The sequence below is a fragment of the Dreissena polymorpha genome, chromosome 14, assembly GCF_020536995.1.
Source record: "Dreissena polymorpha isolate Duluth1 chromosome 14, UMN_Dpol_1.0, whole genome shotgun sequence".
In the NCBI taxonomy this organism is placed as follows: domain Eukaryota; kingdom Metazoa; phylum Mollusca; class Bivalvia; order Myida; family Dreissenidae; genus Dreissena; species Dreissena polymorpha.
In genome coordinates, this window is record NC_068368.1 from 67658258 (window position 1) to 67721420 (window position 63163).

Sequence of the window (63163 nt, forward strand, 5' to 3'; positions counted from 1 at the left end):
CCAGGACGTTTTATAAACCGTCCGGGACAGTTTGTAAACCGTCCCGGACGGTTTCCTAAACTGTATCGAACAGTTACATACTTTTGAACTTCTCGTGCGTCTGTAAACCGTACCGGGCGATTTATTTTGTGGATAACAAACTGTCCGATACAGTTTAGGAAACCGTCCAGGACGGTTTCCTGGCGTAAATTATAGTACAGCTTAGGTTTTGAAGAGGAGTCAATCAACAAATCAGAATCTGACATAATTAAGGATTACAACAATTTGTTGAAATACCATTGAAAAGAACAAATAATTTCAAACCAATTAAAAGTGCAAATAACAATTACAGAAGAAAAATCATTAAATGCTTTCTTGTCATTGCTAGAATTTAAAAACAAATAAACAAAAAAGAATAATTAAATTTAATTTCTGTTAGGTCAGGTATATTTTTATCACAAAGTTAAAAATCTATTATTAAAAAACAGTATTTCTTTAACTAATTTAGAACATTTTCAATCTCAGGTGTGACGTGAAACTCGTCAGACCATGAAAAGGGTCAGATAAACGGAAAACACAGAGCACTGCGTGTGCGCAATAGAACATAAGTAAACAAAATCATATGCGTGAGAACCGTCAGATACAAAGTTGGCAACTGTATATTTAAAAAAATCCAAATAAAATGTAAAATTCTAGGAAATAAGGATAAGTTATAGATTAGATATTTTATAAATTGTTTGTTAAAAGAAAGTGGCTAGCCGTACGGCCCTGTACGACTAGCCAATATACTTTATATAGGCTAGCCATACGGGGCCGTTCGACTAGCCTGTATTGGCTTGTCGTATGGCTCTGTACGTTTAGCCTTTCATATAGGGAATGTTTAGCCATACGGCTGTTATAACAAATAAATATATTGATTAGTTATTGATCTACGTGCAGATTTCTTTGCCATGCATCATGAGAACACGTGCTAATAATGTACTTAAAATTGTGTGCTACCACGCAGGCTGATTAGATGCTAATTGTTTTTTGCAACATGAACATCACGCAAGATAATTAGTGCATATGTTTTAGCTACTTATATAGATAGTGAAATTCCGATTTTTGTGCATAGTATATAAAGGGTGTAAAAAGGGAGATATGAAAATGTAATTTATTTCGCCAAACAACAAATACAGCAATTAATATAAATCACAGTTTTAAAGTATTTAAATACGCATTATACATTAATTCCTTAAACCCGGGTTCAAGACTATAGTTAAGAAACGACCAATGAAACCGTGACATTTGCCTTCTAATTGTGGTTTAACCTCCGCTGATTGCTTGTCTCTGAATCATGTAGATAAGAGATTTGTATCTTTTTAGACGCACTTTGAACCACGGTTCAAACTCTTGAACTCGGGTTTAAGGAATAAATAGTTAACTGTTAAATAATGCATGATGAAGGTGGTAGTGGCAGTTACTTGCCTTTCTCATAATGATTATGATGAAGGTGGTAGTGCGCACTTGCCTTTCTTATGAATACATTGATAATTACTGCCCGTGAGATTTGTCAGACCAACTCTTTTTATATAATAATGAAGAAAAGGGGGCATATAGTGATTGGACTGTGTGTCTGTCTGGCTGTCCGTCTTTCCGCCACACTTTGCGTTTAGGTTTCGAAAAATGCTCTAAACTTCTATCTTCTTGAGATATAACCTTCATATTTGGTATGCATGTGTATATAGACAAGGCCTTTCCATACGCACACAAATTTTTACCCCTGTGACCTTGACCTTGAACTTACGGTCCGCGTTTAGGTTTCGAAATCTGCGTTTAGGTTTCGAAATCTGCGTTTAGGTTTCGAAATCTGCGTTTAGGTTTCGAAAAAAGTTCATGACTTATATCAAACATTTATAGGGGGCATAAGTCATTTAATGGTGACAGCTCTTGTTCTGTTTTATTTACAGGTGAACGGACGACATTATATGTTTTGCTTATTTTGTTTTTCAGGTAAATCAAGAGTTGTGCTGACGTGGGACATAAAACACAAAGTAACAGCTGCATGCCACCCCCAAACAAACGGCCTTGATGAATGGACCAATCAAACAATCAAAAGGTAAATATCAAACTGTTTATCACTGAGATGTGACTTTGTTTTTGCTTATTATTCACTATAAATTTTAACCAAGCATTTTCCAATCTGTCTTTATGTGTAAACTGGGCCTTGCTCACCCTTAAATTTACACACCAGATTTTCCAAAATTAATCATAAAGCGAGATAGGTTCCTCCTCAATTGCTGGTACTTTTAACGAAGCCTTGAAGATTTGGATTTCTACCCTGAAGACTTTAGCTGGTTCAATATCGATTCTGTACAATATGTGTAGGGAGCGTAATTATTGTCTTTAAGATTTTCATTGAATTCATTAAGTTGCATAATTTATACCAGAATAGTGTTCAATATCACTTTATGAGCTTCTGATTTGTTAAAACCTCACTAATTGTCTGATTTTTGTTAAAGGGCCTTAAGCAAATTGGTCAACGACATACAGAACGATTGGGATGAAAGGCTTGATGAGGTTCTTTTCTCAATTCGGACCAAAAAACAGTCGTCAACAAAATTCAGCCCATTCTTCCTTCTGTACGGACCTGAAGCGATGTACCCGAGTCAGTTGCAGACTGTGGCTCTTGATGTATGTAAATAAAGCATCTTTTATTACATACTAAATATGTTGCTGACAGGAGTTTAGATGAAGATTTAATGTTTTCCATATCCTGTGTCAATTTAATTGTGTTAGTCCCACATTCTTTAACATAACATTGTTATGGAAAGGCCTAGAGTGAAAAAGAAGGGGGCAGCATAGCACTCTCTTATTGGTTCATCCCTCCTGCCCCTCATGGTTGGTCAAAACCAAAAATACGAAACAAATGCTTAAATTTTATACATTTTAGCTCACCTCAGCACTACGAGCACATTTTGAGCTATTGATGCCCCCGGTAGAGTGGCATATAGCAGTTGAACTGTCCGTCAGTGTGTCAGTCAGTATGTCAGTCTGTCCCTCCGTCCAAAAAAAAGATTAACGTTTTCCATAATTTTTGCAAAATTGAAGATAGCAACTTGATAGTTGACATGCATGTGTATCTCATGATGCTGCACATTTTGAGTGGTGAAAGGTCAAGGTCATCCTTCAAGGTCAAATGTCAAAAAACTAAATCCAAGGGAAATAACAAGCTTTTTAGGGAGATGATTTCTATTTTATATCTTTTGGCATGTACAGATCAATTTCACAAGGGAAGTAATATTTTTTTAAAGGATATAATAAAACCAAATTTTAAGGTCACGGTCTTCCTTAAAAGTAAAAAATACAATCCAAGGGAAGTAATAAGCTATACAAGGGAGATAATTTCTAAACCTGCCTAATGATATTTTTAAATTTTATTTCAAAGCGGCGCAATAGGAGGCATTGTGTTTCTGACGAATACATCTCTTGTTCAATCAACTTTTGTTTGTCGTTGGTAATGCGTCATCATAATTACCTCGTGAACCTTCCCTTTCAGGCCACATTTATTGTCCAATCTTCCTGAAACTTGGTAAAAAAATGTGTCCCTATTATATTTTTACCAAGTTTGAAACTAAGTTGCCAGAGGTCAAGAATTAAGTCACTAGGTAAAATTAAAGAAAAGGTTTGTGAACTTCCTAGTTTCATGGCTAAAGCTTTACGAAACTTGGTTAGAATCTTGACAATATCTAGGCCGAGTTCAAATCTGGGTCAGTGAGTCCAAAAACCGGGTCAACTGTTTAAATTTTACCAAAATCTTGTGACTACTATAGTGGCCACATTTATGACCCAATCTTGACGAAATATTATTTTTGAAAATACCTAGTCCAAGTCATGTGTATCCAAAAACTAGGTCACTAGGTCCAGTTTTGATTTGGTTACCTCAAACTCAGGTGAGCAATTCAGGTTCATACTTGTTAAACAACGAGTATATTTCTTGATCACCACCTAAATTATAAGTGTTCAGAATAAGGAATTCCCTAGAAATATTTAATAATTACGTCAACTTTTATGTTGTCTGTTCAATTTATGTGCTTTTTCTTTTACAACGATATATTTCTTGTTCTGTCTACATAATAAGTTATATCTTTTCTCAAAAATTCATCAACTACACTTATGAATAAACACTCACTTTGGAAACAAACATGGAAACAAAAATTATGTTATATGTTTTGTCAAACTGAAAGAAAAACAATTCTGAATATTGACATATAATGGACTATTTTATCCTTCTTAAATCAAGTACTGGTATGTTTCATTCGAAATAAAGAAGTATATTTGTTTAGAAATGTTCTTAAGAAGAGTAAAAAGACTTTTGTTTGTTACACAAATGTAATATTAATCAGCAAAAGCAAAAAAATCATGTACAATACTTGTTCCTTTTTTTGGTGGATTATTTTATGATGTGCATTCTTTTTTCATCGGGACATAATAGGTGTATTGTCCGACCCAGACATGATTGAAAAACAATCCAGTGTGCGAACGCAACAAACAGAAACTGCAGGAAAAGTTGTACTGGACAATATGTCTAAAGCCAAAAAGACTTAATTTAAGCCAACAACAAAAAAAGAAAATTTAATCAAATACATGTTGGGGCTAGGGTGTTAAAGTTCAATGCTTCGAGGGAGGCGAGAAAAGCCGAAGAAAATCTTGAAAGTAATAACACTGGACCATATATTGTAGACAATATTAAAGGGAATATTGCAACACTAAAACCAATGAGTGGACAGGTTTTGAAGTCTGGAGTGTCCCTCAACAACTAAAAAATATTTGTGGAATCAGCAGTGGAATCAGCAGAAAAATGCTTAAAGCTTCAAACAGGAGTCGGCAGAGTAAATACAATACAATGTATTTGCAGTTTTACAGAAAAGCTAAGTGTTTGTCCAGTCAGCTCCTTCATTAATGAGGCTTTAAAACTAAATCAAGGTCAAATACACTTAATACTTAAAAGTAAAGATGGGCACTAAAATTTTGTGTGTACATGGTTTACCTGCATAAATAATTTGGAATTGCATATTTATTTAAATTATAGAACAACAAAGTAAATGTTGAAAATGGTTCATGATAGTTCTATGTATATTGTTAAATCACTCATTTTAGGGCAATTATAATTTTTTGTTTAAAAAGGCAATCTTACTGAACATTTGCGGATTTTAGGTGATATTGATACTGATTTTAAGGTGATGCCATGTTTTATAGTTAACTTGAATGTACAGATATTTTTCAATTCATTGCTTTGTAACTGAATTTATGTATTTTGTACCACCTTCCTGTAATTTTTAATTTAGTGTTTTGTTGGAAATTGAGATTTTCATGTTAAAAAGTATGCATTATTCAACATATATTAAATCAAAGACAAATGTTGATAAGTGCACATTGATAATATTTCATTCACTATGTGTGTAGTTTCCTATCCTTCACACGAATCAGTAATCATGTAAGTAACAAAAATTTGTTTGCAGCTGGTTGTAACGGCATGTGTAATTTCTATTCAAAATAATGGTTTTAATAACATGTGATTCAATTAGAAATGCATTTCTCATTTTGACCAGTTAATAATGGATAATCAGAGGATATAAAAAAATCATCAATTTGCATAATGAAGTATTAATAACACCATTTTATTCGGGTACAGACAACTGTAACATTTATTAATTTATATGAATCATAATTACTATATGTGCTCATGCATACATGTTGATTATTGTTAATGTCTTAATAAACCAATAGTATATTATCAATATGTGTTGTTGCTCCAAAATATGTTTTTGTAGCAGGAAGTGCTTTGGGCTCGATTAATGTGAGAACTCCACAAAATATTAATAAAATCCTTATGTGTCTTTTATTTCTGAAAACTGAAGTAGCCAGTTGGTATTACACATCTCCTAAACAAGTACAGCACAATGAAACTTAAAGGTTCTATAAATAAATCCTATTTTTGTATAACATCTTATCCACACACGAAATATTGATGATTGTGGTGCTCAAATCGCAAAACCAACTGTTTGGCAAAAATAACGCAGATGGTTAGATTATGATAAGTGCCAGAAAAAAAACTCTGGAGATAATAATTGATATGATAATCATTGCTAGACAGAATCACAATTGACCTAAATATTTTTTTATGTGGTGATGTATTTTTCAATGAGTGCCTTAAGATTCCAAGAACATATTGACTTAAAATTAATAATACCGATGGCGGAAGTGACTTATTATTTCATGTTCATGAACCGGTTTTAAAATACTTTGTAAACTTATCTACTAGGCGGTGAGGACTTTTAGACCACCTCAAAAGGTGATAAACTTCAACTATATTTTGACCTAGGTCAGTAACCGACTTAAGAATATTATGCAAACATAATACTGATGACTGATGAGTCTGTTGTGTCTTATATTATCAATGCTATTTAAAATGTTAAGTCTATTTCAACCTTTAGACTAATAATAACAAGAAAATTCATTAAATTGATATCCCCCGCAAAATAAATTTTGATTATTGATGGGTGCAGAACTTACAGAAAAGTTTATTTGAAGGGTTGTACCCTTTCTCACTTATTTAAAAGTTACAACATAAAAAACAATGGGCAATAACTCTTATTTAATAAAGTGAAGGGTTATGGTTCTATTTATGGGATATAGCCCTGAAAAGTTACATCATACAAAAACAATAACAAGAAAGGGCAATAACCGTTATGTAAGAAAGTATACGGTTATGGCTCTTGTGCATTGATAATTATACATCCCTGAAGTTTCATGTTAAAATCTTATATAGTATCTGAGATATAGCCCAAGTAACATCATACCAAAACAACAAAGAGCAATAACTCTTATTTCAGAAAGCGACGGGTTATGGTTCTTGTGCATGACATCTCTCCTCAGCAATATTTATACACACATAAAGTTTCATGCTGAAAACTTATATTGAGTTTCTGATAAGAAGCCCTGAAAAGTTTGTGAGAGACTGCACTGACAGACAGGCAGACGGTACATTTTAGTATATTTAGTGTACCCGGGGTACAGTTAAGTATCCTTACGGGGTACTTTTAAGCAGTACCCGAGCAAAAACGACAATGTCCAATGGAGCTTATTGACAGACTAAATAAATGATGATAGTGTTAACTTTGATTGTGTAAAATATATTATAATACAATAATTTTCTTGAATTGGGTGTACATATGAATTAGCTAAAATACTGATAAAAACATCGTTAAGAATTATACATTTCTGAAATTGAATTTTTTTATAATCAGTTTTTAACATTTTTTATCTGAATATATATATATTTATATATATATATATATATTCTGAAAATATTTTCTTAAATCAATGTTAAATATTTCTATTAAAACACTGCAACACCATTAAGTACACATTAACCTATTTATTTACAACATAAAGCATGTACATCATCGATATATATAACATTTGAAACGAACATCGTTTAAAAAATCAATGTTTGCATGGTGTTAGAACTACTGTTTTTGATATTTTTGTTGTGAACAACGTCTTTACGTTCAACGTCCGAAAAAAAGATGTCCGAAAATAACTGCAAGGTGTTAAAACGCGAAATGAAGTTGAATATAAACAACCATTCGTAAAATATTATTTTTCATCAATCTGACATTTTTCATTGCGACTGATCTGAGCAATCTCACGGGGGTACTGTGAGAATCGTCAGATTTCCGGTTTATCTGACAGAACTCACGAGCTGACCATATTCACGCTACACCGGCTTTGCTTGCGGTATTTTTGTTAATTGTTACTAGAAAAAAAGAATATCCTTTTGAAAAAAATACTACTCTCCAGCAATAATACCGTATCGGACAGTTTAAACCGTCCCGGACGGTTTATGCACACGAACGGTCGGAAACTTTCCTTAACCGTCCGGGACGATTTACAAACTGTCCGGGGCGGTTTATAAACCGTCCGGGACGGTTTAGAATAGTTTTGGAACAGTTCGTACACCATATAGGCCAGTTCATTGTTATTGTTTTGATTCCCGATTTTCGCGCATGCGCAATGCACTGGTAGTCAAAAAGCATTGCTTACAGGTAACGCAAAGCATATGGATAACGAGATTTGTTTAGTCAATACATCGAAAAGAAACTAAAAAAACAACACCTAAATAATATTTAAAAAATATAATGTTCAGTGCCAAAAGAATGCATTAACACATTTATTTGCATTTTAAAAGAACGCGTCATTAGCATAAAAGTAATTAAGATTGTCTGAAGACTGAACGACAGAAAATTCGACGCAACAAAGAGCTCTATGCATTAGCCGTATAATTATTTGCAGAAAAGCTTCAATAAAAATAATGATACATCTAATTATAAAATTATAATTATCAATTGCATGCGTAAACTAGAATAATAAAAAAATAGTGATAGCTAGAATGTGTCAGTGTTTCATTGAAAATAAACGTACTACAAAGCCCTTTTAAAAGCGAAGTTCATGACGGTATTAACATGTAATTTTAATTTGGTCGGGTGTTGTTCAGAGAATAACTTGAGGAATATTAACATTTAACTGAAAAACACAACCTCACATGATGCAAATTGAACTGTGTATTCATGTATTTTGTAAACTCGTTACTAGTGATCGAGTATGAGTGACAACTATCTTACATTTAACACACACGCACAAACACACACACACACACACACACACACAACATAATATATATACATATATAATATATACACATTGTTTCATTATTATTTCCCCCCATTGATGTCAAACGTAATTTCTTGTTTTTATGATGTATTTCGTGCATTGCCGTAACATTACATCTTCATACTGAATGACGTATTTGTAATTAACCGATGCCCGCTAAATACGTTAAATATTTTTTATTTACATTTTATAATTCATAAATACTTTATTTTTTTATAATAAAACGGGCCTTTTTCTTTATCGTGTTTAATTTCTGATAATCTATAGACTTCAAATTTGTACAATAATTATGTAACATATCTAATTTAAGCAACTGTTAAGTATGTCGGTGGTAAATTTATTCAACCAAATGCCTAGTTACTTAAATACTACCAGAATGAAGACATGGTGGCATCATCAATTGCGTTTAATGACCAGACTGTCATCTGCCACCTAGTGTGATTTATGACACCATGTTGTTAGTTAGGTCTGGACAATATCTGATCAAAACGAGATAATCGGATTAGGAAGAACCAAGGGGCAATAAAACACCGGTATACAAAGGCTTAAACGATTTTAAGATTGATGCAAACAATCAAATGAAAACTATTGCATTTAATTTAATTAAATGTTTATTTAATGTGTCAACATGTTAGTTTTCCCGGACCAGGGTAAAGGTCCCTGCCCAGACATTATGGTTAATTTGTAAATGTTTTTTATTTGGATTTGATCTATTTATTCATTGTGTTCAATCTTATTTGTTTCAGTAACGTAGAACAACTTGTTGGCATGTTGAAAAATAAAATCTAAATATAATCGTTTAAATTTAACCGATCACGCTGTATTTCTCCCCATTGATTGTATCTTTCTTTTGACTACCAATATAGCCCGGATGTAAACACGCAGGTGCGCGTAACGTCACGCGTGAACTGGTCTATTCGGAAGCGGTAATGCGGTCCTACCGGGTGACCTATGCGCGTCAAAATGTAAGCGAAATATGTAAACAAAGCGGTAGCCTGTCAGGAATGTTTGAATTAACGAAGACAATCGTGTATTTTTTTAAGAAATGTGCAGAAAATATATTAAATCAGCAATGGCGATATTTTTGCCAGCCACACAATTGTTAATAGTTTGATATTATATAAATATTACATGGCTGACAGGGTGACAGTAAATTTGTCAACTTGAGGAAATACTGTCAACCGAGGCGAAGCACAGTTTCAGCTGCAATCGATATTTTAATTATCCAAATACAACGGACACGCAAAACTGCGTACTGCGCATGCGCGAATGGGACAGTATAATTTTCGACCATTCCGCACGTTATTGCTAAGGCAGCGGGATACAGTATTTTTTTGTCAGAAATTTTTTTTCCCGCTGGTGGCACGTGATTGCTATGGCAGCGGGATACAGTATATTTTGGACAGTAAATTTATTACCGCTGGGTCTGACAGTATTTCTTTGTCACGATGGCCTATGGGAGTTTAGCATTGTAAATAAAAGTGAGGTATAATAAAACAAAATGAATGTGAAAGTAGAACTGTCAAAAATAACAACTTGTCAACAGTTGTTTTTGCTGGCATAAGAGGGCGATTAAACTCAATGTGTTCACATTTTTACCATAGTCTGTGTCAATGACCTTTATAGTATGGGTGGCTTTGTTTTTATTTATTGTTATCATGTAACTGCATGATTGTGTATATGTTTACAATACACAAAGCATAAATAAAGATATGAATATACTGACTTATAATAATCTGAGAACTATAGCCAGGTCAATTAAGGACTTAAAATACAATGTTTTGTCCTGATTTCATGAAGACTTGACCATTCTTGTCCTAGATTTCAAAACCAAGGCCCTGGTCCAACACGTTGGTAACATAAACGTTAAACTGTTACCAGGCTTCTGAAATTGGTTTTATTGAACTATGTAAGGAAATCTAAACCAGGCACTGATTTTCATTGTTTTAAAACAGCCATAGATCCGTTGTTGCCTCTCGGTTATGACCCATTTTTGTTTACTTGTCACACCCTTAAAGCTTTCCACACTTCTATAATAGCAAATCAGAATTTAGGTAATCTTCAATGGTATATTTAAACTTAAGCTCTGTTACAAGAGTGCTGGTAAAGTCAAGTCACATATTGAAATCTAGACCATGTCAAAATCAAAGTGTCAAAGGCAAATGAAAGATGCTTTCATTAATTATTGTCCCATTGTTTACTTCTGCTGTGAGTTTTTATATAATACAACTGATGACCATCATGTGAGAGAAAATTCACATTATCTTAGTATAACAGGATTAGCAGCCTTTCAGATAACAAAGTTGGCGAGTTTTCAATGTCCCTTCTTGGGATCAAACCCACAGCGCAACCGCCTGCAATCAAAGTCGACATTCTACCACAAGGCTTTTAGGAAGATTCTGAAATTTTTCGATCCCTCGAGAGCAACCAAACGAAAATTAAGTCAAATATTGCAGACTCGGTTTAATTGAGTCGGTTCATGAGAGATGAAGGATGACCTTGACCTTTCACCACTCAAAATGTGCAGCTCCATGAGATACATATGCATGCCAAATATCAAGTTGCTATCTTCAATATTGCAAAAGTTATTGCAAATGTTAAAGTTGGCGCAAACCAACCAACCAACAGACCAACAAACAGGGCAAAAACAATATGTCCCCCACTATAGTGGGTGGGGGACATAATAAAAAAATAGCCGACATCGACCAATTAAGCGTTAAATTTCCGGGGTGCGTTTAAGTATATTTACCGTACCCGGGGTACATGTAAGTATACTTAAGAGTACCCCGGGTACATGTAAGTAGAACCCGAGCCGACATTGAACAATCGAGCGATAATGGAAGGTGCAACATCTCTCTTGCCCCCCTTTCATTGCCTTAAGCAGTATTCAATTATCAACACGAAAGTGCTGGAGTCATTGATCCCAAGGGACCAGAAAAAAACACTAAATTAATGTTCGAAATAAAATCATTTGATTAATGACAATTCTATTATTTGAGCCACATCACAGGAAAATCGCAGTCTAATCAGTTTCCAATCAAACTATATACATGTAGCCATAAAAGGAAAAATGCCCCACCCCATGGCAGCCATGTTTTTCAAGCAAACGTAATCAATGTCGAACTCATCCAAGATATCAATAAGACAAATATTGACCATATTTCATGAAGATCGGAAAATAAATGTGGCCTCTTAACAAGGTTTTACTATAGCCATATAAGAAAAATGCCCGCCCCTTGGCAGCCATGTTTTTCAACCAACCAGCATCATTTTCGAACTCGCCCAAGATATTATTGGGATGAATCTTCTGACCAAGTTTTTGAAGATTGGACAATAAATGTGGCCTCTAGAGTGTTAACAAGATTTTACTATAGCCATATAAGGAAAAATGCCCTGCCCCATGGCAGCCATGTTTTTTTAGCAAAGGTTACCATTTTTGTCCTCATCCAAGATATCATTGGGACAAATCTTCTGAGCAAGTTTCGTGAAGATCGGAAAATAAATGTGGCCTCTAGAGTGTTAACAATGTTTTACTATAGCCATATAAGGAAAAATGCCCCCCCCCCCCCCCTGGCGGCCATGTTTTTCAACCAACCGGCATCATTTTCGAACTAATCCAAGATATTATGAATCTTCTGACCAAGTTTCATGAAGATCAGACATAATAATGTGGCCTCTAGAGTGTTAACAAGATTTTACTATAGCCACATAAGGAAAAGTGCCCCGCCCCTTGGAAGCCATGTTTTTCGAGCAAACGTAACCATTTTCAAACTTATCCAAGATATCATTGAGACCAATCTTCTTACCAAATTTCATGTATATTAAACAATAAATGTGGCCTCTTGAGAGTTAACAAAGCAAATGTTGAGGCCGCACAACGGACAAAAGGTGATTACAAAAGCTCACCATGAGCACGTTGCGCTCAGGTGAGCTTAAAACTGGTTAATTTATACTGTAATAGCAAGACTTAGTGTAACATCAACAATAACATTTATTAATAATAACATTTATTACTGGCAAGAGGTTTTTTAAACAAATAACAGTTACAAAAGTTAAAATAACTTTGGAAATTCAGTGGCTGAGGTCAAATTTTTATGAATGACAGATACATAGAGTATAGATTTAGGCATGTACACTATCAATTAACCTACTGTAGTATAGCAAACTTTTCACTGAAGAAAGCTTTTTGTATTATTTTGATCCCGCTATACGCATGCATCAGAAGTAAATACTACTTGGCTATGCGGGTATATATTTTGTAACAATAATCATTTTCATCAATATCATCACTAAAATATTGAAAGTGGATATATATCTGATTGCAAAGAGTGAATATGCATTCTTTGAATAAATTTATGTAATGATTCACGATCCATACAATTTTTTTTTCAGGACAAAACAGGGAATAGAAAAAAAATGTTACAACACCTATATATTGTGCTACACCTATACATTGTTCATGAAATAAATAAATGCTTTATCTGATTATTCATTACATTTAAGTTATAACTCGTTTTTATACCCTGTGTGTATTGGAAAGCTTCACCATCCAAACAAAATGACTATAACTTTTATACAACAAAATGGGACTAGAAAATATAGTAACAATACAATAATATATCATAAAAAACAATTAGTATGTGATATAAGCTTTTAAACAACAATATAACATTTACAAACAAAAACAGAGAATATAATTGGAATGTTACCTCCTTAGAAAATAGTATGTTTATTAAAACAAACTTAGCTCACTTTTTAAATAAATACAGTTTTACCACGGTAACCCATTTACACATGTCCTTCAAATTTGTGTCGTGTTCTGGGAAAACTGGGCTTAATTCATGTGCGTAAAGTGTCGTCCCATATTAGCCTGTGCAGTCCCCACTTTCCGCTTTAATGGTATTTTTAGTTTCAAGGAAGTCCCTCCTTACCGAAAATCAAGTTTAGGCAGAAAGTGCCGTCCCTGATTAGCCTGTGCGGACTGCACAGGCTAATCTAGGACAACACTTTACCCACATGCATTATGACCAGCTTTCACAGAACAAGACACATTTGATTTAGACATGAACAAGAGCTCAAGACCTGTCCCAAGACGGCCCACTCAACTATTCTTCTTTGATGACGGTCAAAGTAATAAGTCTTGGTCATTGACTTTATACAGACTCGGAACACGTATGAAGACATAATACGGACAAACATGTTGCACTCCAGCATTAAAATGAATATTCTAAGTATGCAAGAGGCATTAATCTGAGTTATGGGCCTTGGTGAGTGACATCGCATGATGATACCAAAACAAGAGCACCGCATAACGGGTGCAACCCTCGGCTGTGAAAGCTTGTCAATTTTTTTGTTGTTGAGGTCACAGTGACCTTGAACTTTGACCTAGTGACCCAAAAATGGGTGTGGCGTGTAGAAGTCATCAATGTGCATGTACATATGAAGTTTCAAAGTTGTAGGCAGAAGCACTATGATGTTAGAGGCAAAGTTAAAGTTTTATATTAAAGGTCACAGTGACCTTGACCTTTGACCTAGTCATCCAAAAATGGGTGTGGCATGTAGAACTCATCTAGGTGCATGTACATATGAAGTTTCAAAGTTGTAGGTGAAAGCACTATGATGTCAGAGGCAAAGTTTAAGTTTTATATTAGAGGTCACAGTGACCTTGACCCTTGACCTAGTGACCCAAAAATGGGTGTGGCTTGAAGACTCATCAATGTGCATGTACATATGAAGTTTCAAAGTTGTAGGTGGAAGCACTTTAATTAAGTGCCAATGTAAAGGTTTTAGCACGACGTCCAGACGGTGTGGAGGCTATGACAATACCTCAGGTTTTCTCTGAAAACAGCCTAGCTAAAAATGACTTGTGAGAAGTTTAATATAATCTTAGTTGCGTTTTAGTTAAAAAAGATATTTCTTGTTAAATGCCATCTCCAACCTGAATTTCAACTTACATGCAAACCTTGACCGGGCAAAAGGGGTCATAATCCTGCTAAAAACTTGCCAATTATAGTTCTTGTTCAATAAATGAGCCATGCTCTGTGAAAAGGGGGTTTAATATATGTGCACAAAGAGTCGTCCAAGATTAGCCTGTGCAATTTGCACAGGCTAATCAGGGACAACACTTTCCGCTTTTATGATATATTTTGTTTATAGAGTATCTTCTTAGCAAAAATCAAGTTAGGTAAAAAGTGTCATCCCTGATTAGACTTAAGGCTGTACAGGCTTATATGGAGCAATACTTTACATACATGCATTAAACCCCCTTTTCACAAAGCATGGCTGAAACGTTCATTTAGATCTTTGGCACACATGTAACGTTTTCTGTCAATATCTGTAGTAAATATAGAGATATGGAGTATTTGCACTCAAACACAAACGTAATTGTTCAACGTACAAACGAGAGGCATAAGTCTGCTAACTTGAAGGTCAGACTTATGAATCTTGTTCAGGGACCTTTTGAACTGATGAGCAGCAAACATCATAAAACCTGAACAGACTGTGAGTGACTCGCAGATGGTTCTGGTTTTATGCTGTTTTCAGAGAGTCATGTCCAGTTTGAGTGGGAAACTAGTGTTATGCTGTTTGCTTAGAGCTGTTTTCACTATGTTTTCAAGCGGGATACTGTTAAGTCTTGGAAATCTCGTCAAGTATCAGTCGAGAGGCGAAGGCCACAGCAAACGCCAGCAGCACTGTGAGAATTGCACGGTAAGAGATGGACATGTTGAACACCTGAAATATCCAGAAATATATTTGTGATGCACTCCAGGATAATATGGCTTAATGCTAGTGCTTAAAGTGTTGTATCTGATTAGTCAGTCTGCATAGGCTAATAAGGAATGATACTTTCCCCTTTTATTGTATTTTTTGTTTGAAGGAAATCCCCTCTTATATAGCAAAACAATCAAGGCACAAAGTGTTGACTCTGAAAGCCTGTACATACTGCACAGCAGTCTAATCTGGGACAACACTCGCACATATGCGTCTAGCCCTGTTTTCTCAGAGTGAGGTTAAATGATTGAGTCGCGTTTTGAGAGAACTGGGCATAATGCATGTGCGTAAAGTGTCGTCCCAGAAAAGCCTGTGCGGACTGCATATGCTAATCTGGGACGACACTTTACGCATATGCATAAGGCTCTGTATTCTCAGAACAAGACTCATTTGTTTACAAAAAACCTCTTCCATTTAGAAAGTATGTATTCTTTATATAATGAACATTTATTTAATAACAAGAGGGACTTGAGGACCTAGGCTGCTCACCTAAGACAAGTTGGACTCACGATGTTCATGAAAATCGTCTGTACTTTGTGTGATAACAGTTGTTTTTATCAAGGTTTCTTACTCTGTATGATGGACATTTGATATGGCCTCAGACAGAACTAGAACAAAGTTTTACCTGTCAACACAAATAAAAACATCATAAGTAACCTATAGAGGGGCAATTTTGACCCCAAGGGCACAATTTAAACCAACTAAGTGGTGGACCACCAGATGGATAGTGTACTTTTATTGATTGAGGTTTAGAGAACAATATTTTTAAGTTAATTGTTTTGTATGCTTATATAAATACATAAATGAATTAACACCTGGAATGAGAATGTATCTATTACCTGAAACATGGCTTTATCAAATTTTCCACAAGAGAGATCTATCAGCCTGTACAGGAACATACTCCAGAAAGTCTGCTAAGCCTAACAAGTAAACCTTTTTACACTCAGATTTACAAACTAAGATATACAGATTTTTTTTTGAAAAAGGGAAATTACTTAATCAATTCTGCTAAAAAGTGATTTATGATACTTGAACCATCAGCACTTCAATACACAGACAGACCAAAATGGCCAGCTAGACATTTGTTTTTTTATTTAAAATTATCTCTGTTTAATCAGAAATTTAGGCATATAATTTCCGTCAATTAACTTTCTAAAACTTTTCCTGGCTGAGCTTTTTAATAAGCACTAAGGGCAAAGCTACGTGCCAGTAAGTGACAATTACTTCAGTTAAATGAGAGGTAGATAAATAATGACTGTAGAAATAACTTCATAACCATTCCAAAAAAAGTTATTTGTCCCGGCAAGAATTGAAACCGGGGATCCTCAGATTTGTAGTGCTGTAGTGTGTCAAATAAGCTACCTGAAGTTTTCACAAGAATTGCTTGATTTGTGGGCATGATTTTTTTTAGGCTTTTTGGTTTGACTAAGATGTATCAACTCAAATCCTCCAAGGTCAGTCCTAGGCCCCTCAGAGAAAAAAAGGTTTGGGCTTAGGGTTAGCTACCCTAGCCTGTGAAAATACCGCTGGCTGCAGAGATGTCAAACAACAGAGAGACAAGACACCTATTCCTTGGTATATGTCACAAATGGAACCATAGGCGAAGATCAGATGATGCATGTTGAAATTGCGGCTCTCTTGTTACCCCCAGGCCAAGGTCTAGACTCACCTGCATCTGAAGGGGCTGAGTATGCAGGAACCCCATCAAGTTGTAGCGGTCCTTGGTGGGGCAGATACACTGAAATACATCACATAGTGAGTGACATCAATCATACATCACAAAGTGAGTGACATCAATCATACATACAATAGTGAGTGATATCAATCATACAAATACACTGAAATACATCACATAGTAAGTGACATCAATCATACAAATACACTGAAATACATCACATAGTGAGTGCCATCAATCATACAAATACACTGAAATACATCACATAGTAAGTGACATCAATCATACATACAATAGTGAGTGATATCAATCATACAAATACACTGAAATACATTACATAGTGAGTTACATCCATCATACAAATACACTGAAATACATCAAATAGAAAGTGACATCAATCATACACATACATCACATAGTGAGTAACATCAATCATACAAATACACTGAAATACATCACATAGTGAGTGACATCAATCATACAAATACTGAAATACATCAAATAGTGAGTGACATCAATCATACAAATACATCACATAGCGAGTGACATCAATCATACAAATACACTGAAATACATCACATAGTGAGTGACATCAATCATACAAATACTGAAATACATCAAATAGTGAGTGACATCAATCATACAAATACTGAAATACATCAAATAGTGAGTGACATCAATCATACAAATACATCACATAGTGAGTGACATCAATCATACAAATACACAAACAACGGGTTAAAATTAAACCTACTGATTAAGCACGATCTAATGCTCCCCAGGCCAAACCAGGCACAAGAAACAATAGCATGGGCACCAAAAACATTTCAGAATTCAAGCTTCAAAGCCCTATATAGCCATACTTTGATCATTACAGGCCTTTGTTTCTTTGGCCTCAGGGTTAATATTATCCTTCTTTTTATATACGATCTACGTAGAAAACTGAGGAATTAATTTGTGTTGATTATGTGGGTTGACCAATCCACGAATTTACCAACGCAAATCAGATCGGAAAATGACCGATACATATTGTTTTTTTCCAAAATAAAAAATCCACTTATTGTGCCCTCAAAAAGTAATTTTTATGTTCATGCACATAATTATTAACGATATATCAGCTTAAGAAACTGTAAGGTTTAACAAACAGTGGCCCTTTGTTCCGATACTGCTTTGTCCCAAAAAAATTAAGATGAACATCTAACAATTTGACAGACAAACCAACCAACAGAATGACTCCAAAATGCACTACTCATACCAAGTTTTCATGTGGATAAAAATGTAATAAAGCCCTATTCTGATAATTCTCTGTCCGTAAGACATGAAGTTGACTAACCAAAAAACTGAATGACAAACTGATCAGGTGTATCCTCTTTTAAACTTCTTTTATCTGGCCCCATTAGACAGTTCTGTACCTTCATCATGCCCTGTCCCTCCCCATAGCCCCAGTTAGCAACACCCTGTATAAGGCACTTTCAAAACTGAGAAAAAATAACAAATTTTACGATTGCTCTGAAAAATTCCCTAAAGGAAAGTAAGTTACGTCCAAATGAACATTATCTGCACGTGAGAAAACAACGTAAGCACTCAAACTGAACTATACAGCATAGCAGCATGTGAAAGGATATTGAGATTGGTTTGTGTAATTAATTAAGAACCAAGCAATTAAGAAGACCAAAAATTCCCAATTTAAAGATTTCACAACGCAAACTTTCACTATTTTAGGGTTTTTAACCCTAATTTTTCCCAACTAACCCAGTACTGCATGGTCCTTATCACCATTTGGCAACAAAAAAATCAAGCTTACGCTTATCATGCTCTGCCCCTCCCCGTTGGCCTCTGCGTAGGCTGATCCAAGCACGAGAAGCAGAAGCATGGGCGCAAGGAACTCAATAATCTCGAGGATGCTGGGAGAGTGGCTGAGCCAATAGATGACGTAGTCTGCAGCCCAGATCAACACAAAGGCCATCCAGCTGGCTAGCCAACGCTGCAGGGACTGGGACACATAGCGCATACGACTCTGTAAGTGAAAGGAGCCTTGCTCTGGCAAAACAGGGCTTAATGCATACACATATGTAATTGAAGTGAAAACAAGAGTTCCGCGGTCGGAGATGACCGCATTGAAGCCGGATTTTTTATTTAAATGACAGGAAAGTACCTTTCGTGTTTTTGTCAATGCAATACTTAAATTACTGAAATATTGTTCAAAGGTCAAAATGAAATGTAAGTACTTTTCAAGGCATGAGCAAACCTTGTGTTATGTTTTGAATGCATGCATATACATGAACAACAATAACATTTAAGGTCACAAATATGAACTTGAATTGAAAATTAGGAAAGTTTGATCTTTGAAGCATACCAAAGTTATAACATGGAATAAGAACTTTAACATTTTTACCTACCAAAGTTATAAGAACTTTAACATTTTTACATTCAAGGTCACAGTGACCTTGACCTTAGAATGAATGACCTTGAAATGACCAGTGGTCATCTAAGTGTGCTTGCAAACCTTCATGTCAAGTTTGAAGACTCTATGTCCAAGCATACCAAAGTTATAACAATTTTAACATTTAAGGTCACAGTGACCTTGACCTTCAAATGAATGACATTGAAATGACCAGTGGTCATCTTCTAGTACTGGCCAATCTTTATTTCAAGTTTGAAGACTCTAGGTACAAGCATACCAAAGTTATAACATGAAATAAGAACTTTAACATTTTTACATTCAAGGTCACAGTGACCTTGACCTTCAAATGAATGACCTTGAAATGTCCAGTGGTTACTTACTAGTTCTGGCCAACCTTCATGTCAAGTTTCAAGACTCTAGGTCCAAGCATACCAAAGTTATAACAACTTTAACATTTTTACATTCAAGGTCACAGTGACCTTGACCTTCAAATGAATGACCTTGAAATGTCCAGTGGTTACTTACTAGTTCTGGCCAACCTTCATGTCAAGTTTCAAGACTCTAGGTCCAAGCATACCAAAGTTATAACAACTTTAACATTTTTATATTGAAGGTCACAGTGACCTTCACCTTCAAATGAATGACCTTGAAATGACCAGTGGTCATCTGTTAATCCTGGCCAACCTTCATGTCAAGTTTGAAGACTCTAGGTCCAAGCATACCAAAGTTATACCATGAAATAAGAACTTTAACATTTTTACATTCAAGGTCACAGTGACCTTGACCTTCAAATGAATGACCTTGAAATGACCAGTGGTTACTAACTAGTTATGGCCAACCTTCATGTCAAGTTTCAAGACTAGGTCCAAGCATACCAAAGTTATAAGAACTTTAACATTTTTTATATTGAAGGTCACAGTGACCTTGACCTTCAAATGAATGACCTTGAAATGACCAGTGGTCATCTGTTAATCCTGGCCAACCTTCATGTCAAGTTTGAAGACTCTAGGTCCAAGCATACCAAAGTTATACCATGAAATAAGAACTTTAACATTTTCGAGCACGCCGCCACCCCGCCCGCCCGCCCGCCCCCCCCGCCCGCCCGACAACATCAATCTATAAGCCGAGATTTTTTCGAAAAAAATCCGGCTAAAAAGGTAAGAAATAATGCATGTACAATTGCCTTGAGATATGAAACTGATTTTTCCCCATACAATTCTGTAAGTAAAGTAAACCTTGGTCTGAGATAACCAGTCTTAATGCATAAGTATGACTTATATAGCAAAACTATTTAAACATATTTTGTATTTGAGTAAAAACCAGTCGCGAAGATATCAGCCTCACTCTGGCTAACTAGCACTAACCTTGAGCCTCAATCTGGCTAACTAACACTAACCTTGAGCCTCAATCTGGCTAACTAACACTAACCTTGAGCCTCAATCTGGCTTACTAACACTTAACTTGAGCCTCAATCTGGCTAACAAACACTTAACTTGAGCCTCAATATGGCAAACTAACACTTAACTTGAGCCTCAATATGGCTAACTAACACTTAACTTGAGCCTTACTCTGGCTAACTAAAACTAAACTTGAGCCTTAATCTGGCTAACTAACACTAAACTTGAGCCTCAATCTGGCTAACTAACACTTAACTTGAGTCTCACTCTGGCTAACTAACACTTAACTTGAGTCTCACTCTGGCTAACTCACACTTAACTTGAGCCTCAATCTGGCTAACTAACACTTAACTTGAGTCTCACTCTGGCTAACTAACCCTTAACTTGAGCCTCAATCTGGCTAACTAACACTAAACTTGAGCCTCACTCTGGCTAACTAACACTTAACTTGAGCCTCAATCTGGCTAACTAACACTAAACTTGAGCCTCAATCTGGCTAAATAACACTAAACTTGAGCCTCAATCTGGCTAACAAAACTTGAACATCACTATGGCTAACTAACACTTAACTTGAGCCTCAATCTGGCTAACTAACACTAAACTTGAGCCTCACTCTGGCTAACTAACACTTAACTTGAGCCTCAATCTGGCTAACTAACACTTAACTTGAGTCTCACTCTGGCTAACTAACACTTAACTTGAGTCTCACTCAGGCTAACTAACACTAAACTTGAGCCTCACTCTGGCTAACTAACACTTAACTTGAACCTCAATCTGGTTAACTAACACTTAACTTGAGCCTTACTATGGCTAACTAACACTAAACTTGAGCCTCAATCTGGTTAACAACACTTAACTTGAGTCTCACTCTGGCTAACTAACACTTAACTTGAGCCTCAATCTGGCTAACTAACACTTAACTTGAGTCTCACTCTGGCTAACTAACACTTAACTTGAGTCTCACTCAGGCTAACTAACACTAAACTTGAGCCTCCCTCTGGCTAACTAACACTTAACTTGAACCTCAATCTGGTTAACTAACACTTAACTTGAGCCTCAATCTGGCTAACTAACACTAAACTTGAACCTCAATCTGGCTAACTAACACTAAACTTGAGCCTCAATCTGGCTAACTAACACTAAACTTGAGCCTCAATCTGGTTAACTAACACTTAACTTGAGTCTCACTCTGGCTAACTAACAATTAACTTGAGTCTCACTCTGGCTAACTAACACTAAACTTGAGCCTCACTCTGGCTAACAAACACTAAACTTGAACCTCAATCTGGTTAACTAACACTAAACTTGAGCCTCACTCTGGCTAACTAACACTAAACTTGAACCTCAATCTGGTTAACTAACACTTAACTTGAGCCTCACTCTGGCTAACTAACACTAAACTTGAACTTCAATCTGGTTAACTATCACTAAACTTGAGCCTCAATTAGGCTAACTAAACTTGAGCCTCAATCTGGCTAACTAACACTTAACTTGAGTCTCACTCTGGCTAACTAACCCTTAACTTGAGCCTCAATCTGGCTAACTAACACTAAACTTGAGCCTCACTCTGGCTAACTAACACTAAACTTGAGCCTCAATCTGGCTTACTAACACTAAACTTGAGCCTCAATCTGGCTAAATAACACTAAACTTGAGCCTCAATCTGGCTAACAAAACTTGAGCCTCACTATGGCTAACTAACACTTAACTTGAGCCTCAATCTGGCTAACTTACACTAAACTTGAGCCTCAATCTGGCTAACTAACACAACACTTGAGCCTCAATCTGGCTAAATAACACTAAACTTGAGCCTCAATCTGGCTAACAAAACTTGAGCCTCACTATGGCTAACTAACACTTAACTTGAGCCTCAATCTGGCTAAATAACACTAAACTTGAGCCTCAATCTGGTTAACAACACTTAACTTGAGTCTCACTCTGGCTAACAAAGACTTAACTTGAGCCTCAATCTGGCTAACTAACACTTAACTTGAGTCTCACTCTGGCTAACTAACACTTAACTTGAGTCTCACTCAGGCTAACTAACACTAAACTTGAGCCTCACTCTGGCTAACTAACACTAAACTTGAACCTCAATCTGGTTAACTAACACTTAACTTGAGCCTCAATCTGGCTAACTAACACTAAACTTGAACCTCAATCTGGCTAACTAACACTTAACTTGAGCCTTAATCTGGCTAACTAACACTAAACTTGAGCCTCAATCTGGCTAACTAAAACTAAACTTGAGCCTCAATCTGGCTAACTAACACTAAACTTGAGCCTCACTCTGGCTAACTAACACTAAACTTGAGTCTCACTCTGGCTAACTAACACTTAACTTGAGCCTCACTCTGGCTAACTAACACTAAACTTGAACCTCAATCTGGTTAACTAACACTAAACTTGAGCCTCACTCTGGCTAACTAACACTAAACTTGAACCTCAATCTGGTTAACTAACACTAAACTTGAGCCTCACTCTGGCTAACTAACACTAAACTTGAACCTCAATCTGGTTAACTAACACTAAACTTGAGCCTCAATTAGGCTAACTAAACTTGAGCCTAAATCTGGCTAACTAACACTAAACTTGAGCCTCAATCTGGCTAACTAACACTAAACTTGATCCTTAATCTGGCTAACTAAACTTGAGCCTCACTCTGGCTAACTAACACTTAACTTGAGCCTCACTCTGGCAAACTAAAACTAAACTTGAGCCTCAATCTGGCTAACTAACACTAAACTTTATTCTCAATCTGGCTAACTAACACTAAACTTGAGCCTCACTCTGGCTAACTAACACTAAACTTGAGCCTCACTCTGGCTAACTAACACTAAACTTGAGGCTCACTCTGGCTAACTAACACTACTCTTGAGTCTCAATCTGGCTAACTTACAATAAACTTGAGCCTCACTATGACTAACTAACACTTAACTTGAGCCTCACTCTGGCTAACTAACACTAAACTTGAGCCTCAATCTTGCTAACTAACACTTAACTTGAGCCTCAATCTGGCTAACTAAAACTAAACTTGAGTTTCACTTTGGCTAACTAAAACTAACATTGAGCCTCAATCTGGCTAACTAACACTTAACTTGAGCCTCAATCTGGCTAACTAACACTTAACTTGAGCCTCAATCTGGCTAAATAACACTTAACTTGAGCCTCAATCTCGCTAACTAACACTTAACTTGAGCCTCAATCTGGCTAACTAACACTAAACTTGAGCCTCAATCTGGCTAACTTACACTAAACTTGAGTCTCAATCTGGCTAACTAACACTTAACTTGAGCCTTAATCTGGCTAACTAACACTAAACTTGAGCCTCAATCTGGCTAACTAAAACTAAACTTGAGCCTCAATCTGGCTAACTAACACTAAACTTGAGCCTCAATCTGGCTAACTAACACTAAACTTGAGCCTCACTCTGGCTAACTAACACTAAACTTGAGCCTCAATCTGGCTAACTAACACTAAACTTGAGCTTCCCTCTGGCTAACTAACACTAAACTTGAGCCTCAATCTGGCTAACTAACACTAAACTTGAGCCTCAATCTGGCTAACTAAACTTGAGCCTCACTCTGGCTAACTAAAACTAAACTTGAGCCTCACTCTGGCTAACTAACACTAAACTTGAGCCTCAATCTGGCTAACTAACACTTAACTTGAGCCTCAATCTGGCTAACTAACACTAAACTTGAGCCTCAATCTGGCTAACTAAAACTAAACTTGAGCCTCAATCTGGGAATATCATGCAATATAACATTTTAGATAATACATTTCCGCATTTGAAATTTTTGTTTGTAAACTGGTTGAAATAATATATTAACTCTTTAATGCTTTAGTAATATGTTATATCCGTCCTAACAATCAATTTTCATCACAAATAAGTTAAATATGCAGTTGCCAAGATAAACTTTGACATATGGTTTGCCAAGAATCATTCATGAGGAGTTTGGTGAAATTCAGCCCAATCACTTAAGCAGATGTCATTTGAAAGAAAAAGTTTACACACAGCGGTACAAAATAATTCACTTAAGCTTACAATATTAAGCACATTGTGATTAGAAGCAAGCTTATTTGCAAAATATTGAGACTTGAAAATGCTGAAAATTTGAGACACTTTAAATTGCTGTCTTTTGCATAAACAATTTGCATTTGAGCTTTGGTTTGGGAAAACAAGGCTTTAATGTATGCTCTCAATAGATGTTTTTCCTTAAAGGAAGTTTCTTCTAAACAAAAATCCAATATAGGCAGAGAGTATCACACTGATAAGCCTGTGTGGAAAGAAGAGGCTTATCAGGGACGGTGCTTCACGCACATGCATTAAGCCCTGTTTTTCCAAATCAGAGCTATTTTTTCCCTACTGATTTCAAACCGTAGGATTTTTTCTTGAAAATATTGAATCATTAATGTCCACATATGTAATTACTTCTTACTGATACCTTACTGTAAGTAAATTTCAAACATTACAACTACATGGATATCCTCTCATATGTAACCACATCTTACTGATATTTTCCAGTAGCACAGTAAAAGCTCATCATCAGTCATAATCAGGGGTCCATCATCGTCCCGGGAGGTCTGGCTCTCCATGCTTGACTCAATCTATTCATTAACAAAAATTGTATTTACCCTTCACCATTCAGAAGCAAAGTGAAAATGGCTATGTGAAATCAGCATTAAATTAGAACAGCCTGTGATTACTCGCAGCCTGTTCAGGTTTAATGCTGTTTTCTGCTCATCAGTATCTAAGGTTGCAAATGAAGCCTTAAAAACTTGAATCTTGTAAGAAAGGTCTTTCAATAAATATATTTTTCTGAATGACTACAAATGCATGAAAATATTTATCTAAGTGGTAAAGAGTTAAGTAAACTGACAACAGATGGCAATAAATAGGGGATCTGCATTTATTAACACTGATCATGGCTTATTTAGCGTTTACAATTCAAGATCAACCACAAATTTACACTCATTTTATTTTGGGAGCTTTGGAAGAGGTTAATTGAAATGTTTTCAAAAGCTTTAGCAAGCATGCTGTCAAATTTGAAACTCTTATCATGTGTAACTGTTTGAAAATATTAACAAATTAAATTTGAAAATGGAATTGAACATCCTTTACATAGCTGAAATAATCTATTTACTTTTTGTTCTCCTCCATTCTCTTCTTTATAGACAATTATAATGCAGCTACATGTATCTACAGAGATGGTAATATGACAGATACCGATTCTGCAGGAGCATTATTTCTTGGTGCAGGCAGTAAGCTGTTGCCTTCAGGACCAAATGAAACCGGTTCATCTGGCTGTTCTGAGTTACCCCCTGTTTGTTCTTGAATGTTACTAGGGGCAACAGGCTGTTCCGATCTACTCCCACTTCCACGCATAATTTCATTCAGTATGTTATCTTGCTCTTCCATCAAAAACCACTCATGGTCTTTAAAAAACAGAAGTTAAAGTTAATAAATATACTGCTAAAAAAGGCATTAGAATCTCATGCAAACATAAATATAAACAAGCAAATTCGTTGAATTGATATCACGAAAAAAATCCATTTTGTGACAGACCAATAGATGTTTAGACCGACAGACTGATGGATAACGCGAATTCTATATCCCTCTACCTTTGGCAGGGGATAAAAAGAATAAAGATGCTGACTGTATGAGGGATTCACACTCCATTTATCTTCTGATTTTACAGTATAATGTAAATTTTCTGTCACCTGATATAATGATACAACCAAGACATATTCAATATATAAATATTACATGTCTGACAGGGTGACAGTAAATTTCTCAACTTGAGGAAATACTGTCAACCGAGACAAAGCCTTGGTTGATAGTATTTTTCCAAAAGTTTACCAATTTACTGTCACCCTGTCAGACATGTTATATTTAATATACCAAAAAAACTATTCAAACATTAACAATTTAAATGAACCATGAACAATTTTAATATTTAATAACTGTATTTAATTTCAGCAATGAACAACTATTAATATTTTGATAACATTAATAAAAGTACACTGGTTAACACAGTCAATTTCTTATCACAGAAAATACAAATTCAATAGTTAAACAGTATTAAGGATGTCTCTTAAAGTGTTTTCTAAGTCTATCAGTAACATAGTATTAACTTCAAACAATTTTCTTCAATGTTATTATTTCAAATGTCGATTATTTCGATTCTAACACGATTTCATTAATAAGTTATCCACAAGTGGAGGTGTCCCTACAAGTAATTACAGTACATACTGTTGAGTATGGTGGAGGTGTCCCTACTAGTAATTACAGTACATACTGTTGAGTATGGTGGAGGTGTCCCTACAAGTAATTACAGTACATACTGTTGAGTATGGTGGAGGTGTCCCTGTGGTATTGGCCCACCTTGGCCTTCAACAGTTTCTGTTTCCAGTACTTCTCATACTGGCGGCCGTCTTCCTCCAGGTCGCGCATGAACCGACGTATGCCTGGCCAAACAAGTGGACATGTATACAACCATGTAGTTTATTTTCCTTATAAGAAAAAATTTATGATTGAAAACTGTTGATGTTTATGATTGAAAACTGATCACTTAGCTTTTCAACTTTATTGAAAACTTTGTTATGATACATATAACTTTGATTAACCATTATGCAAGGTGACGTCTATGCATTAACAAATGCCAAGATAGGGCAATCCATGAATTGCAATCAATGGTATATCCTTTATATCATTTATTATCATTCAATGGGTCATTGTCGACCTGAAATGGCCAAAAGTCACCCTGGGGTGACTAGAAGCTGATTCATGTCACCCGGGGATGACTTCAAGCCGACACTAGTCACCCCCGGGTGACATGAAGCCGATTATTGTCACCGGGGGTAACATGAAGCCTATTCTTGTCACCCTAGGGTGACTTCAAGCCGACACTAGTCACCCCCGGGTGACATGAAGCCGATTATTGTCACCGGGGGTAACATGAAGCCTATTCTTGTCACCCGGGGATGACTTCAAGCTGATTCTAGTCACCCTCAAAATTAGCATAAAGTCACCCTCGGCAACAATTTCAGGTCCACAATGACTCTTTGAGCTTTATTATCATGGCAATAAAGATTATAACAAAATAAGTTGTTTCTAACCTATTGTGTGTGTCCTGCAGACTGAGAGAAGCACGCACCCTACCAGCATGTTCCAGGCCATAGCAAGCACAGAAAACACCACCCTACTGACATAGGTGGTGGTGCACACAATACTGTGAAGTGAAATAGTCTCACAGTAGTCTTGTGTATACAGCTCGTAGGAGCAATAAAGATTCAAGCCTGAAACAAATAAGCCAGGCTCTGGGAAAACTTGGCTTACTGCATTTGAGTAAAGTGTTGTACCAGATTAGCCTGTGCAGTCTACACAGGCTTATCGGGAATGTCACTTTATGCTTTTATATGAGGTCTCTTCTAAACAAAAAACCAGTGTAGGCAAAAAGTTTTGTTCCTGATAAGCCTGTGCAAACTGCACAGGCTAATCAAAGACAAAAATTAAGGCACAAGCTTAAATCCCCATTTTTACAGCCCAAGGATCACATTTATCATGAGAACATGGCACAGGGTAATATGGATAGACATAAGGAAGACAAGGGCTGTTTGTAAAACATGCATGCCCCCCATATGGGCTGTCAGTTGTAGTAGCAGCCATTGTGTGAATACTGTTTTTGTCACTGTTACCTTGACCTTTGACCTGAAAATCATTAGGGGTCATCTGCCAGTGATAATCAATGTACCTATGAAGTTTCATGATCCTAGGCCTATTTATTCTTGAGTTATCATCAGGAAACCATTTTACTGTTTTGAGTCACTGTGACCTTGACCTTTGACCTAGTGACCTGAATATCAATAGGGGTCATCTGCCAGTCATGATCAATCTACCTAAGAAGTTTCATGATCCTAGGCCTAAGCGTTCTTGAGTTATCATCCGGAAACCATTTTACTATTTCGAGTCACTGTGACCTTGACCTTTGACCTAGTGACCTGAAAATCAATAGGGGTCATCTAACAGTCATGATCTATGTACCTATGAAGTTTCATAATCCTAGGCCTAAGCGTTCTTGTGTAATCATCCGGAAACCATCTGGTGGACGGAAGGACGGACCAACCGACCGACTGACCTACCGACATGAGCAAAACAATATACCCCCTCTTCTTAGAAGGGGGGCATAAATATAAGAAAATGTATAAACTGCTGATTTAAGTGTACATGAAATAACTTTGCTGATGTAACCAAAAGACTTCGCTTACTGTGTAGAGGTAAACATTGATAATAAGCAATATTCCTAAACTAGAATTGGCACGGAAGAGGCCGATGCGTATGGGGCCATGCATAGTTGAGATTGACCGTATTGTCATAACAGATGTATCAATTTGAAGTAAATCGGTGTAGAAATGAAGAAGTTAATATAAAATAACCTAAACAAATGAGTAAAAATCTTTTGAACCAGAGGTAAGATCAAAATTTCAAATAGTGCACTGTTGCACATATGCTCATAGCTACCATGTGTGTAAGTTTCAAGGTTCTAGTGCTAAAAGTATAGGAGGAGATAGTGGCCAGGACGGATGGAAGGACAGACGGCGGAGATGACCACATAATCGATTTCAAAATCTAAACGCGGACCCTAAGTTCAAGGTCAAGGTAAAAGGGGTCAAAAATTGTATGCGCATGGAAAGGACCTGTCCAGATACACATGCATACCAAATATGAATGAAATATCTGAAGGGACACAGACGTTATGAGCTTTTTTGAATCGTGGTCGCAGAGTTCGACACCTGAATGCGGACCCAAAGTTAAAAATTTTCATGTGATGGAAGCTGTTATGCACACTATGTATGAGCCTTTTGGAGTCGCGGCCACAGATTTCGAAAAATGAACGCTGATCTCAAATTCAAGATCAAGGTCAAAGGGTCACAAATTGTATGCGCATAGAAAGGTGTTGTCCAGATACACTTGCATACCAAATATGAAAGCAATATCTGAAGGGACACAGTAGTTATGAGCCTTTTTCGAAGCGCGGTCGCATAGTTTGAAACCTGAACGCTGACCTAAAGTTCATGGTTGAGATCACAGGGGTAAAAAATTGTATGCGAATGGAAAGGTGTTGTCTAGATACACACGCATACCAAATATGAAAGCAATATCTGAAGGGACACAGTAGTTATGAGCCTTTTTTGAATCGAGGTCGCAGGAAAATCTCTGACCCGGCCCCACCCCAAAAACTTTTGACCCAGGGGTCAGATCAAAATTCCAAATAGTTCACAGTCGCACATATGCTCATAGCAACCATGTTTGTAAGTTTCAAGGTTTTTGTGCTAATCGTGTAGGAGAAGATAGTTGCACAGACGGACGGACAGACAGCGGAAATAACCACATAATCCCAACTTTTTTTTCTGAAAAACGTGGGGATAAAACCTAATTCAGTGTTCATAATTGAGAAACTTTCTTCCTTTGCTTTTTGGTCTATAAAGAACTGATTGCATAATAGTAACAACTGTGTATTTAAGTGTTGCATGATAATTTAAAGGGACTGTCAACCGCTATTAACGAAAAAAGAAAAGTTCTAAAATACCGTATTTTGTTACACTTATTTATCTTTATTGATTTAAATATCATGACTGGTATATAACGTTACTTGAAAAAAGTTGTTACGTTTTCATATATTCAGTATATTTGGTAATAAATTTTACTGGGTATGTCTACCAGGTAACTACCAGTCTACCAGTTAACTATAAATAACGCAAGTAGATTGATCATAATCGTCACATGGTAAACCCAGGAATGCAAATTGTGCATGCGTAGTATTGTATATATTACATATATGTAATGATAATTCTACTTGCGTTATTTATAGTGTGTATATCGTTATGTCACCTATTTTTGCGATGTACTTTCGATTTCACATTGCAAAATTTTAGTACAGAATATACTGAAAATATGAACTTTTTTCAAGTAATGTAATATACCAGTCGTGATATTTTTATTAATATAAACTAATTATTGTACAAAAATACGGTATTTTAAAACTTTTCTTTTTTCGTCAATCGCAATTGACAGTCCCTTTAACAATAAAATTCAATTAATAATATTACAATATGTATTCTATTTTACAATCAATACCAATCTACCTGTGAAACCCAGGCCCAGAATGTTCAACAGTAGGACTGTGCTGATACGTAGCAAGGTCCTGGAATGTGTCCGAACACTGGCCGCGAAATCCTCGTCACTAAACAGCCGCCCCGCCAGCCTGAACGAGTATATACCCAGACATAGCCAGGAAAAACCAATCAGCAAGGAAATGAAGCCAATTGAACCCGTAGTCTTAGAATTCTTGCTGGAAATGTCATAGGCTGTGTACAGCACTCCTAGGAAGGTATAACAAGCTGCTGATAAGACCGTTATGCCAAATACTGCTCTAGACAGGTATGGGTTTGGAAGATTTATTCCCAGAATGTGGACTATTATTACCCACAGCCAATGTGGAAGTCTCTTGGACTGCTTGATTTTTTGCTTTGAGATTTTTTTCTGAGATATTTTTATACTGTCTGCATCCGTTTCTATGGAGTCATAAAAATGCGGGGTGTTCATCATTTGAAGGTTTCGTACAGTTGGCCTGAAAAAAAATACCATATACAATAATAAAATATAAATGGTTTTATAAGCTAAGCCAAACTTATCTTGGCATTTTAAACCATTAAAAAACCAACAAAGATTCACACACTAAACTGGCAATAACTATGGGGCTTGTTTCAAGGTCAAATTTGGCATCTATTCTGTTAAATTACATTTCAAATATTTTATTTTATTTTCAATAATATTTGTAACAAGATTTATATTTTATTCAATTTTGTATCGCTATAAATGTACAAGGCCAATGAAGTTAAAATATACCGAACATTACTGGTTAAATCACAATTTGTACAAGTTAATACACCTGTACTGGTAAAAAACAAATTTGTTAAAGTACCATCATAATCTTCAACCAATGACAAATTAGACACATTAAGGTTTTGTTCACTTTTTTCTTGTAGTAATGGACATACAGCCTGTTGAAATCCTCCACCCATTTCAGCCACTGTTATAGATATTAATTAAGCAGTAATAAGGCTTAACAGCTATTACATAGAGGGCAGGTTAGGGATAAAATGCATTGATAAAACTAGTTACCGTAAATACATCAATAACACAACATTAACTCAAAAGTGTGTTTGTTTTTATTTGTTTATGTTTCCCCAAAAAGCCAATTGTGCTGTTCCTGACTCATAATGATACACATGATGTAATGAGAGCTTTTGGCAATTGACAAAATGACAACACAACATAGCAGAATATGAGTATTGAAGTTATTTATAACATGGTCGGTTATTATAACACAGGTTTGTGGCTTATATTGGCATTACAGTGAATGTTAATTGTATCATGACCAAAACTTAAAACTGGACATTCAAGTAAAGAATATTGTAATTTTGGTTTTAAATCATATAACAAACAATAAATTGAATTATATCAACTTTTTGAAGACTATACATCAATAATGTTTACAAAATTGCTCATATTTTTAAAGTGAGGCAAAAAATATATTAAATGGTGAAAAAGGGTGGCGAAAAATAATTTTAACCTAGCGAGAGCCCTGATACTGTGTACCTTCCAAAGGCATTACTGTTTATCTGACTGAGACATTACTGTTACCCGACAGAGGCATTACTGTTTACATGACAGAGACATTACTGTTTACCTGACGTAGGCAAAACTGTTAACCTAACAGAGACAATACTGCTTACCTGATAGAAACATTATTGTTTACCTGACTGAGACATTACTGTTTACCTGACAGAGGCATTACTGTTTACCTGATAGAGACATTACGGTTTACCTGACTGAGACATTACTGTTTACCTAACAGAGACATTACTGTTTACCTGATAGAGACATAACTGTTTACCTGATAGAGGCATTACTGTTTACCTGATAGAGGCATTACTGTTTATCTGATAGAGACATTACTGTTTACCTCAGAGACATTACTGTTTACCTGATAGAGACATTACTGTTTACCTGATAGAGACATTACTGTTTATCTGACAGAGGCATTGCTGTTAACCTAACAGAGACATTTCTGTTTACCTGAGATGCAATACTGTTTACATCACAAGTGATATTACTGTTTATCTGACAGAGACATTACTGTTTACCTGACAGAGGCATTACTGTTAACCTGACTAAGACATTTGTATTACCTGACTGAGACATTTCTGTTTACCTGACAGAGACATTACTGTCTACCTGACTATGGCATTACTGTTTACCTGATAGATGCATTACTGCTAACCTGAGAGAGACATTACTGTTAACCTGATAGAGGCATACCTGTCTACCTGACTGAGACATTCCTGTTTATCTGATGGAGGCATTACTGTTTACCTGATAGGGACATTAATGTTTACCTGATAGAGGCAAAACTGTCCACCTGACTGAGACATTCCTGTTTACCTGATAGAGGCATTACTGTTTACCTGATAGAGACATTACTGTTTACCTGATAGAGGCAAAACTGTTTACCTGACAGAGGGCATTACTGTTTACCTGACTGAGGCATAACTGTTTACCTGATAGAGACATTACTGTTTACCTGATAGAGACATTACTGTTTACCTGATAGAGACATTACTGTTTACCTGATATAACCATTACTGTTTACCTGACAGAGTACTTATTGTTTACCTGATAGGGACATTTCTGTTTACCTGACTGAGAGATTACTGTTTACCTGATAGAGACATTACTGTTTACCTTACTATGGCATTACTGTTTACCTGATAGATGCATTATTGTTAACCTGAGAGAGACATTACTGTTAACCTGATAGAGGCATACCTGTCTACCTGACTGAGACATTCCTGTTTACCTGATAGAGGCATTACTGTTTACCTGATAGAGACATTACTGTTTACCTGATAGAGGCAAAACTGTTTACCTGACAGAGGGCATTACTGTTTACCTGACTGAGGCATAACTGTTTACCTGATAGAGACATTACTGTTTACCTGATAGAGACATTACTGTTTACCTGATAGAGACATTACTGTTTACCTGATATAACCATTACTGTTTACCTGACAGAGTACTTATTGTTTACCTGATAGGGAAATTTCTGTTTACCTGACTGAGAGATTACTGTTTACCTGATAGAGACATTACTGTTTACCTGACAGAGACGATACTGTTTACCTGATAGAGGCATAACTGTTTACCTGATAGAGACATTACTGTTGACCTGACTGAGACATTCCTGTTAACCTGACTGAGACATTCCTGTTTACCTGAAAGAGATATAACTGTTTACCTGATGGAGACATTACTGTTTACCTGACTGGGACATTCCTGTTTACCTGATAGACATTACTATTTACCTGATAGAGGCATTACTGTTTACCTGATAGAGACATTACTGTTTACCTGATAGAGGCATAACTGTTTAACTGACAGAGACATTCCTGTTTACATGATAGAGACATTACTGTTTACCTAACAGAGAAATGTCTGTTTACCTGACAGAGACATTACTGTTTACCTCAGAGGCATTACTGTTTACCTTATAGAGACATTACTGTTTACCTGATAGAGACATTACTGTTTACCTGATAGAGGCATTACTGTTTACCTGATACAGACATTACTGTTTACCTGATAGAGACATTACTGTTTACCTGATAGAGGCATAACTGTTTACCTGACAGACGCATTATTGTTTACCTGAAAGAGACATTACTGTTTACCTGATAGAGGCATTACTGCTTACCTGACTGAGACATTACTGTTTATCTCAGAGGCATTACTGTTTACCTGATAGAGACATTACTGTTTACCTGATAGAGACATTACTGTTTACCTGATAGAGGCATTACTGTTTTCCTAACAGAGAAATTACTGTTTACCTGACAGAGACATTACTGTTTGCCTCAGAGGCATTACTGTTTACCTGATAGAGACATTACTGTTTACCTGACTGAGACATTACTGTTTACCTGATAGAGGCATTACTGTTTACCTGATAGAGACATTACTGTTTACCTGATAGAGACATTACTGTTTATCTGATAGAGGCATAACTGTTTACCTGACAGACACATTATGGTTTACCTGATAGAGACATTACTGTTTACCTGATAGAGGCATTACTGTTTACCTGACTGAGATATTACTGTTTACCTCAGAGGCATTACTGGTTACCTGACAGAGACATTACTGTCTACCTGACTGAGGCATTACTGTTTACCTGATAGAGGCATTACTGTTAACCTGATAGAGACATTACTGTTAACCTGATAGAGGCATACCTGTCTACCTGACTGAGACAATCCTGTTTGCCTGATGGAGGCATTACTGCTTACCTGATAGAGACATTACTGTTTACCTGATAGAGGCAAAACTGTCCACCTGACTGAGACATTCCTGTTCACCTGATAGAGGCATTACTGTTTACCTGATAGAGACATTACTGTTTACCTGATAGAGGCAAAACTGTTTACCTGACAGAGGCATTACTGTTTACCTGACTGAGGCATTACTGTTTACCTGATAGAGACATTACTATTTACCTGATAGAGACATTACTGTTTACCTGATAGAGACATAACTGTTTACCTGATATAACCATTACTGTTTACCTGACAGAGTACTTATTGTTTACCTGATAGGGACATTTCTGTTCACCTGACTGAGAGATAACTGTTAACCTGATAGAGACATTACTGTTTACCTGACAGAGACAATACTGTTTACCTGATAGAGGCATTACTGTTTACCTGATAGAGACATTACTGTCTACCTGACTGAGACATTCCTGTTTATCTGACTGAGACATTCCTGTTTACCTGATAGAGATATTATTGTTTACCTGATGGAGACATTACTGTTTACCTGACTGGGACATTCCTGTTTACCTGATAGACATTACTGTTTTCTTGATAGAGGCATTACTGTTTACCTGATAGAGACATTACTGTTTACCTGATAGAGGCATAACTGTTTAACTGACAGAGACATTCCTGTTTACATGATAGAGACATTAATGATTACCTAACAGAGAAATGTTAGAAATGACAGAGACATTACTGTTTACCTCAGAGGCATTACTGTTTATCTGATAGAGACATTACTGTTTACCTGATAGAGGCATTACTGTTCAACTGATACAGACATTACTGTTTACCTGATACAGACATTACTGTTTACCTAATAGAGGCATAACTGTTTACCTGCCAGACGCATTATTGTTTACCTGAAAGAGACATTACTGTTTACCTGATAGAGGCATTACTGCTTACCTGACTGAGACATTACTGTTTACCTCAGAGGCATTACTGTTTACCTGATAGAGACATTACTGTTTACCTGATAGAGACATTACTGTTTACCTGATAGAGACATTACTGTTTACCTAACAGAGAAATTACTGTTTACCTGACAGAGACATTACTGTTTACCTCAGAGGCATTATTGTTTACCTGATAGAGATATTACTGTTTACCTGATAGAGACATTACTGTTTACCTGATAGAGGCATTACTGTTTACCTGATAGAGACATTACTGTTTACCTGATAGAGACATTACTAATAACCTGATAGAGGCATAACTGTTTACCTGACAGACGCATTATGGTTTACCTGATAGAGACATTACTGTTTACCTGATAGAGGCATTACTGTTTACCTGACTGAGACATTACTGTTTACCTCAGAGGCATTACCGTTTACCTGATAGAGACATTACTGTTTACCTGATAGAGGCATTACTGTTTACCTGATAGAGACATTACTGTTTACCTGATAGAGGCATAACTGCTTACCTTACATGGGCATTACTGTTTACCTGATAGAGACATTACTGTTAACCTGATAGAGGCATTACTGTTTACCTGATAGAGGCATTACTGTTTACATCAGAGGCATTACTGTTTACCTGACTGAGACATCACTGTTTAGCGGACAGAGACATCACTGCGTTTCGCATGATTTTTTCCCCCATATTCTGGCATTTCGCGTGATTTTTTCCCCTCAAAAAAGGCCAGACCCTTTCCCCAAAATCAGATAAAAAACCCATGTTTTTTACCTGACAGAGACATTACTGTTTACCTGACAGAAACATTACTGTTTACCTAACAGGATGACTGTTAACATGCCATTGGCATTAGTGTTTACCTAAAATAGGAAAGTTTACTGTTTAACTTACATATTCTTTATGACTGTTTACCTGACAGAAGCATTGTGACTGGCACGCAGGTCAGTAGGGACCCTGGGTCGAGGCTGGTTTCCACGATGACCATGGTTATCTGATCCACCCCTGTCTCGTGCTACATTCTCCATTTCCTCTTGAATAGACTAGAAAACAGGAATTACATCAACAACAGGTTTTGCATGGCTTGTCCTACTATTTTGGATGGAAAAAAAGTAATAAATTAAAACAACTTGCGTGATATGGCGTGCTTGAACAATTATTGTATTTATCAAAGTTTTGAAGACTTTGACAGTTCACTAAAACGTGTAAGCTTTTGCACTCAACAAAGTAGAGTATTGCACATTTCTAAATATGCTAAAAAAAGATAATCAATTTTTGGAAATTAATCATGATACATACACTATGTACAGTGATTTTTTTTTGCTAAAAATTACCGCCTATTTTCGGCTGCTTCCCAATCGCAAAAATCAACATTGTTTTCCAAAAAGCTGACCAAAATTTCACAACAAAAGCCCAATTTAAAAATAATATTTTTTAAGAAAGAAGTCTCTTATGATTTCTTAACTCTAGATCTCAACTTTTTATTTAAACATCCTTCAAAATATATAACTTTAATTAAGTCCTTTTCACGATTTTTTTTTTCCAAAATTTGACACTTATATCAATTAAAACAATCCCAATTTGACCAGACTGGTTGTCCCGAAATGGCTAGAAAACCCCCTGAACATGCACTTAAAAACAATTTTAATTATGTTACTTATACGGGCAAAAGCCTGCGTAGCGGGCGTTGACCGTTCATACATATGGAAATTTAGACCAAAAAAAAAGACAAGGGATGCATCTGAAAAAAAATTGACACGCGACATATGTTTTCGCGATGCAATTACCTCCCTTGTATACTTATCTTGTCCATGTTCGCCTCCGTTTGTTTAGTTGCAAATTTATTTCATTCTATAAATTCAACATCTTAATGTTATTATTATCCTCACAAATCAATAAATAAAACTGTTTAAACAATTGATTCGCTGAATTCATGAACATCGGCGTTGATTTCAAGCTCTCAAATTTTAAGGGGAGCTTACCACTGCGCATACAGCGTCCAGTGTTTACTTGTCAGAATTCGTGACGCATTTTCCATTCGCTCTCAGACAGCAGTTTTTACATGTGATCATGGGCAATATTCTGGTGAGTTGTGGTTGTTATCCATCAGAAACACATTTATTCACAAAATGTAACGTTACTCTGATTTAACTTTTTAGTCTTTTAGCTTATTTTAAATGTATTTACACCGCGTCTGCTCGCAACTGGCGGATATCCCAAAATATATTACTATCACTATATTAAGTTAAGGCCTTAAACCACAAAATCTAATACTGTTGGATTTTCGTACCAAAAACATTTTGTAACAAATCCCCCAAATTTGAAATCAAAAACAAAACCGAGACATTTATAAATTGTGCATCATTTATCAAATTTTAAGATATTTGTTGGTTTTCCGTTTTTTAGAAGCTGTTCTGCCAAGGCAAGAGCTGGGCATCACACAAGCCCTTCTATTGAGCAACACTGACAGTTTTGGTTTCCAGAAATCAACAAAGGAGGGATTCTATCAACGTTTCCAAGCTATACACACAGTTATTAGCTGTGGTGATCTTCTTTATTGGTTCTGTTGATTTACTTGGATGGAATGTGTGTGAACTTTTATAGAACTTTGAAAAGTCTATATCTGTCTATCTATAAACAAAAATCAGCTATGGCATTATACGATCAGATGTGCAAACATCGTCAAAGGGTTGTATAATAAACATTTTGAAGGCAATTATGCTGAAGAAATATGAAGGTTCTGTATATAGACGAGTGTCTGCCAATACATATCAAACTAGTAGATCTAATACAAAACTTACCACAAGTATGTAAAAGCACTAAGTACCTGTTGTGATCATTCTTAATAAGATAGTGTAATTCTAAACAGTAGGAAAAAGTTTGTTTAGTTAATGCATAATGCCATTAATATGATTTCCTTTCTATTCAAGTGTAATTAATCAATTGGTTGTTTCTTATTGTTCCATGATAAATGTTTTATGCACTAGTAAAAAACCGGCATTGTAAATTTGGTTAAAGGCAATAAAATGTTACTTCATTGATTCCACAGTTTTTCAATAGATAAAATCACATTGAAATTTCATATATGTAAATATTCATGTAAGTTGATGACAGTGTTTTAGTATTACTTATTATGTAACTATTATTTTATGTGATGTGAAGTCTTTTGTATCTCCACACTATACCTCATACCTTTTTATATATGTACTGAATATATATATATACATGTACTAACATCATGTACATGCTTCTGCTAGAGTCTTAGCCAAGAAAGACAATGACATATAAATAAGCTCATATGATTACTGATAATCTATGTTTTATTGTATGTGTTATTTGAATGTTTAAATAAAAAAACATGGATGATATAACATTATGTTTATTTGCATTCAAATTTAAACTATACAGCTACAAATTAAGTGTATGCAGTTTACACTCTGATTTATGAATTACTACAAAATGGCTAGTGTTTTAGTGGCGACAAAATAAAAACTATTCGCCAATAGTTTGCAAAAGAAAATTAGAACCTTGCAAGATACCTGTATTTATGAACTATTTTAATTGCAAAACAAGTATGCTGTCTATCTATTGCACATAATTATGCATTGATAATATAATAAAAATACTGTCAACCAAAATTGATTTGACACGTCACATTATTTTGATTATGTTAAAAAAGTGTATGCTTAAATCAACTGCTTTAGCAAGCTTAACTTGAATTGAGACATTTGATGAAACAAACTGTTTCCTGGGTAGAACCAGTACTTATATAGTGTCTTTAAGGTGTTCTAAAGAACGCTCCCATATAAGGGATCAATACAGAGGCCTCCCAGTGACTTAGCAGACACAATATCCACTATACCGCAGCCATCGAACCAGTTTTAAATTCCTGCGGCTAGAAAACACACAAAATTATAAGATGCTAGATCTTAAAGCTAGGAACATGTTACTCATTTGAAGATTGAATTTTTTGGATGCATTAGTTTATTATTGAAACAACTTTAATATTTTGAACACAATTATGTCCATATATTTACCAAAAAAACATGGTTACCGTAATAACTCTATGTTTACAGACATTTAAAAATAATTAATTATGTTCGTGTCTGAAAACTTAGATACGAAATATATTCACACAAAAAAAGGTGTCTGAAAACTTAGAGTCGAAAATTGAAGTGTCCGAAAATAGCGTCAATTGTATCAACGACTACCGGTAATATACCATGCTGTATAATATAAATTACAGTTATATATGTTTTCATTGCATTTTAAATGCTTAATTTATTTAACAGAAAGTTACTACAAGGTTGTACTTTGACCAACGATTTCAAAGATGAGAATATGATGTACCGATACTCGCTAGTATGAACCTGTTATAAACGCAATAAAAAAACAAACTATAAATTCTTTGTTTGTTCATTTTCGATAGTTGTTGTCTAACACCTTCAATTGTTCTAAAACTTGCAATAGGGTGCATCACACTTTGAAGCATTTAGTATTTGTCACAGTTATTTTACTGAGAAGGGGTAGTACCATTGTGGTAGATAATTGAACTGTTAATTTGCACTACCCCTGGTAATTGTCATAATGCTTATGCTATCGGGCGAAACCATTGTTCAATGCCGGTTTTCAAGGTTATTTAGCCAATAACGCAAATGTAATGTAATGTTGCCCTCAGGCATGCACCTGCCATGTTTTATGATGTTAATCTGGTTGTAAAACCCCATGATCGAAGTGTCATTAGATATCGAAAACAGAACCGAAATTTGGTAAAATAGCGCTGTAAAATATACAGTCCGAAAACTTAGAGACATTAATTATAGACGAAAACTTGTGTGTCTGAAAATAAAGAGTCACGAAAAAAATAATTATTTTTGCAAAATAAAGGGGCGTCAGAAAACTTAGTGTCAGAAAACATAGAGTAATTACGGTATCAAAAAAAGCTTTTGCCTGTAAATTAGGTAGTTCCTATAATCATATTTATAATGCATACTTTTTTCCAATTTCATGGTTTATCACACTATTTTTCCCAATTCCATGGTATTGTGCTAATTTTCCCATTCAAATGACACAGGCTGTAACAAATAAAAGCAAAAAAAATCACTGACGCAAGATAGATATTTTGTCTCATCTACGAGACACATTGACTGTCTCCGGAAATGTGGTGTAACAGATTCAATTGCATGGTCAATGCTAAACTTCCGTTTTTGGTTTGATAAACAGTGTTTATCAAGTTTTGTTTTCCACATTTATCCACAGAGGAAATACAAATTGATGTTGACACTTAGAGGAATTGTGTTTCTTACATTACACTACAGGTACTGTATACGGCTGATAGAACTTGATTGTATAGACATATGTGACACCTTTTGTTTCAAATGGTTTTTGTCCTACATGAGAAAAACCCTTGAGCTGTACGTTTGTACTCATAAAAGCTTAAAGTATTAAAGAAAACTGTGTATCAAGGAACTGCATAATGTAACTAGGAAATATCCGGAAGTGATATCCGAATTTCAATACACTTACTTGATGTTGGATGTTAAGAACATCCGCACGTATAATCGAAGATGTATCAAAATCCGCCATGATGGTTTTTGATTGCTTTAGCTTAGGGGGCAGGGGATATATTTTTGACCAAATTTCGAGTTCCGAAAGGCCGCAAACAGTCAAATCCATTGCATCAAAACAGAAAGTGACACAAGAAAGCCTTTTTGTGTCAGTGTCATAGCATAGGCAATATACATTGAAAATACAGCCAAAGACAAGGCTGGCTGCTTCACTTGTGAAACTATGGCCCTTGATCTTTCCCCCCACCCACCTCATTTTTAATGAAAAATTGAGAAATTTGACCCATTTCATGGCATGCACAGAACATTCAAACAGAATGCAATCCTAGTTTTGGCTACATTACTCATTAATTTCATCCCTGTGCTTTGTTTATTTGCCTAGAAAAGTGTCTCCCATACGTTTAGATTTTTCACAATTTACCTTCAAAATTTTGTTCTGTTTCTGCAGCGTGAAATATTGACTTCCGACAAAAGTGAAAACCTCCTTTTTGAAGATTCAACATTTCCTTGCTAGGGAGCTGTGGCTAGTTGTAATGTTTTTTTCCAAAATTTTGAGACATTCTTTCTACAACCTAACACAAGAAATACATCTTATAAATACCTAATTGATTTTTAAAGACCATAGGTAACACCTACCCTAAAGATATGTAATTTTCATGGACCCCCCTTTCACTGATATATCCCCTGCCACCTTAAAAATGGAACAGCTGTCCGCTGTCAAATCGTAATATCCACACATACTCGAGATTTTGCGCAGGGCAAATTTTGGGGTGTAACAAGCATTAATCTAATCGATTAATTATATGTTAATCGCCTGTTTGCCTCTGCTTATAGAAAAAAAAATGGAACAGCTGTCCGCTGTCAAATCGTAATATCCACACATACTCGAGATTTTGCGCAGGGCAAATTTTGGGGTGTAACAAGCATTAATCTAATCGATTAATTATATGTTAATCGCCTGTTTGCCTCTGCTTATAGAAAAAAACCATAACAGCGTGATTAAAAATTTTATTACATGCATGAAAAGTTTGACATACAAATAAATTATCTTAAAGGAAAATGTCTAGTCACATGATTTAAAAAAAATATTTTTCGGCAATCAAGTCAACCAGATACGAAAGATGGCGGATGACAAAGGAAAGTGCGATTTACCTTTGTCGCGAGTTAGGACTATCATGAAAAGCTCGCCTGATGTTAGCAGCATAAATCAAGAAGCTCTTTTTCTAGCTGCAAAAGCTACGGTAAAATGAATCTGGTATTTGCACGAAATATTTATAGATAGACACTCGTGTTATCTGTTTTCGCGATGTTTATAGCTGTTTTAAAAACTCGAAAGGCTATCTGTATCTATGTGGTACTCGAAACTAGTTCAATTATGAGCAAAACATATCGAGGGTGTGGTGTGTGCCTACGCTGTCTGGTAACGAGTTCCAGCCCCAAATAGTACGCGGAATAAAAGAGTATTTATAAATGTCAGTGTTACATGTTGTCAGTTTGATGGATTTAGAATTAGAGTTATGTTGTGAGCGTTTTTTGACTTCTAGAAGATTGTCAGAGGGGACGTCCACCAATTCGTAGATGATCTTGTGGAAGAAGACCAATCATTGGTCTCTACGTCAGTCCTTCAATGGTTGCCATTTCAGTTCTTTGAGCATTTCTGTTACGCTGCTCTTGCTTTTGTAGTTGTTACAGACAAAACAGGCTGCATGCCGTTATACTCCTTCCAGTTTATCAATGTCTTTTTGAAGATATGGATCCCAAACAATGCTTGCATAGTCCAAAATTGAACGTACTAGTGATATGTATGCCTGCCCTTTGAAGTTTTTGTTGCTGTGTCTTAAATTTCTCCTGATGAATCCAAGAATACTGCTTGCTCTGTTACAGACTTAATTAACATGTGTTGACCACTTTCAGTTTTCACTGATCTGGACTCCTAGATATGGATTAGAAATGGTTGTTCAGAGAATAGTTAAATGTTGATAGTACACGTTGTCTATGCATTGTTGTGAGATAACCAGGGATCATCCTAGCCCAAAATTTGAGGGAGCAGTGACTTCTCCTTCCAATGGTATTGGGGAGAAGTGAAAGGACATTTGATCACACGCGTAAAGGTACTTTAATATTAATGTTTCACAATTAATAACCATACATATATCTGAAATAAAATATGCTGAAACACTTACTAAAACTGTAAAACGTGTGTTTTATTTGGCCAAAATACACATTTCATTCATATGTAATTACTACTTAAGCCAAGAGCCTGATGATGTAAGATAAAGGGAATATAGGGCAGAGCCCTAGCATATTGTTCTTATTTTAGTCTTCCTAGGTGCAATTTCTGGTTAGTACATTGCAAATATTGTCAACCAGACTATCCGTTACACTGCATGTTTATTCATCATTCTATAAAAATGTTATAAAGAACGTATAAAATAATTAAAATCGATGAACCATTCGTATCCGAAAACGACTGTACGAAAACATGTCGATATACGTCTTCTGCACTTGCATATCGTTTGACGGCAGAAAATTAAAACCAGTAAACTGTAACCTAGCAAATACGCAATCAATATATTATTTAGTTGACATATTGCTATAAAATACAATATTGCAGTGATTTACTTTGCTAAAAGATAGTTTAAAATAGCAAGATTACGGACATTAGCAACATCCATAGATTGTACGGTTTTCGGACAGTACCGTAGAGGTTTCATCATTTACTGCTCATGTCAGTTCCAATCAGAAATCAATAATAAAGATCGGACAATGTCTCATGACGATATAATAAACGCATAACAATACCAATACAAATACTATATACTCTTAATGCTATATTTTATCCCCTTTGCGCACAATAAGTCACTGTTTAGCCGTTGGTTATTTCTATTCGATCTTTATTGCTTATGCACATTTTTAACTGAATTTAAATTGGCAATTTATCCCAATTAATTCCGCATTATGCAGCAGGCTCAATTTGTAATTTGACTAACGACAGGGAGTAACCTGTACTCTTAAAAACCTCCCGAACATTTCGTGGGATATTTTTCAACAATACATGTTTATGTTCTATACCAGCCATAGCTTAATTATTTCAAGATTTGTTGTGTTTTATTCGATTATACATACATTGATGAAACACACCCTAACATTCTGAAATACCCTAAATTGTAATTCTCCCAACTGAGTGTCGCGTGCCAGTAATTCTTATGTTTAAATGGCGTCATTGACTTTAAATGGAATGTTCCCACGTGCTTGACTGGGTTTTTTAATTAAACTTTTAATTTGTAAGTCTGTTTCTCTGTTTGTGATATTTGTTAAGCTCAGTACTCAAATATATTATGACTGAAATTTAGCAGTGAGATTCGGACTGTTTTAAGTTGAACAAATCGTCAAGCATAACAATAATTGACCATCATGTTAACAATGGCTGTATTGGTTCCCGGCAGCCTTGACAAATAACAAGAGCTGATTGAAAAACTGTAAATGAGATCAGAAGCCTGGCATTCTATACATAGATGGTTACGTCAATACACTATTGTCAGTAAGACCGGCTTGTACACAATGCCTCAACTGGAATAAACCAAAGTGACTTGCATCAGCAGTCAGTAGATCAGATAACCGATTATTGCACACAGCAAACAATGGCAGTATTAGTGACGGCATTGCACACACGTGCGGCAGATTATTAAAGGAGAAAATATAAGAAAATGTCGGCGATTTTGTTTTCACTTTGATGTAATCAGAAAGCGATATCAAGCATCGTGAGGCAACAAAGTCGCCTACGTCCCCCTCTAGGATGATCCCTGATAACACTTTGTTTCGTTTAACCTCATTCCCCAGTCAGACTCCTGAGTCTGCTGTGCATGTAGAAGAGGATTCACCTTCAACAATAATTTTTTGGCTTCTTTCCATTAAAAAAAAATTGTGAATCCATTTTAAGATGTTACCCTTTATTCCATAATTTTCAAGTTTGTATAGTAGTTTCCGATGTGGTACTGTATCAAACGCCTTACTCAAATCTAATATAACCATGTCTATTTGTTTCTTTTTGTCATACATTTTCATAATATCATCCATAATAAGTATTAACTGGCTTTCACAGGAATGTCCACTACAAAATCCCTGTTGAAGTGATGTTAGTATGTCATATCGCTCTAGATGATTTAAGATGTGTCGGCACAAATGTGTTCTAAAGTTTTACAGCAGATGCTTGTTCATGATACTGGGCTGTAATTACTAGCTTCATTACGATTGCCCTTTTTAAATATAGGTGTGACGTTTGCGTTTCTCCAGTCTGTTGGTACATTGTAAGATGCCTGTAGATAGGCTTGACTGGAAGATATGGGTTACTGCGGGTGCAAGTTCCTGTGAGCAATGGCGGAGTACTTTATTCGGAATACTGTCCGGTCCACTAGCTTCATTTACATTCAGTGCTTTTAGAAGTTTTTCTACTCCAGGAATTGTTATATTTAATTTTGTTATTTCATGGTAACAAGGTTCACTTAACTCAGGGTTTCTTTCTTTTGGGTCTTCCTTGGTAAACACCGGTACTGATTTGAATTGGTTGTTTAGAATTTCAGCCTTTGATTGACTGTCCTGATATAATTTTCCGTTACTTTTTAGTCCTGATACACCCACATTGTCTGTGCGTTTTGATTTTTATTTATTTCTAAAAAGACTTATTGTTCCCATCTTCCATGGACTTTGATAGGGATTCATTCACGTAAGACCAGTGTGCATTCCTTAGTTCTTTCTGTAGTTTACTTGTATAAAGTTTAAATTGGTCCCAGTCTTCTGATGCCTGTGTTTGTTTAGCTTTTTGGTGTAGTTTATGTTTTTTCTTGATTTTATTTTTCATACTTGATGTAATCCAAGGATGACTGTTTTTTTTAGATGTTAGTTTTGATGGTACGTTCTTATCAAGTGCACTGTTAATACCATTTTTGAAAGTGTTCCAGCATTCTTCTGGTGATGACATATTACACACTTGGGAAGATAATTCAGCCATGTTTGTTTGTATAATACTCCAGTTTGCTTTCTTATAATTGTAGATTTTCCTTCTTTTAGGCTTGTTATACTTTGGCTTGATGTCGCAGTCTATAATCACTGTTTCATGGTCTGAGATACCAGGCGCTGTGTCACATGATTTAACTAGACTTGGGTGGGAAATAAAGCAAAGGTCGAGATTATGATCTTTTCTTGTTAAGTTTATTTGTACTTGTTCAAGACTGTGTTCTTCTGCAATGTCTAAGAGATATTGGTGTTGGTTAGCTTGGTTACAAATGTACATCCAGACATTACATTAACCGATTTGGCGGTAATCATTCAAGATTAAACTTAATCGCCCATTAAGTCCAATTAAAGTTGTTTTCATTTGCACTAAAGTTATTGTTTGTGTCAATGTCCTTGTTTGATGCCTACATTTATCCTAAGTTGACACTGTTGACTTGCACAACATGGATACAGTGCACATACGTTAATTCCAATCTATCACTACCTAAGACAGTAAGGCACTATGGCCTAAACATACAATTTGTGCTAAGAAATACAATGACTTCATTTACCAGAGCAATAGGTGCAATCAAATGAACAATTATTCCCACAGCTTTCAACAAATTCCAGCAAAATTGGATGTCTTTTTACAATTCTTTCCTTTTAAAACTTTAGTCCATATAAACAGACTCCATTTGCACCCCTTCATGAACATAATGGCAATTCTCCACAGTGGATTAGTGCGCATCTCTTAACAGACATCGTTCGTTACCTTTTAAGGAAAGCAATGAATAAACTTCAGAAATACATTAAATTTACGTGAATGGCAACCTACTGTTATTCTTTGCATGAACCCTTCAAAAACACCACAATGTATCAACACACTATTTGTGTTGGAATGTTTATGGCGAAATTTGGAACAGTGTAAATATTCTTAAATGGTTATCAACATAGGCAACATCACAAATAACAATGTGCAAACAAGATTGGTGTTCTGCAACCTAACTGATAGTGACACTTTGAGTCAGCAAAATTGCGACAATGTTCCTATATGGTGGTTAGAAGTACCAAAGAATAACAAAGTAAACAAAAAGCAATTATTTCTTGCTTTAATGGTACTGTTTGCATGAGTTTGTGCTTTAGACAGGTAAACATTAATTGATTAATACGTTTTTGAAGTATCAGTGTTTCTAAGCGGTTGCAGTGATCAAATTTTGCACCTTAGGACAACAGGCAGGGCATAGGAACTCTCAGCAACCCGTTTGGTTATAAAGCTGAGTTGAATTATTGCAACTAGTAAGGCTCTATATGAGTAGAATGAACTCACCCAATTCTGTAACCTATGTGTTCAGGCAATTATACTCAGCAGGGTTTTTAATCTGATTTGGGGGAAAGGGCCTGGCCTTTTTGTAGGGGTAAAAATATGGCCCAATGCGCCTGATTTTGGAAAAAATAACGAGTCTTAAATAATCAGTTTAACATAATGTTACCGTTTTAAACAAATTCAAAGCAACAGATATTTTAAGTATGCAATATTTTTATATTTTCTACAATGGATCAGGTGAACTTATATAATTAAAGGTGTAAAAACTTTATTTTTATTTTGTTTAGATATCATTGTTTAGTGGAAAATCTCTCAAGTAGTGGACAAATTTGTCTAGGGGAAAGGGCCAATATTAGGCAGGTCTCAAAGAAGGAAAAAAAACTGTAAAAGTGTTGTATCCCAAACTCCCTATCCTCTAGTAAATACAAGAAGTGGAATCTTTGACCTATCCATAACTCCCTATCCTCTAGTAAATACAAGAAGTGGTATCTTTGACCTATCCATAACATTAACTCCCTATCCTCTAGTAAATACAAGAAGTGGTATCTTTGACCTATCCATCCAGATACAGAGTAAACTGAAAGAAAAGTGTGCTCAAAGTGGGCTCAAACCCATAAACTTTTGACTAAACAGTACTACTTTTTAAATTAAAATTAGTTTATTAACAAACAAAAATACAGCCTCATTTTTATTTACTCATTGCATTATTTCTAGGAGATGTTTATTCAGAGTATGGCGCAGGTCTCCCTGGAACAGAGCACCGACAGAAACCAGCTCCGGTACAACGATCTGGCTGATATAGTCGACAGCATTGACACTCTGCAGTTCCTACAAGGTACCGATACTCAATCAGAAGTCCAGGTTTTCGGCTCTTTGAAAAAGGCCCAATCCCATATCACATTTTTTTGTAAATCAAATGTTGGATAAGCAATTCTTAAACTTCTTCAAGTGTTTATTGTAATGAAGCGCTTGATGATTTAGAATTTGAATACATACTAAAATATAGATACCCTCTTTTGTGGAAAAACAGAGATTTTTGGTAAACAGTACTTTCCCAGTGGATCAAAAATGCTCAAACTGGGGTTGAACAAAATCCCAAATTGAACTAAGCCTGCTTCTGTTTCTGTCCAAAATAGAACAATCAGCTGGTGAACAAATCAAATTAATTAGTGGTGTTTTACCCTGTGCTTTATTAATTCTGGTTTTACATTCCATGGCATTATATCAATAGAGCTGTTTATGGTGTATCTTTACATTGATTTAAGATTCTTTTTAACCTGATCTGTGGTTTTACTCTTATAAGTGATAATAATAAATACTATGCAAACAAAATGACCAAGGTCATCAGTCACATGGATGCATTTTATTGACAAAGTTTGACTTCATTAACAATCTATGTAACAAACAGAATCTGTCTTTCACTAAAACAGATGAGCGTCTTTAATTCAGCTGTGCCGAAAAAGATGCAAACAACTCAGTGAACAATGCAAATGAACAATATATATAAAAAAACGCTGTTTTGTGGGAGTTAAAAAACAACAAGTTATTAAATATGTTTGTCCTTTATTAGATTTTTTTGTGTATACAAACTTACAAAATGTTCATTTTTGAAAGCCTGGTAATGATTATTTTAATGGACATGAGAAATTTAGTACAAAGTAATTATTTAGACTTCCCAATTTGAGGATGTCACAACTTGCTTGTCTAAATTTAAGGATTTTTTGCTCCTTTTCCCAATAAGAATGTTACTAGTTCTTTACTGAATTTTCCCAATGGGACCAAAAAAGATCGCTGTAACATACAGAGCATTACCGACTACTGTCTGCTGATATGTTCAAATATGTCAGAGAATATAGGGGTACTATATAGAAAAAATAACAATTTTTAAAAACAGACTCCTTTTCCAAAAATGGAAAGAACAAGAGCTGTGTTCGTGAAACACAATGCCCCCTACTGCGCCACTTTGAAGCAATATTTTTGACCTTGAAGGATAACCTTGACCATTCTCCACTCAAAATGTCCAGCTTCATGAGATATGCATGCATGCCAAATATGGAGTTGCTTTCTTCAATATTGCAAAATTTGAATTTTGACCTTGACCTTGAAGGATGACCTTGACCTTCACCTTTCACCACTAAAAATGTCCAGCTCCATGAGATGCACATGTATGCCAAATATCAAGTTGCTATCTTCAATATTGAAAAAGTTATGGCCAATGTTAAAGTTTTCGGACGGACGGACAGACGCCATATATTTTACATTTTACCTTGAAGGATGACCTTCACCACTGAACATGTGCAGCTCCATGAAGTACACATGCATGCCAAATATCAAGTTGCTATCTTCAATATTTAAATAGTTATGGCCAATGTTAAAGTTTTCGGATGGACGGACAAACTGACTGACAGGCTGACTGACTGACTGACTGACGAACAGTTCAACTGCTATATGGCATCCTACCGGAGGGCATAAAAACCCAATGACAATCCTTGATTATATGATCCTAGCTTAATTCCATTTTTATGCCGCTGATAGGGTGGCATATAGTAGTCGAACTATCAGTCCGTCTGTCAGTCTGTGATTCTGTCAGAAAACTTTAACATTGGCCATAACTATACATTGTAGTTGCCAGTTTGAAGTTCCTTACTTTCTTCCTTCCTTCTGTCAAACTTTTGTTACAGTTTCTCATAGTGCCTTCAATGTTTTACCGATCTCTTACATATTTGGCATGTAGGTACTTTGCATGGGCCTCTACCTTTTGATGAGGTTTGAGGTCACTGGGGCCAAGGTCACTGAGGCTAATAATAGATTTTCCCATCACAATTTTGTTACAGTTTCTCTTAGCACCTTCAATATTTTTCTGATCCCTTACATATTTGGCATGTAGGTACCTTTCATGGACCTCTACTTTTTGATGAGGTTTCAGGTCACTTGGGTCAAGGTCACCGAGGCTAATAATAGATTTTTCCGTCACAATTTTGTTACAGTTTCTCATAGGGCCTTCACTATTTTACTGTTCTCTTACAAATTTGGCATGTAGGTACCTTGCATGGACCTCTACCTTTTGATGAGGTTTGAGGTCACTGGGGTCAAGGTCAAGGTCACCAAGGCTTATAATATATTTTTTTAGGTGGGTATTAACACATAGATTGACAAAGCGCATCATCGGGGAGCATCCATCAGTTTCACTGATATTCTTGTTTCCATTGGGCATAGGTCTGATTACCGGACCCAATTTTGAATGAAAAAAAAGCACTGGCCAATCAGCTGTTTTTGTAGAGATAGTAACACAAGAGAGTGTGAGATTGTACATAACTAAATTCAGATTGCCTTTAAGTTACATGTAACATGTTATATGACTATTACAGATATTTATGACCCAATACCTCTGTGGTTATTATATCAGGAGATTGACAGAAAGAGTACATTATACTATCAAAGCAGAACAGTAGTCGATTGTACTGTCTTGTGACAGCTCTTGTCTCATTTGTGATTTGATTAAAATATTTTAATCACCTGTATTGAAGCATCATTTTGACACACTTGTTGAACATACAAAAACATAAAACATTTACTGGAAAAAACTAATTGTTTAATTGATGCATTTGAGTATTAACAAACATGCCTATTTACTTTATATAATTATGAAACATGTATTCAGATACAAAATTCCTGTGAAATTAGTATTTTTAGAATTTAATTTCATTTTGATGTCAAAGCCAGTTCTAATTTAAATCCCGATTGATTTCCTATAATATTCAAAGTTTACTGAAAAATCCAGCAATTTGTTTACAGATACTTAAGTTGAGAGAATTGGTATGCATAGATTGATTTTGTAAAGAACAAACACCAGGTAGAGAACTTAACATTATGGGAACAGAAACTGTCAATTGTTTTGATACATTGATATAAAAAACAACAGATTAACTATGGTTATCAAAATGAATGGAAATTAAAATGTTCAATTTCTATCGCAAGCCTGGTGTTTTGTCTTCCGTAAATTCCAACATCATGTATTAAATAGTGTTTCACTTATTGTGCTTTTTATTAAACTATATACATACATTTTAGATGTTACGTTTTCAAGCACACATTTATTGCTCACACTGTAGGATTAGCAAATGTTCACTACATAATCCCGGGCATGTTATGCACATAATATACATGTACATGTAGATGAGATTCTGCATTTCTGTAAAAAAATACACTCAAACTTACAACTAGGCATGGAAACAAAAATAAGAATATCTGAAAATGTACAAGTTTCCCAGATACAATTCTCATATGTAATAAGGAAGGAGCCGGTCATCTGACTGAATTAAATCCAGTACATTCGTTGTTGTTTGCTTCGGTCTTAATTCCCATAATGGTCCTTGTTGACCATACATCCTATATGTCTTGTTTTGCGATAATTATATTGATTTTAAAAATATTGTTATTTCTTTCAAATCTGTGTTTCAGATATAATCCCTAAGAAGATCAAAGCCAGTGAATATTTTGAAATAATGAAGAAATGGGAAGCAGAAAATGGAAACGACAGTGACTCTTGAATGAAGCTTGTTGAATGTATTGAGTGTAACCAGTGACTCTTGAATGAAGCTTGTTGAATGTATTGAGTGTAACCACAAATTGGGCCTCCATCTGAGACAACGCTGTTTATTGCGTGTGCATAAAGTTTCAACCCGGATTAGCCTGTGCAGTCTGCTTTTATTGTACTTTTGTTCAGACGAAGTTTCTTCTTTGCAAAAATCCAGTTCAGATGGAGGTGTATGCTAATCTGGGACGACACATTTCGCACATAAATTAAGCCCCATTTTCCCATGTTCCAGAGATAATAAGACACAGTGAGAGTCTGGTATTTTTAATCCCCCGCCATTGGTGGAGGGATATTGTTTTGGCCTTGTCCGTCTTTCTGTCCGTCCTTTTGTCTGTCCGGAGCCATATCTTGGAAGTGCTTTGACGGATTTCATTGAAATTGGGTATGAGTATATATATGGATACTGGGATGATGCACGCCAAATGGCATTGTACACCATCTGTTAATAATGGAGTTATGGCCCTTTGTACCTTGAAAAAATGCTTTTTTGAGTGTCAAATATAACACTTTTGTGTCCAGAAGCATATTGGCAGGGGATATCAATCCAATATGTTTGTACTTATAATGATATAAACAGTATGCATCATCATACATATATATGTGAATATAACCTACTATGAGATATTTGTGTATGTGTTTTACACATCTATTTATTATGCCCAGTAAAGTTATGACCTTTCGTCTATTGCTACAGTCGTTTTTATTAGCCGGATTTTTTTCGAAAAAAATCTCGGCTTATAGATTGATGTTGTCGGGCGGGCGGGCGGGCGGGCGGGGTGGCGGGCGGGCGGCGTGCTCGAAAATGTTAAAGTTCTTATTTCATGGTATAACTTTGGTATGCTTGGACCTAGAGTCTTCAAACTTGACATGAAGGTTGGCCAGGATTAACAGATGACCACTGGTCATTTCAAGGTCATTCATTTGAAGGTCAAGGTCACTGTGACCTTCAATATAAAAAATGTTAAAGTTCTTATAACTTTGGTATGCTTGGACCTAGAGTCTTGAAACTTGACATGAAGGTTGGCCATAACTAGTTAGTAACCACTGGTCATTTCAAGGTCATTCATTTGAAGGTCAAGGTCACTGTGACCTTGAATGTAAAAATGTTAAAGTTCTTATTTCATGGTATAACTTTGGTATGCTTGGACCTAGAGTCTTCAAACTTGACATGAAGGTTGGCCAGGATTAACAGATGACCACTGGTCATTTCAAGGTCATTCATTTGAAGGTGAAGGTCACTGTGACCTTCAATATAAAAATGTTAAAGTTGTTATAACTTTGGTATGCTTGGACCTAGAGTCTTGAAACTTGACATGAAGGTTGGCCAGAACTAGTAAGTAACCACTGGACATTTCAAGGTCATTCATTTGAAGGTCAAGGTCACTGTGACCTTGAATGTAAAAATGTTAAAGTTGTTATAACTTTGGTATGCTTGGACCTAGAGTCTTGAAACTTGACATGAAGGTTGGCCAGAACTAGTAAGTAACCACTGGACATTTCAAGGTCATTCATTTGAAGGTCAAGGTCACTGTGACCTTGAATGTAAAAATGTTAAAGTTCTTATTTCATGTTATAACTTTGGTATGCTTGTACCTAGAGTCTTCAAACTTGAAATAAAGATTGGCCAGTACTAGAAGATGACCACTGGTCATTTCAATGTCATTCATTTGAAGGTCAAGGTCACTGTGACCTTAAATGTTAAAATGTTAAAATTGTTATAACTTTGGTATGCTTGGACATAGAGTCTTCAAACTTGACATGAAGGTTTGCAAGCACACTTAGATGACCACTGGTCATTTCAAGGTCATTCATTCTAAGGTCAAGGTCACTGTGACCTTAAATGTTATTGTTGTTCATGTATATGCATGCATTCAAAACATAACACAAGGTTTGCTCATGCCTTGAAAAGTACTTACATTTCATTTTGACCTTTGAACAATATTTCAGTAATTTAAGTTTTGCATTGACAAAAACACGAAAGGTACTTTCCTGTCATTTAAATCAAAAATCCGGCTTCAATGCGGTCATCTCCGACCGCGGAACTCTTGTTCAGCATTGGTCTGAGAAAACAGGGCTTAATGCATTTGTAGAATGCCTCGTCCAAAACTACGGACAACAGTTTCCACTATTATTTTCATTTAAAGAAAGTCTCTGGATGTCCCGGTCAGCGCAATGTTTAGTTCACAAGCCTCTCATCTAAGCATCCGGTGTTTAGGCCGCATTCCAAGAAGCATGTTAGTTTAATTGTTGGTCACAATACCAGAAGGGTGGGGTTTCCTCCGAATACTCCAGCTTCCCCCCACAAAACAATAGCGATTGAAATTCTTTCAGTAACAACTAAGTAGCTGAAAATTGCAGCTTAAATACAAAATGTTCCAGTATTCCATCTTTTTGTGAATCTATTAAGTTGATAAGGAAGGAGTTTTTGGACTCACTCTGGGTTCACACATAATGCAGCCTCAGGCATGGAAGGACCTCGTAAACTTTGAAATACACACACCCCACAAAAGAGGTCCATTCCTAGGGAACCTCCACTTTATGCAGAAAGTGTGGTCCCTGATACAGGCTTATCTGGGACGACATTTTAGGCACATCTTCATAATGATCAGATTCGTCAGAAAAGTCCATAATTTAACATAAAAGTATTGATATAATAGCAAAGCAGTTGATCGTCTCGGCTGAAATAACGCTGTAAATATTGCGGATGTACAGCTCTGACCTTACAGCAAGGGAGGTAAGTCAGTCAAACTTTTGGAAAACGGTGCGTTATTGGGAGCTTTACCTGGTGATTTATGGCTTAAGGCGTAACGCTAAATTATTGCAAATATGTTTATTCCGCATTTTAAACATTTATCTTTGATATTATAAAGTTTTCAAAAGTGTTAAAATTGACCTTTAAGCCCTGTTTTCCCAGATTGCAGTTCATTGATATTCAAATTCAAACATTATTAATACTTAAGTATGTTGTACATTCCAACTCCAATACATTGTGCTGCGTCAAGTTTTACCATGGAACACACTGTTCTATTCAATAATTTATTACATGTAAATTAAATATGTCGATGTGTAAGACCATTCACTGAAAAGTATTTTCAATGGCAGAATCTCATGTCACCTAGCAGTACAAGTCACTTAAAATGGACATGTGTGTAGTTTTGATTTTTTATTTACAATAACCTATCCCAGTGCAGATTTCAGAACTTAAAAACCTTTTATTTTAAGCTGATATATAATGTTACATATTGTTGTATTATATATTGTCAGAAAAGATGATAATGCATTGGAACTGTCAGAGGCAAAGTTTCACCATCATTTTTGTGTTTTCCTGCAATTTTGCAAGTTGCACATATCAGCTGTTAAAGACCAAACAAGTATGAAGCACTACATGTGTATTGTTTTACCATTTTGTGTGAATTGGAAATAGTCTTCAATATTAAATTAATAAACTTTATGGTGTTTTAATGTTTTTAGCCACACGTATGACACTTTGTACAGTACATTTGTGGTGTAGAATTTTGGAATACAAACTTTTGACCGATAATAATTTAAACAAATTATCATGTTCACTTTAAAATAATAACTGAATTTTGTGTGTGTATTAAATTCATGTCAAAATAGGCAGGCTTAAAGTATAAATTGGCACAGTGTATGCTTTTGTGTTGTATTTTCTGTCCGGTATTGCAATGGTCACTGGCCTTTAAGAAACTTGCTTCTGGCACCCAGAGATTCCGTCTTGAGACTCATTATCTATAAACAAGAAAGCTTAAAAAGCGTACGAAAAAATGCCAGTGTTTTAATGGTATGTTGATGTTAGGAATCAAACCTATACACTACAAAATATTAACATTTTGCCAAAAAATCCAAAAATAAATGACTTTTCTCTAGTTTTTTTCAGTCTGCTGACTTTTGAATTATAAAGAACACAATTTGAAATAATGTGTAGTCTTGACACGTGATGACCTATATTTCAAACGCACCACTATTGTTGCATTTAAAATGATGCATACTGGAAAATGAATACTTGTATGTTCCCCCAAAATAGAAAACATGGTCAGCTTTGTCCATCTGTGTACGGATGTGTGAAAGGCATTTATGCCATTATTTTTACCCATAATCTTCAATTTCTGCCCTCTCTGCATTTTGCACCACGCAAAGTTACAATAATTTGAACTTTTAAAACCCTATATCCAGCATCATAACAGGGTTGACAAGTGCATATCCAGCATCGTAACAGGGTTGACAAGTGTATATCATATCCAGCATCATAACAGGGTTGACAAGTGTATATCATACATTTGTATCCAGCATCGTAAAAGGGTTGACAAGTGTATATCATATCCAGCATCGTAACAGGGTTGACAAGTGTATATCATATCCAGCATCATAACAGGGTTGACAAGTGTATATCATACATTTGTATCCAGCATCGTAACAGGGTTGACAAGTGTATATCATATCCAGCATCGTAACAGGGTTGACAAGTGTATATCATATCCAGCATCGTAACAGGGTTGACAAGTGTATATCATATCCAGCATCATAACAGGGTTGACAAGTGTATATCGTTAGATCATTTTGTAATACTGATTGTTCAGGTATATTTTGCCCCTTGACTTCAAATTGGACACAACAATTTCCTGGGTCACTCTGGGATCTTTGATTGGTCTAACAACAATCTAACATTTCTGATTAATGATGAATACAACAAACCAGCAGAAACAGTAATATCTTTATTTATAAGTGACAAAATTGTATCAATTCATGAACAACTAAACAATCTTACATACAAATTATAGCATACCTATATGATTTCGCCAATGTTCCACAACCCAGAATATGAACAAAACAGTCTGCCATTTAGAAGTGTTCAAAGCAATATTCCAAACAAATAAAAACATGTACAGACTAGCTCTTTTTTGGAGGGTAGATTTCGATTTTTGGTGCCTGATATAAAATAATTATATAACACAAATAACTGTTGTAGAAAACTTAACTTTTGCAAAGTATTAAAAATCTGATTTCACCATTGAGTTATAAAATCTATACTTTGCTTCCAGTTTGGACAATTTGGCATTTATCCTGCTCTTACATTGAAAGCTAGGTATTTGTCAAAAGAAACTACTGTGAAATGTTTATTACACAGAAAGGACGGCATAAAACATAAACAAAAAAATCATACGAGTTTAAAATTGAAAGGACGTAATTATTAACTGCCTCATCTAGTCTTTGAAATTAACATTGAAACAACAGTATTTTATAGATGAAAAACAGATGTTAATAATTGCTTAAAAATGAAAGGAAAGTGTTAAATGAATGAAAACACTTTTAAACATCACACACAAAAGTGCAAATGTATTGTACTTATTTTTCATTCAAGTGTTTGTCTAAGGTATTATATCACAAACAAGTTACTTATTTTGTAAACATTGCTTCCTAAAAGATAAAATCACAATGAGACATGAACAAAATATGCATAATTATGACAGTATACTAACAAACTACGCTCTGGGAAAATGAGGCTTAATGCACATGTCGATAGTGTCCTCCCAGTAAAGCCTGTTTAGTCCACATGTTGATAGTGTCCTCTCAGTAAAGCCTGTTTAGTCCACATGTTGATAGTGTCCTCTCAGTAAAGCCTGTTTAGTCCACAGGCTAATCAGAAACGATACTTTTTCCAGAAAATTGTTTTCTGCTGGAGGCACAAACAAAAATACCATTACTAGAATACCAGACTACACAGGCTAATCTGGGAAACACTTTAGCTCAAACATGAAGCCCCATTTTCCTAGAGCAAGCTTTAATGTCAAAGGTCACATCTAACGCTATCACAGACAACAACGGCAAGAACAACATTACAGTGATTGCAGCAGAGGACGGAACATACACATTGGAAGGAAAGAACAGACTATAAATATAATACAAGAAAAACGACGCAAACATTATGACAAAAATCATAAACAAATAAAACATGCTTGCTGTTGATACTTTGTGACATATTAGCTTGACAACAATGACTTACTCATCATTAACTCCTTTTATGTTTTTTCGGACAATTATTTTTTTAACACTATCCCAAAATGGATGTGCCAAAACACTTTTTCCAAAATAAGATTCATGAATTTTTGTGTCCACTAAAGCATAATGCCAAAATGGGTCTTATGTCATATTCTACCACCGTAGCTCCAAACCTGGCTGCACACAATGGTTAGGAGCTACCCTGTTGGCCAAAGAAGCCATGAAACCATTAATCACTTAATTGCAGTCACGCAAGCCAATTATGACTAGACTTGCAGGCCGGCCCGCAGCTACACTGGCCACATAATGGCATAAGACTTATTCTGCAGAACATCCCAAATAAATCACAAACCCTTTGCATGCTGGGAAATTTGTCATCTACTAAAATGTTGTCTGTAGAATTTCTAAACTTAGCATTTTTTTCGATTTTTTTCAAAGAATATAACTATCAGAATAGCAAACAGTTTGGATTCTGATGAGACGCCACGTACTGTGGCGTCTCATCTGGATCCAAACTGTTTGCAAAGGCCTTCAAAATTCGGTTCCAGCACTGAAAGAGTTAACAATATATTGAACATGTTTACTTCAATACTTTGAATGATATGGCTTGTGATGAAAAAACTTTTAATTGTATTAAATATTCTTGTTATTACTATAAATAAGTTTTAAATAAGCATACATCTCTCAATTAAGTAATTAGAGTTGGAAATATTTATCTGATAAAAAGTAGAATTCTTATGTTATATTCATACATTACCAGTAAATATGTTTAATGTTGTCATTCAATAAATTACTTTAAACTAGTTTATACAAAATGTATTATTTTGTAGCATAAAGTATTAGAGCTAGCAAGGTGATAATTCTGTATTATATCAAAATGCTTTTCAGAGGCAAGTGCATGATGCAAATAGACCATTTTCAATTGTATCACAGATGAAATTATGTTCAAGCAACAGTCACAAATACATGCTGTGACTCTTTGAGACATCTGATGGAGGGTCTTCACTTTGTTAAGATGGACGTACTGACCAAGGGCATTAATTTTCTATAGTCCCCTACCACTTTGTGGAAAGGGATACATGATTCAATAATAATACAACAAAATGCAAAGGTGAAAACTCAAAGTAGCATAATTAGGAACAAAAATGTGAATGGATTGTAATTTTCAATATATAAAGTAGTTTCTTTATGGCATGGGTTCAAATTCCATTAAACAAAAGTTTGACATTAATTGTGGTCTTCATTAATTTTTACTTTTATAACAGCATTATCCATTTACCCGTGAAACTCAATCATAAAATGAAACATTTTAAGTATTTTGAATGACTGAGACAATAATTGTTATACAAGCGTGTATTGTTTACTCTGAAGAATTTGTGCTCTTTAAATGACATCCATGAAATCAAATGGCAAAAATATGGCATATACTTGTTATACTTTGACTTAAGTCACAACCTTGATGGACTAATATTTACTTGTTATTGAGTTTTGTGTGAATTCTCTCACTGGTGAATTAGCACTTTAAGCTTAAACCTTTTTGTCAATGTAACTACACTTAAATGTAAAGGTATTAATCAACTGCATTAGATGCTACATGTATAATGATCAACATAACTGGGAACATGGCATTCACTTACAAGTCATCAAAGGTAATCTTTTGAATTCTTAATTTAAAAATACATAGTTATCTATTTCAACCATTTTACTTCAATTTTCTATAGTAGAAAAATCTTAAAATCAAAACTGTTCAGCTTGTTAATTTTACATGCCTAACATTATAGGTCAAAAAATCCATATTAAAAAACCGAAAAAACAGATTTCTATATAAATGAAATATTTCATGTTGGTAAGTATACTGTTCCTTAATAAATTTGTGCAGTATACTGTTCCCTGATAACTTTGTGCAGTATACTGTTCCCTGATTACTTTGTGCAGTATACTGTTCCCTGATAACTTTGTGCATTATACTGTTCCCTGATTTTATAACATGAGCCATACCAAAAAAAACAGGCTTAATTAACGTGCGTAAAGTATCCTCCCAGATTAGCCTGTGCAGTCAACACAGGTTAATCAAGGATACAACTTCCCGCTTTTACTGACTGCTGGGTTTAAAGAAAGTCTCTCCTAAACAAAATTACAGTCTAGGCGGAACATTGTACCTGATAAGCCATCAGCACAGGCATATCTGTGGTAATACTACATGTACATGCACATGTATGACGCGTTCGGAAATAAGTTGGTTCAATGCACGTGCATAAAGTGTCGTCCCAGATTAGCCTGTGCAGTCCGCCCAGGCTAATCAGGGACGACACTTTCCACCTTAACTAGATTTTTGTGTACAAGAGACTTCCTTTAAATGAAAAATACCAGAAAGTGTCATCCCTGATTAGCCTGTGCACACTGCACAGGCTAATCTGGGATGACACTTTACGCACATACATTAAGCCCTGTTTTCTCATAACGTGTCTCATGTGTTCAGGTTAATTTTCCCAGAGTGCACATCATATTGAAACTATGATAAAATGAGCACGCAGCTAAAACCAAACATGGAACCTTATCAAAAAACACTTAATAGACAACAATACGAACATGAACAGATCTGAAAATAACATATCAAATATCACATTGTAGCACAATTGAACATAATAACATGAAAACACTTAAATTGCATCAATAAATAAACATCATATTTTTATAGTGAAATTAAATATGATTTCTAAAAAGAACACCGTCAGCATTGAATTCCTATGGTTGCACCAATATATACCATTGAATTGAAACCAATGCAACATCATGCCATTAAACGAAACAGACACAACACCTTGCATGAATTCTGCACATGGATGCTTATTCAGTTTTTTTATGTTGGCCTATATATAAAAAATCAACCACCTATTAAGTTTTCTTTATTTCTCACTTGACAATTAATAAGTGTTTATATCTCAAGTAAGACACAACGATTTCCAGATGAGCAATGGCACAAATGATTGATGGCTCCTACATGTTTGAAAGTGGTTATCAATATTGTAGAAGAAGATGCATACATAATTATGACTAAAAAAGGACTTGACTTCCTAGGACAACAGAGTGACAAAACACCAGTGTTGACTTGAGTATGAAACCATCATTCAAGTTTAAGAAATGTAAGATTTCCCAAAAATCTGTAAATCTAAAATTAAAATCACACATTTACTCTGCATTATTTCTCCATGAAAATTATTATAACTTGCTAACATCAACTTCAAACAAGAGGGCAATTATGGCACTGAATCCCTCACTTTAATTCAAGGTACATCAATGGTCCCAGACATAGCATGGGGACCTACTTTCTGACCCCATTTGAGATTCAAACCCTGCCTTATTAATGTAAAAGAAAACAAATATGGGCAAGATTACATCAAGATTGAGTCAAATAATTATGTTGCTTTTAGAGTGGCATTTATGGGATTTTTAAGATTTGAACTGGTCATCAAGTTTTGAAGACACTAAGCCAAGATTTCAACCTGATATTGTCAAGGTCATCATGCTGACTACGTTTTTAGCAAAATTGAGTCATTAATGTGGCTTAAGATTGATTTCAATGTTTTTCTAAGATTTGACCTGGTGACCTGGATTTGCAACAAACATGACCAATATTCCAACTCTACCTATATGCTGTCATTAACATTCTGACCAAGTTTTATTACAATTGGGATAACAAATGTGACCTTTAAAGCGTAAACAAGCTAACAGTTGAACAAATACACAAAACCTATGATGCTTAAGGCCAGACATAGACGGACCACAATAGCTCAATATCATTCTTAGGTGAGCTTAAAGTCTAGAATAAGCCCAAGAAATCAATAGTATGGGTGCGCTCTGTAAAAGGGGGTTTAATGCATGAGTGTAAAGTGTGTCGTCCCAGATTAGCCTGTACAGTCTGCACAGGCTAATCAGGAACAACACTTTTCGCTTTTATGATAATAATTGTTTAAACAAGAGATGTGTTTGTCAGAAACACAATGCCTCCTACTGCGCCACTTTGATACATTACCTTTTTTTGACCTTTGACCTTGAAGGATGACCTTGACCTTTTACCACTCAAAATGTGCAGCTCCATTAGATACACATGCATGCCAAATATCAAGTTGCTATGTGAAGGGACATAAAAGTTATGAGCATTTTTCGAAACCTAAACGCGAAACCTAAACGCAAAGAGTGACAGAAGGACAGACGGACAAACAGACAGACAGATGGACGGACGGTCCAATCACTATATGCCCTCCTTCGTGGGCATAAAAAGTATCTTATTAGCAAAAACCAGTTTAAGCATAGTGTCATCTCTCATTAGCCTGTGCAAACTTCACAGGCTAATCTGGGACATAACT

At 35.6% G+C, this 63163-nt stretch overlaps 2 protein-coding genes and 1 long non-coding RNA gene across 3 annotated transcripts; 1 reads left to right on the plus strand and 2 right to left on the minus strand.

Annotated features, from left to right (window-relative positions):
- Window positions 1-15248: 15248 nt before the first annotated feature.
- LOC127858119 (uncharacterized) lies at window positions 15249-41906 on the minus strand. The gene is made up of 10 exons (XM_052395013.1): window positions 41828-41906; window positions 37217-37344; window positions 31091-31575; window positions 28064-28243; window positions 27290-27412; window positions 26172-26380; window positions 25457-25552; window positions 18945-19157; window positions 17135-17203; window positions 15249-15426 (listed from the first exon to the last, which is right to left on the minus strand). Exons 1-10 carry the CDS (start codon window positions 41885-41887, stop codon window positions 15322-15324), a joined length of 1668 nt encoding a protein of 555 aa, XP_052250973.1. The 5' UTR covers window positions 41888-41906; the 3' UTR covers window positions 15249-15321.
- On the minus strand, window positions 33844-35916 carry LOC127858120 (uncharacterized). Its single transcript, XR_008038757.1, has 3 exons — window positions 35906-35916; window positions 35423-35537; window positions 33844-33867 (listed from the first exon to the last, which is right to left on the minus strand). It is a non-coding gene; the product is annotated as an uncharacterized LOC127858120 (long non-coding RNA).
- A 1036-nt stretch (window positions 41907-42942) lies between the features above and the next one.
- Window positions 42943-53460, plus strand: LOC127858795 (chromatin accessibility complex protein 1-like). The gene is made up of 3 exons (XM_052396080.1): window positions 42943-43109; window positions 48899-49019; window positions 52646-53460. The coding sequence occupies exons 1-3, from the start codon at window positions 42990-42992 to the stop codon at window positions 52732-52734; spliced, it is 330 nt and encodes a 109-aa protein (XP_052252040.1). The 5' UTR covers window positions 42943-42989; the 3' UTR covers window positions 52735-53460.
- Window positions 53461-63163: the final 9703 nt, after the last annotated feature.

What these genes read in the sequence shown, in the direction of transcription:
- LOC127858119 (XM_052395013.1), bottom strand. Translation starts at nt 41,887, where the DNA reads ATGGCGGATTTTGATACATCTTCGATTATACGTGCGGATGTTCTTAAC. An exon ending in AGTCACAATGCTTCTGTCAG is followed by an intron (nt 31,576 to 37,216) that starts GTAAACAGTCAT and finishes ATTTTTTTTCAG; the next exon opens with GCCAACTGTACGAAACCTTC. An exon ending in CACCTCCACCATACTCAACA is followed by an intron (nt 26,381 to 27,289) that starts GTATGTACTGTA and finishes TGTTTTTTAAAG; the next exon opens with ACCATGAGTGGTTTTTGATG.
- LOC127858795 (XM_052396080.1), top strand. Translation starts at nt 42,990, where the DNA reads ATGGCGGATGACAAAGGAAAGTGCGATTTACCTTTGTCGCGAGTTAGG. An exon ending in TTCTAGCTGCAAAAGCTACG is followed by an intron (nt 43,110 to 48,898) that starts GTAAAATGAATC and finishes CATTATTTCTAG; the next exon opens with GAGATGTTTATTCAGAGTAT. An exon ending in CACTCTGCAGTTCCTACAAG is followed by an intron (nt 49,020 to 52,645) that starts GTACCGATACTC and finishes TCTGTGTTTCAG; the next exon opens with ATATAATCCCTAAGAAGATC.